The 72,089-nt window shown below is 40.2% G+C and overlaps 2 protein-coding genes across 6 annotated transcripts; one reads left to right on the forward strand and one right to left on the reverse strand.

Moving 5' to 3' along the window:
• Nucleotides 1–12,461: 12,461 nt before the first annotated feature.
• LOC137759008 (olfactory receptor 2V1-like) lies at nt 12,462–13,208 on the forward strand (the record flags this gene model as incomplete). Its single annotated transcript, XM_068534938.1, has 1 exon — nt 12,462–13,208. A coding segment is annotated over one exon (747 nt), but the record flags the coding sequence as incomplete, so codon positions are not given.
• Nucleotides 13,209–29,132: 15,924 nt separating this feature from the next.
• PGBD2 (piggyBac transposable element derived 2) lies at nt 29,133–58,748 on the reverse strand. Of its 5 annotated transcripts, none has more exons than XM_068534685.1 (4): nt 58,621–58,748; nt 47,746–47,913; nt 33,291–33,354; nt 29,133–31,030 (listed from the first exon to the last, which is right to left on the reverse strand). In XM_068534685.1, the coding sequence occupies exons 3-4, from the start codon at nt 33,305–33,307 to the stop codon at nt 29,269–29,271; spliced, it is 1,779 nt and encodes a 592-aa protein (XP_068390786.1). In that variant the 5' UTR covers nt 33,308–33,354; nt 47,746–47,913; nt 58,621–58,748; the 3' UTR covers nt 29,133–29,268. The 5 variants fall into 5 exon arrangements, with proteins under 5 accessions (XP_068390786.1, XP_068390788.1, XP_068390784.1 ...); XM_068534687.1 differs by having other exon boundaries at nt 29,133–31,027; nt 58,496–58,748; XM_068534683.1 differs by having other exon boundaries at nt 58,496–58,748.
• Nucleotides 58,749–72,089: the final 13,341 nt, after the last annotated feature.

The raw sequence follows: 72,089 nt of genomic DNA on the forward strand, positions 1-72,089 counted from the left end.
TTTAAAATAAAGACTATTACAAGAGACAAAGAAGGACACTATATAATGATCAAGGGATCGATCCAAGAAGAAGATATAACAATTGTAAATATTTATGCACCCAACATAGGAGCACCTCAATACATAAGGCAAATACTAACAGCCATAAAAGGGGAAATCGACAGTAACACAATCATAGTAGGGGACTTTAACACCCCACTTTCACCAATGGACAGATCATCCAAAATGAAAATAAATAAGGAAACACAAGCTTTAAATGATACATTAAACAAGATGGACTTAATTGATATTTATAGGACATTCCACCCAAAAACAACAGAATACACATTTTTCTCAAGTGCTCATGGAACATTCTCCAGGATAGATCATATCTTGGGTCACAAATCAAGCCTTGGTAAATTTAAGAAAATTGAAATTGTATCAAGTATCTTTTCCGACCACAACGCTATGAGACTAGATATCAATTACAGGAAAAGATCTGTAAAAAATAGAAACACATGGAGGTTACACAATACACTACTTAATAACGAAGTGATCACTGAAGAAATCAAAGGGGAAATCAAAAAATACCTAGAAACAAATGACAATGGAGATACGACGACCCAAAACCTATGGGATGCAGCAAAAGCAGTGCTAAGAGGGAAGTTTATAGCAATACAAGCCTACATCAAGAAACAGGAAACATCTCGAATAAACAACCTAACCTTGCACCTAAAGCAATTAGAGAAAGAAGAGCAAAAAAAAACCCAAAGCTAGCAGAAGGAAAGAAATCATAAAGATCAGATCAGAAATAAATGAAAAAGAAATGAAGGAAACAATAGCAAAAATCAATGAAACTAAAAGCTGGTTCTTCGAGAAGATAAACAAAATTGATAAACCATTAGCCAGACTCATCAAGAGAAAAAGGGAGAAGACTCAAATCAACAGAATTAGAAATGAAAAAGGAGAAGTAACCACTGACACTGCAGAAATACAAACGATCATGAGAGATTACTACAAGCAACTCTATGCCAATAAAATGGACAACCTGGAAGAAATGGACAGATTCTTAGAAATGCACAACCTACCGAGACTGAACCAGGAAGAAATAGAAAATATGAACAGACCAATCACAAGCACTGAAATTGAAACTGTGATTAAAAACCTTCCAACAAACAAAAGCCCAGGACCAGATGGCTTCACAGGCGAATTCTATCAAACATTTAGAGAAGAGCTAACACCTATCCTTCTCAAACTCTTCCAAAATATTGCAGAGGGAGGAACACTCCCAAACTCATTCTACGAGGCCACCATCACCCTGATACCAAAACCAGACAAAGATGTCACAAAGAAAGAAAACTACAGGCCAATATCACTGATGAACATAGACGCAAAAATCCTCAACAAAATACTAGCAAACAGAATCCAACAGCACATTAAAAGGATCATACACCATGATCAAGTGGGGTTTATCCCAGGAATGCAAGGATTCTTCAATATACGCAAATCAATCAACGTGATACACCATATTAACAAATTGAAGGAGAAAAACCATATGATCATCTCAATAGATGCAGAGAAAGCTTTCGACAAAATTCAACACCCATTTATGATAAAAGCCCTACAGAAAGTAGGCATAGAGGGAACTTTCCTCAACATAATAAAGGCCATATATGACAAACCCACAGCCAACATTGTCCTCAATGGTGAAAAACTGAAACCATTTCCACTAAGATCAGGAACAAGACAAGGCTGCCCACTCTCACCACTATTATTCAACGTAGTTTTGAAAGTGTTAGCCACAGCAATCAGAGAAGAAAAAGAGATAAAAGGAATCCAAATCGGAAAAGAAGAAGTAAAACTGTCACTGTTTGCAGATGACATGATACTATACATAGAGAATCCTAAAGATGCTACCAGAAAACTCCTAGAGCTAATCAATGAATTTGGTAAAGTAGCAGGATACAAAATTAATGCACAGAAATCTCTTGCATTCCTATACACTAATGATGAAAAATCTGAAAGTGAAATTAAGAGAACACTCCCGTTTACCATTGCAACAAAAAGAATAAAATATCTAGGAATAAACCTACCAAAGGAGACAAAAGACCTGTATGCAGAAAATTATAGGACACTGATGAAAGAAATTAAAGATGATACAAATAGATGGAGAGATATACCATGTTCTTGGATTGGAAGAATCAACATTGTGAAAATGACTCTACTACCCAAAGCAATCTACAGATTCAATGCAATCCCTATCAAACTACCACTGGCATTTTTCACAGAACTAGAACAAAAAATTTCACAATTTGTATGGAGACACAAAAGACCCCGAATAGCCAAAGCAATCTTGAGAACGAAAAATGGAGCTGGAGGAATCAGGCTCCCTGACTTCAGACTATATTACAAAGCTACAGTGATCAAGACAGTTTGGTACTGGCACAAAAACAGAAATATAGATCAATGGAACAGGATAGAAAGCCCAGAGATAAACCCACGCACATATGGTCACCTTATCTTTGATAAAGGAGGCAAGCATATACAGTGGAGAAAAGACAGCCTCTTCAATAAGTGGTGCTGGGAAAATTGGACAGGTACATGTAAAAGTATGAAATTAGAACACTCCCTGACACCATACACAAAAATAAACTCAAAATGGATTAAAGACCTAAGTGTAAGGCCAGACACTATAAAACTCTTAGAGGAAAACATAGGCAGAACACTCTATGACATAAATCACAGCAAAATCCTTTTTGACCCAGCTCCTAGAGAAATGGAAATAAGAACACAAATAAACAAATGGGACCTAATGAAACTTAAAAGCTTTTGCACAGCAAAGGAAACTATCAACAAGACCAAAAGACAACCCTCAGAATGGGAGAAAATATTTGCAAATGAAGCAACTGACAAAGGATTAATCTCCAAGATTTACAAGCAGCTCATGCAGCTCAATAACAAAAAAACAAACAACCCAGTCCAAAAATGGGCAGAAGACCTAAATAGACATTTCTCCAAAGAATATATACAGATGGCCAACAGACACATGAAAGAATGCTCAACATCATTAATCATTAGAGAAATACAAATCAAAACTACAATGAGGTATCATCTCACACCGGTCAGAATGGCCATCATCAAAAAATCTACAAACAATAAATGCTGGAGAGGGTGTGGAGAAAAGGGAACCCTCTTGCACTGTTGGTGGGAATGTAAATTGATACAGCCACTATGGAGAACAGTATGGAGGTTCCTTAAAAAACTAAAAATAGAACTACCATACGACCCAGCAATCCCACTACCGGGCATATACCCTGAGAAAACCATAATTCTAAAAGAGTCATGTACCGAAATGTTCATTGCAGCTCTATTTACAATAGCCAGGACATGGAAGCAACCTAAGTGTCCATCAACAGATGAATGGATAAAGAAGATGTGGCACATATATACAATGGAATATTACTCAGCCATAAAAAGAAATGAAATGGATGTATTTGTAGTGAGGTGGATGGAGTTAGAGTCTGTCATACAGAGTGAAGTAAGTCAGAAAGAGAAAAACAAATACAGTATGCTAACACATATATACGGAATCTAAGAAAAAAAAAAAAAAAAGGCCATGAAGAACCTATCGGCAAGATGGGAATAAAGACACAGACCTACTAAAGAATGGACTTGAGGATATGGGGAGGGGGAGGAGTGAGATGTGACACGGTGAGAGAGGGTCATGGACATATATACACTACCAAATGTAAAATAGATAGCTAGTGGGAAGCAGCCGCATAGCACAGGGAGATCAGCACGGTGCTTTGTGACCACCTGGGGGGGTGGGATGGGGAGGGTGGGAGGGAGGAAGATGCGGGAGGGAGGAGATATGGGAACGTGTGTATATCTGTAGCTGATTCACTTTGTTATAAAGCAGAAACTAACACACCATTGTGAAGCAATTATACTTCAATAAAGATGTTTAAAAAAAAAAAAAAAAGATTTTCTCCTATGAACACATCTAGAAGTTTTATAGGCTTAGGTTTTACATTTAGAGATAATTTTTGAATATGGTTAGTTTTGTATATGGATGTAAATTAATTTTTTTATATAAATATCCAACTGTTGCAGCACCTTATCCAGTGACTTCCCTTTGAACCTTTGTTAAATTCAGTTGTCCATATATCTAATCTGGATGCCTTTTATTTCCTTTTTTGCCTGATTGCACTGCCAGAACCTCCAGTACCATGTTGAATAGAAGTGCCAGGAGCAGACATCCTTATATTTCTTCTGATCTTAGTGAGAAAGCATTCAGTCTTTTATCATTATGTGTGATGTTAGTTGTAGGTTTTTCATAAATGTCCATTTTTAGTTTGAGGAAGTCCTCTTCTATTCCTAGTCTTGGGAGAGTTTTTTTTTTTTTTTTTAATTCAGGAATGGATGTTGGCTTTTGTCAAATGCTTTTTCTGTGTCTATTGATATAATCATGTTTGTCTTTCTTTTTTTGTTAATTAATATGGTGAAAATCATCACCTGATTTTTGATTGTTAACGCTGTTGTTCATGATATATTTTCCTTTTTATATACTATTGGATGTGATTTTGTAAAGTTTTAGAATTTCTGTATCTATGTTCATGAGGGATATTAGTCTACATATTTATTTTCTTATAACATCTTTGTCTGGAGTTGGTATCAGGATAATAGTAGCCTCATAGAATGATTTAGGAACCAGTCCATCTTTTAAAGTTTTCTGAAGCACTTTATCTAGAATTGATATAATTTCTTCCTTAGTTATTTATTAAAATTCAGGAGTGAAGTCCTCATGAATTGGACTTTTCTTAGTTGGAATATTTTTAACTAGAAATTTAATTTCTTCCCAATCAAAGGGCACAGAGAGGCTGGAAGGAAAAGACCCAACTTCATGCTGCCTAAAAAGGTCTCAATTCACTAAAGACACACATAGGCTTAAAGTGAAGGAATGAAAGAAGCTATTTTATGCAAGTGGCAAACGAAATAACGTGGGAGTAGCCATACTTATATCAGACAAAATAGACTTTAAGCCCAAAACAGTAACAAGAAAGCAAGAAGGTCATTGTATAATGATAAAGGGTCAATACATCAAGAAGATATAACAATCATAAATATATATGCACCCAACATCAGAGCACCTAAATATATTAAACACATACTAACAAATCTAAAGGCAGAAATAGACTACAACACAATAATAAGGGACTTCAATATCCACTTTCCACAATAGGTAGGTCATCCAGAGAGAAAATTAGTAAGAAAACATTGGAATTCAACCGCACTTTAGACTAAGTTGATTTAACAGACATATATAGGACGTTTCATCCAACAGCATCAGATTACACATTCTTCTTAAGTACATCAGGATAAATTATATGATAGGCCACAAAAAAAGCCTTAGCAAATTTAAGAAAATTGAAACCATATCAAGTATCTTTTCCAACAACAATGGTATGTAGGCAGTAATCAACAAGAAGAGAAAGGCTGGAAAATTTACAACATGTGGAAACTTAACAAATACTCCTGAACAACTAATGGATCAAAGAAATCAAAAGAGAAATTATGAAATATTATTAAACAAATGAAAATGGAAACACACACACCAAAACCTTTGAGATGCTGCAAAACTATTCTTAGAAGGACGTTATGGCTATAAATGCATATATTAAGAAAAAAAAAGTCAAATAAAAAACCAAATTTTAGGCCTCAAGGAACTAAAAAAACAAACTAAGCCCAAATTTAGCAGAAGGAAAAAATAAAGATCAGAGCAGGAATAAATAATATAAAGATCAGAAAACCAGTATAAAACATCAGTGAAACTAATAGCTGGCTTTTTTTTGGAAAAGATAAACAAAATTGACTAATCTTTAGCTAGACTAAGAAAAAAGAAGAATACCTAAAAAAATAAAATCAGAAATAACAAAGGGGGTGTTACCATCGATAACACAAAAATACAGATGATCCTGATAGGCTCCTATGAACAATCGTTTGTCAACAAATTAAATAACCTACAAGAAATGGATAAATTTCCAGAAATATACAACCTACCAAGACTGAATCAAGGAGAAATTCAAAATCAGAACAGACCAGTAATGTGTAAAGAGACTGAATCAGTAATCAAAAACCTCCCAACACAGATAAGCCCAGAACCAGACGCTTTCACTGGTTAATTCTACCAAATGCTTAAAGAAGAATTAATGCCAATTCTTTCCAAACTCTTCCAAAAAACTGAAGTGGAGGAAACACTCTCAAACTAATTTTATAATACCAGAGTTACCCTGAAACCAAAACCAGATAAGACACTACAAAAAAGAAAATTATAAACCAATATCCCTGATGAATATAGGTATAAAAAATCAACAAAATATTAGCGAAACAAATTAAACAACACATGAAAAGGATCATACTCTGTGATCAAATGTGATTGAATCCTGGGATACAAGGATGGTTCAACATAAACAAATCAATAAACGTGATACACCACGTTAATAGAATAAAAAAATAAAAATCATAGAATCATCTCAATAGGTGCAGAAAAATCATGAAAAAATGCAACATTTTTTTTCATGAAAAAATCTTCAACAATTTGGGTACAGAAAGGATATACTTCAATATAGTAAAGGCCATAAAAGACAAATCCACAGCTAACATCATACTCAATGGTGAAAGTTTGAAAACTTTTCCTCTAAGACCAGGAATAAGACAAGTATGCCTACTCTCGCCAATCTTATTCAACATAGTACTGGAAGTCCTACCTAGAGCAACCACAAAAGAGAAAGAAATAAAAGTCATCCAAATCAAAAAGACAGAAGTAAAATTTTATTTATTTGCAGGTGATATGATATACATTGAAAATCCTAAAGACTTAGCCAAAACACTCTTGGAATTAATCAACAAATTCAGTAAAGTTGCAAGATATAAGGTCAACATACAGAAATTGTTTTTTGTTGTTGTTGTTGTTGTTTCTAAAGACTAACGATAAAACACTGGATGAAGAAATAAAGAAAACCATCCCATTCACAATAGAACCCAAAAGAATAAACTACTTAGGAATAAATTTAATCAAAACGTCAAAGATCTATACAATCAAAATGACATGATTTTGATCAAAGAACTTGAAGAAGACACAAACAAATGGAAAGATATCCTGTATTCATGGATTATAGGAATTAATATTATTAAAATATTCAGAGTACCCAGAGCCATGCATACATTCAATGCAATCTGTACTATAATTTCAATGGCATTTTTTACAGAAATAGAAAAAACACTCTTGAAAAAGGCACTGAACACCCAAACATCTCTGAGAGAGAACAATTTCAGATGTATCACTCTCCCTGATTTAAAACTATGCTTCATAGCTATAGCTATAAAAATGGTGTGGTGCTAGCATTAAAATAGATATATACACCATAGAGCAGAATAAAGAGCCCAGAATTAAACCTCTGTTATATGGTCAACTAATACTTGACAAGGGAGCCAAGTTCCCTTGTTGTGATGATAACACGTATTGTCTCCACCTCACATTGTGCTCTTGAGGATTATGTGACATAATGTAAGTGAAATCATTTATGTCAAATCTAAATTCCAGAACAAGTAAAATTTGCTGTTTCAACTTCAAAGCAGAAACTTGTGGACCTCAGTAACAGACCCCTCCCACAACTCCCATGCACAACTCATTCTGAGCAGAGCCCAGAGCAGGCACCAGGGCAACAGAAGGGTCTACAGGGATCCAGGGAGTCTGATCTCACTGGGTCCTTTGGGAAAAGACAGCATACAAAGGGCAGTTGATGGTACTTGACATGGCAGAGAACTCCCGTTCTTAGCTCCCATTAGCTGGTTGAAGTCCAAAATCAGGGAGAACTTCCTGAGCATAAAAAACCTACCTGACTAACAATTTCTGGATTTTCCTGTATGGATGACAACAAAAAATAGTTCTGTCTGCCTGGCAGAAAATGGACAAAAGTGAAGAAATAAATAGGCTGTCAAACTGTGTATTCATGGATTCAACTAGGAAACTAAGGTAAGATGAAGGAAAAAAGGAAAGTAGTCTACTTTATGACATAACATTTACCTTGCTTGTATTTAACATGTCATAAGCAGTTTCATCTCGCTTCAGAAATCTATTCTTTTGACTAAGATAAAAAATGGTTCACAAACAAATCCAAAGTTTCAGATTAGAATCTACAAAATGTTTTTGTATCATTGTGAGTTGCCTGTTAAAAACACTGCCTTTAAACCAGAAAAAAGAAGAAAACTGTGTCTTCTTTTTCCGAGTGATTAATTGACTTGATAGTGATATCGAAGAAATTTCAGAGTGATAATATTTAGAATACTTACTTAAAAAAAACCTCTCAGAAATGACTGTGAATTATGGGTTCCTCTAACCATGTAATGTTCTGTAAAGGAAAGAATGTTCCATCCATCATGATTGTTTAGTCAATAACTAATAAGGAAATAACAAAGCCCATCTCTGTACACCACTGACATATTTTCTGTTAAAATATATTTTCCTCTCCTTTGGCAACCCTTAAAGGGAAGGTGAAAGGGAAGAAACAGTGTGTGGTCCTGGGGTAGTTCTGTAGAGAAGCATAGAAAAAAAGAATTAACAGGGTTGGCAGTTAACTGAGAAAAGGAAGTAGAGAGGAATAGTGTGTGGAAGAATAAAATTTTAAATGAGAGAAAGGAAGATTGAGATGCTCTTTGGAGACTAAACGTGTGACTTTAAGTGGCATGTGGACTTGAAGTCAATAGGTGTGTGGATAAAGGAGAATCAACAGATGAGAGAAGAGATGGTGATTTTGCTGCGTGCATGCATGAAAGTGTGCCAGGAATGTCCCCACTCTCTGCATCTCTGCCAGTTGGTTCCTGAGGCCAGAGTGACTCCTTCAAGGGTCCGTGTCTTTGACTCCTGAATGTATCTCCTGTGGAACTCAGTGCATCCTCACAGAGGACAGGCTGTTATATCATAGGGCATGCATTTACCAGATCTTTTGCTAGAGATATTTAATCAGAGAAAGGCTGTCAGAGTAAGGGGGCATAAGTCCTTCCAGGATAAAAAGAAAGTAATTCACAACAATGCAATGTTGAAAATGGGACAGTTCTCGGGATGAATGTCCCCTGTCATATCATCAACCAAAGAATTCACTGGCACGTGAACTCACCAGAGATGCTAAGGGTGAGCACATTCCACTCTGAGAAACTAACTTGTTTACTACTTTGTTCAGGGCTGCAAGCTGTGGGAAGCAAAGGTATGAGTCTACACATGTGACAATACAAGGGTTAAGACCCAGAAAAAGAAAAGCTGCAGAGCAGGCTATTATGCTTAATAACTTGGGTTTATATCAAGTAGTGGAATCTACCATAAAATGCAACCACCATGACTGATTCTTCTAATCTGGTTCTGCTGGTCACATCACTTTGCAGTCCAACTGAAATGATTCATTTACCTAACAATTATAAATAAGACAGTTATCAGAACACTCAATCTGTCAAGGTATGAAAATAACCCAGAATATATTGGCACATCTATTTACAGATCTTCATTCAAGACTTAAGGGCTGGGGCTTCCCTGATGGCACAGTGGTTACGAGTCCGCCTGCCAGTGCGGGGGACACGGGTTCAAGCCCTGGTCTGGGAAGATCCCACATGCCTCGGAGCAACTAAGCCCGCGCAGCAACGAAAACCCAACGCAGCCAAAAAAAAAAAAAAAAAGACTTAAGGGCTAAATATGAGTATCTTTTAAATGGGTAGGCATTTTAAAAGTTTTATGCATAAATGAAATTTATAAATATTGAAATTGAATATAAATAAATATAAATGAATATAAATATAAAAATTGAAATACACTGATATTTAGGGTGTGTACTAGATGATAAAAATCCACATATAAACTATAATGAACTAATAATTTGGAAGTTAAAATTTGTTTTTTTCACAGCTTTCTAAACACTTTTTCACCATTCTTACCCATGAGAGTGAATTTTACACTGATGTAGAGCATCTTTGGTTGTTCCTGCTAGTCAGGAAAGTCAAGATAACAGTAGACCTGGGTATAGTTCCTTCCTTGTTAACTAGCTGGGTGATATGGGACTAACCATTTAACTTTTCTGAACTGTAAATTCTTCATCACCAAAATAACGGGGAGATAAAAATGACTGGGCATAAGACTGAAGTAGATTTTGCTAAGGTACCTTCTAACTCTAAAATTCAAAGGTTCTACAAATATACAATAAACTTAAAGAATCTTTGCTATGGGCAACCACAACCCCAATGATCCTTGCCTACCAATATTCATACCGTATTCTGTATTCTGCCCTTGACAAAGGGCTGGACCTTATTACTTCTGATACTAGGTTACAAAAAGACTGTGAGTTCCACCTTGCTCTCACTCTCTATCTCCCTCTTCCCTCTCCCTCCCCTCTTTCTTAAAGGAAGCTACCATAGTGTGAGCTGCCCCACGGAAAGGCAAGGAACTGAGGGAGGCTCCCAGACAACAGCCAGCAAGGAATTGCGGCCCTCAGTCCAAAAGCCCAGGGAGGCTGAAATGAACCCTGACAACAACACCTGAGTGAGCTTGGAAGCAGATCTTCCCCGCAGTTGAGAATTCAGATGAAACTGTACCACCAGCCAGCACTTTGATTATAATCTTGTCAGAGATCTTGAGGCAGAGGCACCAGCCAAGCCTCACTCAGATTGCTATTGGAAGAGCTGTAAGGTAATAAATGTGTGTTGTTTTATCTTGGGATAATTATTATGCAGCAATAGATAACTAATACAGGCTCCAAAGAAAGATCACAACTATTTTGAAAGGGCCAAGCATTGGGACCATGGAAGGGGAATGAAGAACTTCTCTCCTGAGTGACTAGAAAGTTATGCTCCATTCAATTCAATGAGTACTGATAGCACCACCATTATGGTCAAGTAAAGTGGTAAAGGAATGCAAAACACTATTCCCACTATGAACCAGCTTATAGGCCTTGTGCAAACACAAAGTAATTTAGAAGTGACAGGGACCGGCAGCTGTTTACCAAACCTATTTCTGTTCTCTCTGTTAATCAAACTAGAAACACTTCCCAGCCTGTCCTAAAGTGAGGTATGGCTATGTGACTAGATCCAAATATTAGGAGAGGGCTCATGCAGCACTTTTAGCTCGGCCCATTAACACTTCCACATCTTGCACGCTGCCTGCTTGGTACAGAGGAACAGAATGACCTTAGAAGTCCGTGTTGAAGATGGTAAACAACAAAATGGCAGGAGTCTGGGTCCCAGAAATGTCACTCAGAGGAGAGCCATCTGCCTAACAATGATGCCTATTTTGGACTTCATCTTATGAGAAATACATGTCTATTACCTTAAGCCACAGAGATTTGGAAGATTATCTGTTCTGGGAGCTAGACGTATCCTATTAAATGTACCACAGAACAATACAGGGCTATATGTAATAAAAGTGCTACCATTAATATACTTTATGAGGATTTGAAAGCAGCCTGTGATTTAAAAAAAAAAAAAGCCAGGGCGTGAGTTTTAGTCATTTCTCTTCAACGTTAAGTAATGATGTGACCTTGGACAAGCCATTTTTCTGGGCTAGATAATCTCTGAAACACCCTTCCTTTCTAAATGCCTACAATTCCACGATGCTAAGTCTTCAATTTGATGGTTCAGGTTAAAGGTTGTGTGAGGTTAGACTTTGCCATCATGTAATTCCTCTAGCTTTTGAAAATGAAGAATAGTTTGCATCTCCATTGTACAATGTATCATGCATATTCTTCCATTATACTGATCATATCTTTCATATATTTTTCGTATGTACTTTTCACTGGTCACCTTCTTCAATAAGGCTAAAGGTCTTTGGCATCAGAAATTATACTTTATTCATCTTTGTCTCTCTGAGACTTAGCGTAGTGTCTGGCACAGAGTAGGATGGAAAAACGTGTGATTGAGTGAGCGTGGAACAAATGTCATAAACTTTTCAAAGGTTCAAGTAGGGGAGTGAGACTGCATAAAGAGGAGGGGGGAAAGGAGTCTCTGAGCAATGAGGTGGGAAGGAGGGGAGGTGGTAGTATTGGGTCTGAGCTACTACTATGTACTAGATGTAGGCTGAACGTTAACTGTTCCAGGTGGTGGCAATTTGCTCTGTGAGTAAAGGAGATAGGTGGGGACTTGAGAGAGCCTACTTAACCAAGAAATTGGCTAAAATGCTGTCATTTGCATAAGTATCATAGTCTGCTGACACTTTTAATAAGGATTAAAAAGGAAAGAGCTTAGGAACAGAAACCAATAAATCTTCATGAGTTCTACACCTCTGGCTTTTTCCCAGGGTTGATTAATTCTAACAAGGCAGAGACATGGATAAAAGGAATGAGTCTCCAAATACAGATCTCATCCTCTTGGGCCTCTTCCCTGGTATGAAACATGTCAACTTCCTTGTTTCTGCCATCCTCCTGATCTAAACTGTGGCTCTCACCACAAACTCCATCCTTATTCTCCTGATCTGGGTGGATTCTCACCTCCACACACCCATGTACTTCCTGCTCAGCCAACTGGCTCTCATGGACATGATGTTAATCTCTAGCACAGTACCCAAGATGGCAACTGACTTCTTCTCCGGGAGGAGAAACCTATCACGAGTGGCCTGTGGGACTCAGATCTTCTTCTTCCTGACTCTAGGAATTGCTGAGAGTATCCTCATCACCCTCATGTCCTATGACCGGTATGTGGCCATCTGTGACCCTCTGAGATACACCCTCATCATGAGCCAGAAGGTCTGTCTGCAGATGTCTGCCATCTCCTGGGTTGGGGGCACCCTTACATCACTTGCACACATGGCCTACACCATGCATTTCCCCATCAGTGGTTCCAAAGAGATTTCCCATTTCCTCTGTGAGGTCATGGCCATTCTAAAATTGGCCTGTGAAGACGTCTCTGCCTATGAGAAGGCTGTGGTGACGACAACCGTCATGGTGCTCTTCATCCCCTTGTCCTTCTTCCTGTCCTCTTATGCTCTCATCTTCCTTGCTGTCCTCCGCATGAACTCCCCTGAGGGTAGGAACAAAGCCCTGGCCACCTGTTCCTCCCACCTGACTGTGGTGATTCTCTACTTTGGTCCAGCCATGCTGGTCTACATGAGGCCTAGTTCCTACCACAGTCCCAAGCTGGACGAGGTTCTTTTTATGCTTGGTGCCATCCTCACTCCTGTGATGAACCCCCTCATATAGTCTGAGGAACAAGGAGGTGGTGTGTGCTTTGAAAAAGGTGTTGGGACGCTGCCTAACCTCAAATTAGATACAAATATATGTTGGACATTAATTGCTAGCTCTATTTCACTCTAAAACAGCATTGCTTAGATTCCATTTCAGCTCTAGTCTTTTCATACTTGAAATTGCAAAGGGACCACTGACTCCATGGATTCAGTTCATATATACATAAAATTGGTGAAATGTGTTTATCTTCTTCATGCTTCCTTGAGAATTTCAGGCGCACATTCTCAAATTGTGAACCTCCAGGAGTTAGGTACTCCAGGACTGATGATAATGATGGTGGTAGTGGTGGCAGTGATTGTGGTGGTGATAAGGGTGGTGTTGGTGTTGGTAGTGGTGACAGTGGTGATGATGGTGGTAGTAAATGGTGTAATTGGAGTGGTGGTAGCTGAAGTGGTAGAGGTAGTGATGGTAATAATGATGAAGTTTCACCAAGAGAACTGAATCAATGAAGCTTTATTCAACTACAAAGGAAATGTGAATCTATTTCAGTCTTTGAAAGAGGCCAACCATGACTGAAAGTCCAGAAATGCTCCAGCTTCCAAAAGAGCCTTAAGTGAACATAAAAACTGAGTTGAGTTCTTGGTGTCAAATCTTTAAAATGAAAGGACTAAATTATAGACCCAAACAAAAATCCAGTTAAATTACTCTATTTTAATCTTGTAATAAACCTATAATGGAAAAGAATCTGAAAAATATATATTTTTTGAAAAAAAAATATACAGTGAATCACTTTGCTATACACCTGAAACTAACACGATATTGTAAATCAACTATAGTTCAATAAAAATAAATAAAATAAAATAAAAAAATTTTAATTACTCTTTTGTTCTATATAACATTTTAATTATTTCATGAAGTTTTCCCCATTAGCAAAAAGAATCTATATTAAGACTCTTTATTTTTAAGAATACATAACGGGGGGAGGAGAGAAGATGGCGGAAGAGTAAGACGCGGAGATCACCTTCCTTCCCACAGATACAGTAGAAATACATCTACACGTGGAACTGCTCCTACAGAACACCCACTGAACGCTGGCAGAAAACGTCCGACCTCCAAAAAGGCAAGAAACTCCCCCCGTACTTGGGTAGGGCAAAAGAGAAAAAAGAAATAACAGAGACAAAAGAATAGGGACGGCACCTGCACCAGTGGGAGGGAGCTGTGAAGGAGGAAAGATTTCCACGCACTAGGAAGCCCCTTCGCGGGCAGAGACTGCGGGTGGCAGAGGGGGGAAGCTTCGGAGCCACGGAGGAGAGCGCAGCCACAGGGGTGCGGAGGGCAAAGCGGAGAGGCTCCCGCACAGAGGCTCGGCGCCGAGCAGCGCTCACCAGCCCGAGAGGCTTGTCTGCTCCCCCGCCGGGGCGGGCGGGGGCTGGGAGCTGAGGCTCGGGCTTCGGTCGGATCGCAGGGAGAGGACTGGGGCTGGCGGCGTGAACACAGCCTGAAGGGGTTAGCGCACCACAGCTGACTGGGAGGGAGACCGGGAAAAGGTCTGCAGCTGCCGAAGAGGCAAGAGGCTTTTTCTTGCCTTTGTTTCGCTGCACGCAAGGAGAGGGGATTCAGAGCGCCGCCTAAACGAACTCCAGAGAAAGGCGCGAGCCGCGGCGATCAGCGCGGACCCCAGAGACGGGCGTGAGACGCTGGGGCTGCTGCTGCCGCCTCCAAAAAGCCTGTGTGTGAGCACAGGTCACTCTCCACACCGCCCCTCCCGGGAGCCGGTGCAGCCCGCCACTGCCAGGGTCCCGTGATCCCCGGACAAATTCCCCGGGAGAACGCACTGCGCGCCTCAGGCTGGTGCAACGTCACGCCGGCCTCTGCTGCCGCAGGCTCGCCCCGCCTCCTCCGTACCCCTCCCTCCCCGCGGCCTGAGTGAGCCAGCGCCCCCGAAGCAGCTGCTCCTTTAACCCCGTTCTGTCTGGGCGGGGAATAGACGCCCTCAGGTGACCTACACGCAGAGGCGGGTCCAAATCCAAAGCTGAACCCCAGGAGCTGTGTGAACAGGGAAGAGAAGGGGAAATCTCTCCCAGCAGCCTCAGAAGTAGCGGATTAAAACTCCACAAACAACTTGATGTGCCTGCATCTGTTGAATACCTGAATAGACAACGAATCATCCCAAATTCAGGAGGTGGACTTTGGGAGCAGGATATATTAATTTTTCCCCTGTTCCTTTTTTTTTGTGAGTGTATATGTATATGCTTCTGGGTGAGATTTTGTCTGTATAGCTTTGCTTTACAATAGCTTTATTTTGCTTACTATATTATAGCCTCTTTCTTTCTTTCTTTCTTTCTTTCCCTTCCTTCCTTCCTTCCTTCCTTCCTTCCTTCCTTCCTTCCTTCCTTCCTTCCTTCCTTCCTTCCTTCCTTCCTTTCTTTCTTTCTTTCTTTCTTTCTTTTTTCTCCCTTTTACTCTGAGCCGTGTGGACGAAAGGCTCTTGGTGCTCCAGCCAGGCATCAGGGCCGTACCTCTGAGGTGGGAGAGCCAACTTCAGGACACTGGTCCACAAGAGACCTCCCAGCTCCACGTAATACCAAATGGTAAAAATCTCTCAGAGATCTCCATCTCAACATCAAGACCCAGCATCACTCAATGACCAGCAAGCTACAGTGCTGAACACCCTATGCCAAACAACTAGCAAGACAGGAACACAGCCCCATCCATTAGCAGAGAGGCTGCCTAAAATCATAATAAGGCCACAGACACCCCAAAATACACCACCAGACGTGGATGTGCCCACCAGAAAGACAAGATCCAGCCTCATCCACCAGAGCTCAGGCACTAGTTCCCTACACCAGGAAGCCTACACAACCCACTGAACCAACCTTAGCCACTGGGGACAGATACCAAAAACAACGGGAACTACAAACCTGCAGTCTGTGAAAAGGAGACCCCAAACACAGTAAGATAAGCAAAATGAGACGACAGAAAAACACACAGCAGATGAAGGAGCAGGGTCAAAGCACACTAGACTTAACAAATGAAGAGGAAATAGGTAGTCTACCTGAAAAAGAATTCAGAATAATGATAGTAAGGATGATCCAAAATCTTGGAAATAGAATAGACAAAATGCAAGAAACATTTAACAAGGACGTAGAAGAACTAAAGAGGAACCAAGCAATGATGAAAAACACAATAAATGAAATTAAAAATACTCTAGATGGGATCAATAGCAGAATAACTGAGGCAGAAGAAAGGATAAGTGACCTGGAAGATAAAATGGTGGAAATAACTACTACAGAGCAGGATAAAGAAAAAAGAATGAAAAGAACTGAGGACAGTCTCAGAGACCTCTGGGACAACATTAAACGCACCAACATTCGAATTATAGGGGTCCCAGAAGAAGAAGAGAAAAAGAAAGGGACTGAGAAAATATTTGAAGAGATTATAGTTGAAAACTTCCCTAATATGGGAAAGGAAATAGTTAATCAAGTCCTGGAAGCACAGAGAGTCCCATACAGGATAAACCCAAGGAGAAACACGCCAAGACACATATTAATCAAACTGTCAAAAATTAAATATAAGGAAAACATATTAAAGGCAGCAAGGGAAAAAAAACAAATAACACACAAGGGAATCCCCATAAGGTTAACATCTTATCTTTCAGCAGAAACTCTGCAAGCCAGAAGGGAGTGGCAGGATATACTTAAAGTGATGAAGGAGAAAAACCTACAACCAAGATTACTCTACCCAGCAAGGATCTCATTCAGATTCGACGGAGAAATTAAAACCTTTACAGACAAGCAAAAGCTGAGAGAGTTCAGCACCACCAAACCAGCTTTACAACAAATGCTAAAGGAACTTCTCTAGGCAAGAAACACAAGAGAAGGAAAACACCTACAATAACAAACCCAAAACATTTAAGAAAATGGGAATAGGAACATACATATCGATAATTACCTTGAATGTAAATGGATTAAATGCTCCCACCAAAAGACACAGGCTGGCTGAATGGATACAAAAACAAGACCCATATATATGCTGTCTACAAGAGACCCACTTCAGACCTAGAGACACATACAGACTGAAAGTGAGGGGATGGAAAAAGATATTCCATGCAAATGGAAATCAAAAGAAAGCTGGAGTAGCAATTCTCATATCAGACAAAATAGACTTTAAAATAAAGACTATTACAAGAGACAAAGAAGGACACTATATAATGATCAAGGGATCGATCCAAGAGGAAGCTATAACAATTGTAAATATTTATGCACCCAACATAGGAGCACCTCAATACATAAGGCAAATACTAACAGCCATAAAAGGGGAAATCGACAGTAACACAATCATAGTAGGGGACTTTAACACCCCACTTTCACCAATGGACAGATCATCCAAAATGAAAATAAATAAGGAAACACAAGCTTTAAATGATACATTAAACAAGATGGACTTAATTGATATTTATAGGACATTCTACCCAAAAACAACAGAATACACATTTTTCTCAAGTGCTCATGGAACATTCTCCAGGATAGATCATATCTTGGGTCATAAATCAAGCCTTGGTAAATTTAAGAAAATTGAAATCGTATCAAGTATCTTTTCCGACCACAACGCTATGAGATTGAAAATCAATTACAGGAAAAGATCTGTAAAAAATACAAACACATGGAGGCTACACAATACACTACTTAATAACGAAGTGATTACTGAAGAAATCAAAGGGGAAATCAAAAAATACCTAGAAACAAACGACAATGGAGATACGACGACCCAAAACCTATGGGACGCAGCAAAAGCAGTGCTAAGAGGGAAGTTTATAGCAATACAAGCCTACCTCAAGAAACAGGAAACATCTCGAATAAACAACCTAACCTTGCACCTGAAGCAATTAGAGAAAGAAGAACAAAAAAACCCCAAAGCCAACAGAAGGAAAGAAATTATAAAGATCAGGTCAGAAATAAATGAAAAAGAAATGAAGGAAACAATAGCAAAAATCAATGAAACTAAAAGCTGGTTCTTTGAGAAGCTAAACAAAATTGATAAACCATTAGCCAGACTCATCAAGAGAAAAAGGGAGAAGACTCAAATCAATAGAATTAGAAATGAAAAAGGAGAAGTAACCACTGACACTGCAGAAATACAAAAGATCATGAGAGATTACTACAAGCAACTCTATGCCAATAAAATGGACAACCTGGAAGAAATGGACAGATTCTTAGAAATGCACAAACTGCCGAGACTGAACCAGGAAGAAATAGAAAATATGAACAGACCAATCACAAGCACTGAAATTGAAACTGTGATTAAAAACCTTCCAACAAACAAAAGCCCAGGACCAGATGGTTTCACAGGTGAATTCTATCAAACATTTAGAGACGAGCTAACACCTATCCTTCTCAAACTCTTCCAAAATATTGCAGAGGGAGGAACACTCCCAAACTCATTCTACGAGGCCACCATCACCCTGATACCAAAACCAGACAAAGATGTCACAAAGAAAGAAAACTACAGGCCAATATCACTGATGAACATAGACGCAAAAATCCTCAACAAAATACTAGCAAACAGAATCCAACAGCACATTAAAAGGATCATACACCATGATCAAGTGGGGTTTATCCCAGGAATGCAAGGATTCTTCAATATACGCAAATCAATCAACGTGATACACCATATTAACAAATTGAAGGAGAAAAACCATATGATCATCTCAATAGATGCAGAGAAAGCTTTCGACAAAATTCAACACCCATTTATGATAAAAGCCCTGCAGAAAGTAGGCATAGAGGGAACTTTCCTCAACATAATAAAGGCCATATATGACAAACCCACAGCCAACATTGTCCTCAATGGTGAAAAACTGAAACCATTTCCACTAAGATCAGGAACAAGACATGGTTGCCCACTCTCATCACTATTATTCAACATAGTTTTGGAAGTGTTAGCCACAGCAATCAGAGAAGACAAAGAAATAAAAGGAATCCAAATCGGAAAAGAAGAAGTAATGCTGTCCCTGTTTGCAGATGACATGATACTATACATAGAGAATCCTAAAGATGCTACCAGAAAACTCCTAGAGCTAATCAATGAATTTGGTAAAGTAGCAGGATACAAAATTAATGCACAGAAATCTCTTGCATTTCTATACACTAATGATGAAAAATCTGAAAGTGAAATTAAGAAAACACTCCCATTTACCATTGCAACAAAAAGAATAAAATATCTAGGAATAAACCTACCTAAGGAGACAAAAGACCTGTATGCAGAAAATTATAAGACACTGATGAAAGAAATTAAAGATGATACAAATAGATGGAGAGATATACCATGTTCCTGGATTGGAAGAATCAACATTGTGAAAATGACTCTACTACCCAAAGCAATCTACAGATTCAGTGCAATCCCTATCAAACTACCACTGGCATTTTTCACAGAAGTAGAACAAAAAATTTCACAATTTGTATGGAAACACAAAAGACCCCGAATAGCCAAAGCAATCTTGAGAACGAAAAATGGAGCTGGGGGAATCAGGCTCCCTGACTTCAGACTATATTACAAAGCTTCAGTAATCAAGACAGTTTGGTACTGGCACAAAAACAGAAATATAGATCAATGGAACAGGATAGAAAGCCCGGAGATAAACCCACACACATATGGTCATCTTATCTTTGATAAAGGTGGCAAGAATATACAGTGGAGAAAAGACAGCCTCTTCAATAAGTGGTGCTGGGAAAATTGGACGGGTACATGTAAAAGTATGAAATTAGAACACTCCCTGACACCATGCACAAAAATAAACTCAAAATGGATTAAAGACCTAAGTGTAAGGGCACACACTATCAAACTCTTAGAGGAAAACATAGGCAGAACACTCTATGACATACATTACAGCAAGATTCTTTTTGACCCAGCTCCCAGAGAAATGGAAATAAGAACACAAATAAACAAATGGGACCTAATGAAACTTAAAAGCTTTTGCACAGCAAAGGAAACCATAAACAAGACCAAAAGACAACCATCAGAATGGGAGAAAATATTTGCAAATGAAGCAACTGACAAAGGATTAATCTCCAAGATTTACAAGCAGCTCATGCAGGTCAATAACAAAAAAACCAACAACCCAATCCAAAAATGGGCAGAAGACCTAAATAGACATTTCTCCAAAGAAGATATACAGATGGCCTACAGACACATGAATGAATGCTCAACATCATTAATCATTAGAGAAATGCAAATCAAAACTACAATGAGATATCATCTCACACCGGTCAGAATGGCCATCATCAAAAAATCTAGAAACAATAAATGCTGGAGAGGGTGTGGAGGAAAGGGAACACTCTTGCACTGCTGGTGGGAATGTAAATTGATACAGCCACTATGGAGAACAGTATGGAGGTTCCTGAAAAAACTACAAATAGAACTACCATACGACCCAGCAATCCCAATACTGGGCATATACCCTGAGAAAACCATAGGTCAAAAAGAGTCATGTACCAAAATGTTCATTGCAGCTCTATTTACAATAGCCAGGACATGGAAGCAACCTAAATGTCCATCGACAGATGAATGGATAAAGAAGATGTGGCACATATATACAATGGAATATTACTCAGCCATAAAAAGAAATGAAATGGAGGTATTTGTAATGAGGTGGATGGAGTTAGAGTCTGTCATACAGAGTGAAGTAAGTCAGAAAGAGAAAAACAAATACAGTATGCTAACACATATATACGGAATCTAAGGGAAAAAAAAAAAAAAAAAAGGCCATGAAGAACCTAGTGGCAAGACGGGAATAAAGACACAGACCTACTAGAGAATGGACTTGAGGATATGGGGAGGGGGTGGGGTGAGATGTGACAGGGTAAGAGAGTGTCATGGACATATATACACTACCAAATGTAAAATAGATAACTAGTGGGAAGCAGCCGCATAGCACAGGGAGATCAGCTCGGTGCTTTGTGACCACCTAGAGGGGTGGGATGGGGAGGGTGGGAGGGAGGGAGATGCAAGAGGGAAGAGAAATGGGAACATATTGTATAACTGATTCACTTTGTTATAAAGCAGAATTTAACACACCATTGTAAGGCAATTATACTTCAATAAAGATGTTTAAAAAAAAAAAGAAGAAGAATACATAACGGACAGTTATCTACAAATTTATATCATAAAATGATTTTGAATTTTTTACCTTTCTAGTGACTTTCTGCCATGTAATATAATAGGAATAAACATTCACATTTCAGCAGAGGGGAAAATAGAGCAAATGTAGCTGAATCTATAAATGTGGAAATATTACTGTCCTAACATCTGACAGTATGAATATAAATGGACTGCAGTTGAACCTAATGGATTTAGTAATTTACTAGTACATCCATCACATTTTAATTGACTTGGCTGGGTGACTGAATTAGCACAATGGAAAACTATTTATAGACACAAGTCATTTAAAATACAGAAAGAAAAGTGAGAAATAAGAAACCTACCTGGAGTACAAAAAAAACCAAGGTCTAGGAATTAGAAGGTGTATCCATAAATTATCCCTAAATCTCTGGGAAAAAAAGATGATTTATTTTTAAATACAAAATATGTTGAGGATTACATGGAAGAAATGTTTTGATCTACAAAATGGATAAGTAACAAAGTTTTAGGACATTCTTCATATAAGTGATTAAATTATCTGCACAAGAAGAAATGTATGTGCCAATCAAGATGTAGAGCAGGGAGGGTTAGGGGAAAGGTATAAACCAGAAATTCTTGACAGTGATTGAGCAAGGACACGTACTTCAGCCCATAAGCATTTATTCAGGTATCAGTTGTCATGTTTGAGCCTATCTACTTCTGACAATAAAGCTGCACTTTAGTTGTCTTTATGATATAACCATTATATTATTACACTAAGTGACACGAGAGGGAGTGGTTTATAAATGTCCACACAAAGTTCTATAAGTACCCTCTTCGTCCATGCAAGAACAAAATGAAGTTTTAGTATATTGACTTGTTTTTAAGATAATAAAAGAGGAAGACTGGGAAAAGAAAATCCCTAGGCAAATCTCTCATCTATTTGCTCACTAATGCCATTGTCACACCCCTTATCAGCAGGCTTCTGGTAAATGGGATGCATAACCAAAGCAGTTAGGAAAAAGACAAAGCAGCCCCAGTGCCCCTGAAAAGTCCATTGCCCTGTCAAAAACTCTCTCCATGGAGAACAAAGCCATGTGGCAGAAACCACTTCTTTTTTTTTTTTTAATTGGGGTATAGTTGTTTTACAATGTTGTGTTAGTTTCTACTATACAGAGAATTAGAGTTCCCTGTGCTATACAGCAGGTTCTCATTAGTTTATCTATTTTATACATATTAGGAATCACTTCTTTCTGATCTAATTGGAAACCTTTGTCTAGAAATGTCTGAAGAGCGAAGATGGTTATCTAGTGCAACCTCATTCCATAAAGTTCTGAAAAGAAATGAGATACCTCAAAAGATTAAAAAAAGACTCAGAAAAGACCTGTGGCAGAATAGGGGTAAGGCAGAATGGGACACCAACTTTTCTCTTTTCTTAGATTGAAATTTCTTTGGAGGGGAAAGTATTAACAGTTTCTAAAATAAACTTAATCCTCACTGAAACAAACATTACTCTTTGTAGATGACTGAAATTGCCACTGGTCCCTTATTGCCCTTTTCCTCTGAAATGAACAATTAGATGACCAGCATCCTCACTATCAAACCAAATTGAATCACTGAATATAGTAAAGTCATTCCTAAATTCTAAATAATTTATCTAGCACTACAATCTCAGTTCCCTTATCTGAATATTTTTTTCCTCTTCATGATTTAGATTCCACCTCATTAGCCATTTTTATTATGATTTAACTATTCTCCCTCCCCCTTTGTCCTCACTAAGCAATATAAACGCTAAGAGCTAACTTTGTAATGCTGCATATATATATATATGGTGCTCCAAGCCTGAATGACTCCAGCTACAGCTGCCCAGTGGTGAACCACATACAGAATCATCTCAGGGAAGGAGGATAAACAGCATCCTCCCCCCTTGTGGACAGGACCTTTCTGTGAGTGACCATTATGTTCTCCCCAATTTTTCTTGCAGCATCCTTTATTTTGCAGATTTCATACAATGCGATACAATGACACAAATTTTAGATGGGGAAACCAAACCCATCAATGTGAGAAAGAATTTGAACCAAAGAATTAATTTAAAACTAGAACGAATGCCAAAGATTCAGAATGAGGGAAACAGAGAGACACTGAAAGAAGGAAAGTAGGGAGGCTGCAGATATATTTCCACTAATTTAATGTCTAGATGACTTTAAAGATTTGACACTGTAATTTCTCAGATTTAATCCATATGACACCAGCAACAAGAGTGCAAACCAAAGCCACTTGAATTACAGTGACAGAGCCGCCAAGTTGCTGTCATAGCTGGTAATTCTGCACAGTCACCCACCAAGGATGAACGCAAATGTAGACTGTTTTCTGCACTGTCAACTCAGTTCATCCCTATGTTTGCTTATCAGAGCACCTGACACTCCTGGGTCATTTCTGGACCATTCTCACTAAGATCAAAGATGTTATTATGTTCTTGGGGGTGAACCAGGCATTGTGCAAGAATATTACATTCTTGGGGTAATCCAGGCAAGAATACAGTCTCTCAATCCTAGGTTGCTGTGCTCACCAAAGTAGCTATTTAGTACCAATAAATGAATTGGAATCTTCCACACATTCAAAATGTTGCCATGTCTGCACATACCTAGTAAGTAGAGTCAGAAGTAAAAAGTCTGTATTAACAAAATAGAAAAGTTTTGCAAAAATTTATAAAAACTCACACTCTGGTTTTCCTTCCCGTAATTTTTCAGGTGAAATCAATTGCGGCTAAAACATGAGGAAAGAGAATAAAAGTTAACACAGGACTTCCTTTTCCAGAACTGTTCTCTAAGGACTTCTTTGCTAACTCACTTCCACTTACCTTCTTTCCACGTTGCTTCTGTCACTGGAAACACAGTTCTGATTCTCCTTCATGCAATCTGCACCTTCCTCCCTGTCCTAGCGTCATCCACCGCCATCCTCCAAACTGCCCCCAGCTTCTAAAGAATATGAAGCACTCACAAAAGGGCTTTTGTTGTTCAATGACATCTTATTTGCTAAATGTTTCCTCTTGACTTCTGTGTCTTCTGACTGATCTATGGCTGTCACCCTTCCAAGGGTCTGGGTGAAATACCTGCTGAGTGCTATGTTAGAAGTGGCTTGTTTTTCCTAAAACTTATGGTTTGTGCCATATATTCCACTACCAGTGTTCTGGAGCTGGCTTATACTGACTCACAAGAGCTCTTAAATTTTAAATAATTTTGCAAGTTGGTTGTTAAACCATTGGTAACTTACAAATGGCCATGGTGGAAGTATTTAGACCACAGGAACTGATAAACACTACCAACCAAGGCTTTTTGTGTGTTTTGTCTTGGGATTTTTCTTTTTTTTTTTTTTGGAGAGCTAATTTACCAACACATCACTCTCTCTACCTATGCCTTGAAGGAGATTTCTTCATTTCTTCTGTGAAATCACTGCCCTCCTAAAATTCACTTCTGAAGATACCCTACTAGAAAGGTTTTGGATTTCAGGTTTTGTGTTTCTTTTATAACTTACCCTCCCCAGTCCTCACAAGTACTCCCCCCAAGTGCTGAGCCCCTACTCTTGTCCAGTCACTGTTAAGTCTCAGAGACCACCCATCTACAGAGAGAAAAACAACATCCTTTTCCCTTTGATGCTATATTCACCCCCACACCAACACCTCTCATCTATCATTCAAGAAACAAGGACAGTTCTGAAGAGTACCACGACGTTTAAACAAAACATTTGATGAAAACTATGAACCTACATAATCAAGAAGCTCAAATAACCCCAAGCAACAGGAAGAAATATGAAGAAAACTACAAGGTACAGCATAATAAAATTGCTGATAATCAGTGATAAAGAGACAGTCTTAAAGCACCTGGAGAGAAAAAGACACATTTTGTACAGAACCAAGAGAATAAGAATTACAAGGGACATCAAAAAACAATGCAAGCCAGGAGACAATAGACAGATATCTTTAGAGAATAGAAAGAAAAACTTGTCAACCTAGAGTTCTATATGCAGCAAAAACACCTTTTCAAAAATAATGTTAGCAAAAATGGCAGAGTAAGGACTTCTGAAAATAAATTTTATATCCATAAAAGCAATGAAAACACTGGACATTTTTCCAGAATCAACTTTTTCAGAATTCTGAAAATCAAACAAAGGCAATCTGGGGAGCATTTACTCAAGGAAAAAAAAATGAATCTTACTAAATCAGTGAGTTTTATGGCCTGTTAACTTGTCATTTCTTACTGTCCCTTCTCCTGTTTTGCTATAACCTTGAAAACCAACACCTGCAGTGGTGAAAAACAGGAGCAGGGCAGTAACTAGAGGGGTGGGACAGCACTGGATCGCCTTCAAAGACCAATCCCCAGGGAATTATCATGTAAGCTGTTTGTTGATTTCCTGGAAGACCCCACTAGCAAGACCATATATATTTGATCTGACTCAGCACTCATTCAGTACAAATAGGCCCCAGGGGCATTTGGTAAAAACAATCAAAGGCAATTGTTGGAACATCACGACTGCCAAAAGCAACACATAATAATTGGGTAAAAACTGGCTAACCAAAAAGCTTAAAAAGAAAACATGCGGAATGAGATGTCTATAGCAGACACTGAAAAGCTCTCACATACTTCTGGGATTCTTGAAGGCCATGTGCTTTCATAGGATTGTGCATACTCCCAGAGATGTGTGCTTGCTCAGGAACGACCTGAGAAGCCCTAAGCACTCACTTCTGGTTAACGTGGAGGCTCAACACAAGCTAGAAATGAAGGCTGAAATGAAACTGTACGCTGCCTGACTGAATGCTGAAGGCAAGTCCCAACACACAAACTGAGGCCCACCACAACGACTGGGAGACTTCTTGGTTCCACACGTCCTGAAGGAAGACGGAAAATGAGTTATTGTTCAATTGGTAGAGTTTCACTTTTGCAAGATGAGAAATTCTTTTGCACAACAATGTGAACATAATTAACACTACTGAACTATATACACTTAAAAATGGTGAAGATGATAAATTTTATGTTATGTGTTTTACCACTTTTTTCTTTAAAAAGACATAATAGCCTGGCAATCAATGAAGTCTTGTAGACAAAGTCATTTTCATGGTTCATCTGAAAAGTTTCAATGTTGTGCATGCTTCCACAGTTTGGTGTACTAAGTTTTGTTTTGTTTTGTTTTTAATTTTGTCTAGTTTCTCAACAACTAGAAGAATTTTGAAATGTCATCCAGAATAACCAGGACAACTTTCATATCCTTTCTAGTTAAAAGATTCATGAATGGTTCTGCAGTACTAGAATAGACAAGGCAGACAATCTGTTCAAGTGCTTCCCCAATTGTGGGATTGGTGACAGACCATAGTTTCATTTTGTACCTTAAAGTCTTCCTTTGGGATATGCCAACAAGGAATGTCATCTGGCCTTGACTGCCAGTTGTGATACTTGATATTGTCTACACAGTCTTCTACTGTGTTAGTTTTTGGCATCATTTAGTGGCCTGGGATAGACTGCACATGCTCCTACATCAATTACACATGCTCCTACATCAATCCTATGTCAATTACAACCTGCGACCAAACATCTAAGTGTAAATATTTCCTTTAGCTCTTAAGAGAGGAATCACAATTGGCCATTCTGTAGCTTCTGGAAGCTTCACAAACTGTTTTCAAAACCATTCAATTAATTGATTTGGACCATCAGTAAGGTAAAAAACACCTGGTTAATATTTCAGGATCATCATGATGCAAGAGATGAAAACTGAAAAGTAGAATTTGATGAACAAACTTCTCCTTAAGACAAATGTTTTGAAGTGTCCAGGCTAGATTTCTAAAGATGGAAATAATGCACCAAAGGTATAAACATTTTTAAACGTTCACTCTGAAAGTATTTCAAACCTACAAAACAGTTCCAGGGGTACAGATAGTTCCCTTTTATCGATCTTCCCCAGATGCTGACATCTTGCATAACCACAGTACAGTTGTCAAAGCCAGGAAATTAATATTTGTAAAACAGTATAACTACGGATCTTATTCAAGTTTCACCAATTGTCCCACTAATGTTCTTTTTGAAAGTTTTGCAGAACCTGGCCAGTATCACACATCACATTTGTTATACTTCTTTGGTCTCATCTAATCGTGGACAGATCCTCATTTTCTTTGTCTTTTACAGCCTCAACACTTTCAAAAGGTATTCACCAACTGTTCTGTGGAATGTCCCTCAGTTTGTGTTTGTCTCATGTTTTCTCATGATTTAGAATTCAGGCTGTACATTCTGGGCAGGAATATCACAGTGTACCTACCATACCTGGGGAGAGTGGGGTAGGACACATGATGTCTCTATCTCAATACTGGTGGTATTAACTTTGACTGCTTGGTTTGGTGGTGTGCCTGACTTCTCCACTAAGCAGTTTCTGTTTATTCCCCCTGGATATCTTGTGAGGAAATGCTTTGCCCTCCTAAGTTTAGTATCCACTGACAGTTCTTGCCTGCAAAATTACTGCTGTGGTGTTTGCCAAATAGCAGTAATTTATTTCCATCCTTCCTTCTACATTTATAATTGGGATGCCACTGAAGGGAGGATCTGCCCCTTTTATTTACGTATTCACATCACAATGGACCAAACATTTCCTTTTCTATGGGTATGAACAATTTTTAAGATTTTGGATGGACGTGATAAATTGCCTTCAGAAAGAGTGTACAGATTTACACTCCCTCAGGTACTACATGAGTCTGTCACCTTTCTATACCCCTACCAACAGTAATTATGTACAAATAAATTCATTTGTTTTAAAAAAGGATATCTAGTAATTACTTACCTTTGCAGTTTATTGCCTCTTATGTATCTTCACTGTTCATTTGTTTTTCATCTTCCATCATTTGTTATTTTATATAACATTGCACATTTTACCCTTGTCACCTATGTGTTTATGAGATCTTTTTGCACTGAGGATATTATTACAAATGGAATAATCTGTAACATATTTTCTCAATTTCTTTGCATTTTACCTTTACTAATGAATGTCAATTATACAGTTTTATACGGTCAAATATATTGATGTGTTTTGTGCTGTTGTACAAAGTTCTTTTACCAGATAAAGATACTCAACATGTTCTCTTAGATTTTTGATTAAGTCCAAATTTTTATATGTATTTCTTTCATTCTTCTGGATTATATTCCCCTAGGCTTTCCAACAAAAACTTTTTTCTTTGTTTCAGTATTTTCCCCCAAAGTTCAGGAATTTTTAAAGGTAGAATTTAAATCACTGCGGAAATATATATACATAAGTTTTAATATTAATATGATGCTATCCATCCATTTGGGGGAAAAAACTCCCTACTTCACACTATTTATAAAAATGGATTCCACATGGATATGTGTATTAGAAAAATATTTTTTATCAAGAAAATACAAACTCTACAAATCTAGTCAGCTGGATAAATACATGGCAGATTATCTATCCCTGGACAGTTTGCTAGCATTAGATTAAAGTGAAATAGATAGGATTAAGATATCCTTCATCATATTGATACAATATTGCCTATATCTTAGATTATAACTGAGAGCATACACGATAAAATCTTTTTACTGTTCATGAAAGTTTCTCTAAAGTTTTTGGTTACGTTCAAGTCTCCTTATCAGGACAGCTATACCCCAAAGCAAGATTTTTATTTGAATAAAAACGGGCCCATAAGTTGAAATAAATAACAGTATAAAATATATATTTACAAACATTTATGCTTACTAACATAAATATTAATTTATATTACATGTAGGCATAATAGAAGATGATAAAAAGATAACTGTAATGAAGACGAGGAAAAATACAAAACCAAATCAGGGATTCAGGTCTCTTTTTGTCAACACAACACACAAATGCCCCAAATGCTATATGTAATTAGCTGTAAACATCTCATAACAAACCAAACATCCAGGGGGCTCCCTCTGCCCAGGATGCATTACCGGATGTGGTACGCCCTGAAGCACTTGGCATGGACGCCCTTCTGGCACTTCTCGCAGCGGGTGTTGGTCTGTGAGTGGCACAGGGCACACCGGGTCCTCTTGTCCTGGTGGATGATCCAGTGCCCAATCATGTCAAAGCGGCTCTCGGTTTCCAGCCGCCTGCTTCGCCTCCCTTGGGATGATGTATCCGCGTTGCTCTCTAGGTACACGCAGGCCACATATCTCCGGAAGGCCAGAAGGTCCACCTGGGCATCATGGCAGCATATCCTGTGCAGCTGCCATGCATTGTTAAGAGCAGCGTCAATAACATAGCCAATGAAACTCGAGTACCACTTCATACCCCGGATTTTCACCTTGTACTTGGCGATGTTCTGGTCCATGCGGCCGACACCCCCGACCTTCTCCTGGTACAGCCTCAGCAGTGATGGCTGATGAACCTGGGCCTGTGTCTTGGCTGCTCCCGAGTGATGGTTGGTCAGCCCTGCTGGCTCTATGCCCACAGCGTTGGAGCAGATGTTGACCACACTGCTATCATGCCAGCGGCACACGATGATCTCCTCACTCTCATCAACTTTGTAATCAAACGAACCCCTCTTCATTCTCTTCAGTTCTTTGGGATCTTTAAGGGGACATCGTTCAGTTCTGTACTCACGAACAGTTCCTGTGGCCTTCACTCCTTTCTTCCTTAAAATGGACATCAATTTGACACTTGTAAAAACCTTGTCAAAAAATATGTGGTATGGCAGACACCCACGTGTCTGAAGTGCATCCACAAATTTCACCACCATACTGCCTCCTAGGTCCAGGCCCCTGTCTGGCTTAGTGAACAGTGTGCCCTGTGAGGGCTCGAACCACACCAAATAGCCCCTGCTGGTCGTCCCACACCAGATCTTGTAGCCCAGCCGCACAGGTTTCCCCGCAGGCAGATGCTTGGACCCCCGGTGTCCAAAGTACTCACACATAGACTCGCCAAAGCTGTAGAACTCTTCCAAGGGTGCATGCTTCTGGAAATTGTAGTTCATGCGGACAATGAGAGGCCTCACCTTGGCAAACCTATCACTTTCATCAAGCTCATTGTTATCTGCAAAATGCAGGTATGAGAAGATCAGTTCAAATCTGTCCCTTCTAATTGCATCAGCCACAAGATGATGATGTGAATCAGGGGATGTTTCCCAAAACATCCTTCTCCTTGGATAGGAGATATACCCACTTAAAATCAAAATGCCCAAAACACACTTCAATTCCTGGGCTGTGAGACCCAGGTTGACATTCTTCTGCCAAGCATAACGATTGGTTTCATTAACAATAAAATTAATTGTTCCTTCATCAAAAAACAATTCAAAGAGGCCTACAGGACTCAGTTCCTGGCTTTTGAGATCCTCCATATGAGGATCTGATGCTGTCCAACTGGTGAAGTCCGGGCGGATATCTCTTTTGGTCCAGACATGTGGAGGTTCCACTACTGCCTTTTGCTTCTTCATGGCTGGCTGCAGCTGCAGGTCATCCTCATCCTCCCCGGAGCCAGAGTCCTCAGGCACAACAAAGGCATGCAGCACATTGCCGGGCAGGTGGGTTCCTCGCCGGCCATCTTCATCACCCGAGTCCTCATCAGTGAAGTCCCCTGAAGCATTGTTGGGCGGTGCAATGAAGATCTCCTCCCTACTCTGGCCAGATTCCTCCTCCTCCAGAGCATTCAGAACCTCAAGCAACTTCATGGACTTCAGCTTTGAGCCGGTTCTTCTCCCGGTAGTGAGGCTGCTGCGATGACAGGAAACAGAATGAAGAGAGGCCATGCAGGAAAGCCAGTGCTTCAGCAGAAAACTCCACTAAAGCACTGCTCAAGAGGAGGGCACTCCCACTTCAACAGCATCCTGGACCTAACACCATAAGGCATAGTGCCAGATAAGTGAATTTTCCAGACAAACACAAATTACTCATCTAAGTGCAGAAGTATTTTAATGAAGGGAGGCATTCTAAAGAGGTATTCCATACTTCCTTTCCTTCCTAAATAAAGTGTCTGAATAGAGGATCCCCTCTAGTGATGAATCCAGGTGCCACTGTTATCACCTGGTTAACAGTAACCGTCAACGGGAAGGCTCGGCTGCTGAAGTGACATCCACCGATGTCTCCTGACTCAGTGGCCCTAGCAGCTCTGCTTTCATGCTTCCACCTTATCTGTCTCTTCCCTTTTTCTTATTCACTTGGCATATATAAGTTTCCTCACTTCCCAACTTCTCAAACTCTCCCTACTTGAACTCTCACTACCCAAATTCAGGACCTAAACAGATTCAGACAGATTTTCACAAAGCTCCCTCAACATCTGATATCCTACTGCATACTGACTGCTAAATAGATTTAGAAACATGGAAACCCCTGCTATTCTAACTCTCCCTGTGCATGTAGGAACCAAATACAAGAGATATTTGTATTTAGTGGGCACCAACCACGAGCAGGTGCTGCCCAGGGGCTGGCAGTGGGCACACTCCACTCCCTGACCTGCATAGCACTTGTTTCCAAATGGAGGAGACAGATGACACACCAACAAACACACAGCTATGCAGGACGGCATCAGTTAGCGATGAGGGCCATCCTGAATAAGGGACAGAGAGTGCAGCAAAGGAATAGGGCTGGGGGTGCTACTTTAGACATATGATGAGGGAAGGCTCACAGGGCAGATGGCCTGGAGAGGTGAAGGAGTGAGCCTTGCAGACAGCTGCAGACTGGGTGTCCCAGAGGGAGAGAAAGAACTGTAGGTACAGGTGCAAGGCCCTGTGGTTGAAGGGACTTGATATCTATGAACAGCAAGGAGGTTAGTGACACTGCAGATGTAGTGCGGGGAGGAAAGTAGAGTAGAGCAGAGGTGGCTGGGTCCAGGGCCAAGGTCCCACAGGGTTCCAGAGGTCCTGATCAGGACTTTCAGTTGTATTCAGTTATCACAGGAAGCCCCTGAGGGGATGGAGCAGGACAGTGAGGGGTCAAATACATTACTCTGGCTATGAGAATAGACTGGACTTGGGAAGGTGGGCACTGCTGCTGCCCTATGCCTTGGCCTCTGCATGAGAAAAGCCGTGCACCAGAGGGAGGATGCAGGCTTTACCACAAAGGCTATTTCTCTGCCTGCTCTTAGGCTTTGGAGTTTAAGCTGCATTAGAGATTCACTCCAACCTCACTTCCAGGACACTGACTCCACCAGCCACCCCTGCTGGAGGCTAGAGCACAAGAGGTCTGACCTCTGGGGAGATGAGGTATGCCTCAAGCTCTCCATGGCCAGCCAGAAAGGGAGAGGAAACCTGAAGCTCTTCCTTTCCATGGACCTCGAACTAAGACACGTTCTCAAAGGGTAACAGCCATCTTCATGCCTCCCCTGACCTCCCCTGGTCTACAGCAGCAGATCTAAGCCTGCCCAGCCACAATCTCTGCTAGTCTCACCACTCAAACTGCTGCTCACCCACAGGCCCTCAAACACCTCTGTGCATACCTGTTCAAACCCTTGGAGTGAGAAAGCCTGCAGGAACTGAGGCAGCCCCACAGACAACCATCTTGTGTCTTGAAAGATGAGGAAAGTAAACCACATTTTTAGATCAAGTGCAAAACTAGAGCTACACAGCTGCACCCATACTGTACCACACACACTCCTTTGTCTGCCTTGTCTTTCCTCCAATCTTCGTCTCTCCTCTCCCTCCTTGGTGCTTCATAGACACCAAGTGCTTAGGGTGGCCAGCAGGACTGAGAACTGAAAATGTTATAGACTTGGTCTTTCAAAAGCAGAGAAGTAAATACAGTTAGCCTTGAATAACATGGGTTTGAACTATGTGAGTCCACTTATACATAGATTTTTTTTGGTAAATACGTCCTGGAGTACTACATGATCCTCAGTTGGTTGGAACCGCCAGTGCAGAGGGCCTGATTATAAAGTTATACACAGATTTTCAAATGCGCAGAGTCAGCAACCCTAATCCCCATGTATTCAAGAGTCAACTGTACCTGCAAAAAGCCTTTCATCAAACATTACTCCTACCTTGATGATGAAGCCATGATATACTGTGAACATGAGGTTGTCTTTACTTGCAGAGTCTAAGAATCTGTAAGACAACAGAAGTCAGTTTTAAGAAATCATATCTTAATTAGCAAAGGAATAGGAACTTCTCTACCATTTAAGGGAAAAAAATCTCAAGATTCACTATCAACCAGAGGGAAACGGATCAAGTACACACAGGAAATGATGTGTAGTTGACTGGCTAGTCAGAGGGAAAAAGAACAAGCTCCCCCATCTCACACCTCACAACAAAATACATTCTAGAGCAGGGTTTCCCATAGTCAGAACTATTGGCATTTTGTTTCTTGTGGGGGGCTGTCCTATGTATTATGTGATGTTTAACCGCATCCCAGGCCTCCACCTACTAGATACCAATAGAACAACTACCCCACTAGTTGTGAAAAACAAAAAGGTTTCTAGACAAATGTCCTCTGGCGGGGAGAGTAGGAGGTAAAATCTCCCCTGGTTGAAGACTACTGTCCTACATCAGCACTGCCAATAGAACTTGCCACAACGATAGATGTGTTTTATATCAGTGTTGTCCAATATGGTAGCCATGAGCCACATATGGGTATTAAGCACTGGATATATGGCTAGTGTGACTGAGAAATTGAATTTGTAATTTTATGTAATTTTAAGTAATTCAAATTTAACTAGTCACACGTGGATAGTGGCTACTATATTAGATAGTGAAGTCCTAGATGCATTAAGTATTAATTGCAAAAAAGCAAAACTTTTAAAGTATATTAATGATCACAGAGGAAAACCTTTCTTATAGAAAACATAGAAACTTAAAGGAGGGTGGATAATTTTAACTACATCAAACTTCCAACAAATCTGTAGTAGGCAGAAAGCCCAAAGGACCCCAAATAGGTTGAACTCAAATAGGGCTATACCAAGACACATCATAATTAAATTGTCAAAAGTCTAAGACAAAGAAAGAATTTGGAAAGCAGCAAGAGAAAGAGAAATTACATACAGGGGGATCCCTATAAGACTAGTAGCAGATTTTTCAACAGAAACTTTTCAGACCAGGAGAGAATGGGATGATATATTGAAAATGTAGAAAGAAAAAACTATCAACTAAGAATGGTATTCCCAGAAAGCTGTCCTTCAAAACTGAAGAAGACATAAAGACTTTAACAAGCAAACAAAAGCTGAGGGTGTTCATACCACAAGACCTGCTTTAAAAAAAATGCTAGGGCTTCCCTGGTGGCGCAGTGGTTGAGAATCTGCCTGCTAATGCAGGGGACACGGGTTCGAGCCCTGGTCTGGGAAGATCCCACGTGCCGCGGAGCAAATGGTCCCGTGAGCCACAATTACTGAGCCTGCGTGTCTGGAGCCTGTGCTCCACAACAAGAGAGCCCGCGATAGGGAGAGGCCTGTGCACTGCGATGAAGAGTGGCCCCCATTGCCGCAACTAGAGAAAGCCCTTGCACAGAAACGAAGACCCAACACAGCCATAAATAAATAAATAAATAAATAAAATTTAAAAAAAAATGCTAAAAGGAATTCTTCAAGTAGAAGTAAAAGGGCACTAATTACATCATAAAATCATATGAAGATAGTGTAAAACTCATTGGTAATGGTAACTATAAAGTCAGTCAGGTAATAGGGGTGTATAATTCACTAACAACTCTAGATTTAAAGTTAAAAGTTAATGCATATATGTAGTATCTAGAAAAATGGTACCAATGAACCAGTTTGCAAGGCAGAAATAGAGACACAGATGTAGAGAACAAATGTATGGACACCAAGGGGGGAAAGTGGGGATAGGGGGCTGGGATGAACTGGGAGATTGGGATTGACATATATACACTAATATGTATAAAGTAGATAACTAATAAGAACCTGCTGTATAGCATAGGGAACTCTACTTCGTTTTACTGTACAGTAGAAACTAACACAACATTGTAAAACAACTATACCCCAATTTAATAAAAAGGAAAAAAAAATTTTAAAACAACTATAACTACAATAATCTGTTATTAGATACATACTATAAAAAGTATGTAAACTGTAGCATCAATAATCTAAAATGTGAAGGGGAGGAGAGTAAAAAAGTAAAGTTTAGAAATGTTACAGAAGTTAAGGTGTTACCAGTTTAAAATAGGGTGTTATCATTTCAAGATTATTTTATGTAAACCTCATGGCAAACACAAAAGAAAAACTTATTGTAGTTACACAAAAGAATATGATAAAGAAGTCAAGGCATAATGATATAATAATTCATCAAATCATAAAAAAACACAACAGAAATAGAAGAAACAAAGGATTTATAAAACAGAAAACGACGAACAAAATGAAAACAGTTAGTCCTTACCTATCAATAATTACTTTAAATGTAAATTCATTAAATTATCTAACCAAAAGCCACGGAATGGCTTAATGGATAAAAAAATAAGATCCAATGATATGCTACTGACAAGATACTCACTTGACCTTTAAATATACATATAGGCTGAGTGTAAAAGGATGGAAAAAGATATTTCAAGCAAATAGTAACCAAAAAAAAAAAAAACAAGGGTAGCTATACTTATGTCAGTCGAAATGAACTTTACTAAAATGGAAACAAGAAAATAAGATAATTAGATAATGAAAAACAACAATCCATCAAAAGATATAACAATTGTAAATATTTAAGCACTAAATATTTGAGCACCTAAATATATAAACCAAATATTAAGAGAACAAAAAGGAGAAATAAACAGAGATAAGATAATAGTGGGGGACTTTAATACCCTACTCTCAACAATGGTAGATCATTCAGACAAAGAATCAATAAGGAAACATCAGACTTGAACGCCACTATAGACCAAACGCACATAAAAGACATATACAGAACATTCTATTCAACCATAGAAAAATATACATTCTTCTTAAGCACACATAGAACATTTACTGGGATGTTACATGGCCACGAAAGAAGTCTTAGCAAATTCAACAAGACCAAAATCATACTAAGTATCTTTCCTGAACACAGTGGTATAAAGCTAGAAATCAGTAACAGGAGGACAACTGAAAAACTCAGGAATGCATAAAAATAATTCTCCTGAACAGCCAATGTAGCAAAGAATTAAAAGGAAAATAAAAAAGTATCTTGAAACAAACCAAAATGGAAACACAATATACGAAAACAGGGGATGTTAGCAAAAGCCGTTCTAAGAGGGAAATTTATAGCCATAAACACATACAGAAAGAAAAGAGAACTATCTCTAATAAACAACCCAATTTTACACTTCAAGGAACTAGAAGAAAGAACAAACTAAGCTTAAAGTTAGCAGAAGGAAGGAAACAATAAAGATTAGAGCAGAAATAACTAAAGGAGAGAAGAAAAAAATGAGAAAAGATTAACAAAACTAAGAGTTCATTCTTTGAAAAGATAAACAAAATTGACAAAACTTTAGCTAAACTATCCTAGAAAAAAAAACCCAACAAAATTATATATCAAAGAGGAGACATTACAACTGATACCACAGAAATACAAAGGATCTGTGCACCTGAAACTATCACATTGTTAATCAGCTATACTCCAGTATAAAATAAAAAGTTAAAAAAAATACAAAGGATCATAGAGGGTAGTAGGAACATTTATCTGCCAACACACTGGACAATGTAGAAGAAATGGATAATTCTTAGAAACAAAAAATATACCAAGACTGAATCAAGAAAAAAGAGAAAAAGTGAACAAACCAGTTACTAGTAAGGAGAATGAATCAGTACCCAAAACCTCCCAACAAAGAAAAGCCCAGGACAAGATGGATTCAAGGTGAATTTTACCAAACATTTAAAGAATTAATGCCAATCCTTCCCAAACATTTCCAAAACATCAAAGAGAAGGGAATACCCCTAAACTCATTTACAAGGTCAGTATTACCATGATACCACAGCCAGAATAAGGACATAACAAGGAAGGAAAACTACAGACAAATATCCTTGATGAATACAGATGCAAAAATTCTAAATAATATACTATCACACCAAATTCAACAGTACATTAAATGATCAAATGGGGTTTATCACAGGAATGCAAGGATTCTTCAACATACATAAATCAATCAATGTGATATGCCATACTAACAAACTGAAGTATAAAAACCATATGATGATCTCAATAGATGCAGAAAAAGCTTTTGACAAAATTCAACAGTGATTTATGATTAAAAACTTTCCAGAAAGTAGACTAGAGGGAACCTACCTCAACATAATACAGGCCATATATGAAAACTCACAGCCAACATCATTCTCAATGGTGAAAAACAGAAACCATTTCCTCTAAGATCAGAAACAACACAAGATTGTCCACTCTCACCATTATTATTCAACACAGTTTTGGAAGTTTTAGCCATAGCAATCAGAGAAGAAAAAGAAATAAAAGGAATCCAAATCAGAAAAGAAGAAGCAAAACTGTCACTGTTTGCAGATGACATGATACTATACATAGAGAGTCCTAAAAATGCTACCAGAAAACTACTAGAGCTAATCAATGAATTTGGTAAAGTAGCAGGATACAAAATTAAGGCACAGAAATCTTTTGCATTCCTATACACTAATGATGAAAAATCTGAAAGAGAAATTAAGGAAACACTCCTATTTACCACTGCAACAAAAAGAATAAAATACCTAGGAATAAACCTACCTACGGAGACAAAAGACCTGTATGCAGAAAACTATAAGACACTGATGAAAGAAATTAGAGACGATACAAACAGATATAGAGATATACCATGTTCTTGGATTGAAAGAATCAACACTGTGAAAATGACTATACTACCCAAAGCAATCTACAGATTCAATGCAATCCCATCAAACTACCAATGGCATTTTTCGCAGAACTAGAACAAAAAATTTCACAATTTGTATGGAAACACAAAAGACCCCGAATAGCCAAAGCAATCTTGAGAAAGTAAAACGGAGCTGGAGGAATCAGGCTCCTGGACTTCAGACTATACTACAAAGCTACAGTAATCAAGACAGTATGGTACTGGCACAAAAACAGAAATATAGATCAATGGAACAGGATAGAAAGCCCAGAGATAAACCCACACACATATGGTCACCTTATCTTTGATAAAGGAGGCAAGAATATACAATGGAGAAAAGACAGCCTCTTCAATAAGTGGTGCTGGGAAAACTGGACAGCTACATGCAAAAGAATGAAATTAGAACATTCCCTAACACCATATACAAAAATAAATTGCAAATGGATAAAAGACCTAAATGGAAGGCCAGACAGTATAAAACTCTTAAAGGAAAACAGGCAGAACACTCTATGACAGAAATCACAGCAAGATCCTTTTTGACCCACCTCCTAGAGAAATGAAAATAAAAACAAAAATAAACAAATGGGACTTAATGAAACTTAAAAGCTTTTGCACAGCAAAGGAAACCATAAACAAGATAAAAAGACAACCCTCAGAATGGGAGAAAATATTTGTAAATGAAGCAACTGACAAAGGATTAATCACCAAAATATACAAGCAGCTCAATATCAAAAAACAAACAACCCAATCCAAAAATGGGCAGAAGACCTAAATAGACATTTCTCCAAAGAAGATATACAGATTGCCAACAAACACATGAAAGGGTGCTCAACATCACTAATCATTAGAGAAATGCAAATCAAAACTACAATGAGGTATCATCTCACACCGGTCAGAAAGGCCATCATCAAAAAATCTACAAACAATAATTGCTGGAGAGGGTGCGGAGAAAAGGGAACTCTCTTGCACTGTTGGTGAGAATGTGAATTGATACAGCCACTATGGAGAACAGTATGGAGGTTCCTTAAAAAACTAAAAACAGAACTACCATATGACCCAGCAATCCAACTACTGGGCATATACCCTGAGAAAACCATAATTCAAAAAGAGACATGTACCACAATGTTCAGTGCAGCACTACTTACAATAGGCAGGACATGGAAGCAACCTAAGTGTCCACCTACAGATGAATTGATAAAGAAGATGTGGTACATATATACAATGCAATATTACTCAGCCATAAAAAGAAACAAAATTGAATTATTTGTAGTGAGGTGGATGGACCTAGAGTCTCTCATAGAGAGTGAAATAAGTCAGAAAGAGAAAAACAAATACCGTATGCTAACACATATATATGGAATCTAAAAAAAAAAAAAAAATGGTTCTCATGAACCTAGGGGCAGGACAGGAATAAAGATGCAGACATAGAGAATGGACTTGAGGACACAGGGAGGAGAAAGGGTAAGCTGGGACAAAGTGAGAGAGTATCATTGACATATATACACTACCAAATGTAAAATAGCTAGCTAGTGGGAAGCAGTTGCATAGCAAAGGGAGATCAGCTCGGTGCTTTGTGACCACCTAGCGGGATGGGATAGGGAGGGTGGGAGGGAGATGCAAGAGGGAGGGGATACAGGGATAAATGTATACATATAGCTGATTCACTTTGTTATACAGCAGATACTAACACACCAGTGTAAAGCAATTATACTCCAATAAAGATGTTCAAAAAAAAAGAAATCATACACCGTGATTAAGTGGGAGTCATCCCTGGGATGCACGGGTGGTATTGATGAAACATATGCAAATCAATGTGATACACAACATCATTAATAGAATGAAAGATAAAAATCATAGGAACATCTCAATAGATACAGTAAAGCACTTGACAAAACACCATATCCTTTCAAGATAAAACTCTCAACAACTTAGGTATAGAAGGAACATACCTCAACATAACAGAGGTCACAGATGACAAGCACACAGCTAACATCATATTCAGTGGTGAAAGACTGAAAGCTTGTCCTCTAAGATCAGGAACAAGACAAGGATACCTACTCTTACCACTCCTATTCAACACAGTACTAGAAGTCCTACCAGATCAATAAATTAAGAAAATGAAATAAAAGGCATCAGAATTGGAAAGGAAGAAGAAAAACTGTCTCTATTTACAGATGACACGATTTTACATACAGAAAACCCTAAAAACTTCACAAAAAAACCTGTTAGATCTAATTAATGAATTCAGTAAAGTTGTAGGATATAAAATCAACATTAAAAAATCAGTAGCATTACTATACTTTAAAACTGAATTCTCTTAAGAATTGGAGAATGGGACTTCCCTGGTGGTCCAGTGGCTAACACTCCATACTCCCAATGCAGGAGGCCCAGGTTTGATCCCTAGTCAGGGAACTAGATTCCATATGCTGCAACTAAGAGTTCTCATGCCGCAACTAAGGATCCTGTATGCCGAAACTAAAGATTCCAAGTGCCGCAACTAAAGATTCCGCATGCTGCAACTAAAGACCCCGCATGCCGCAACTAAGACCTAGTGTAGCCAAAAAATAAATAAATATTTTTAAAAAAGGGAATTGGAGAATATTACCCCACTACAATAGCATTAAACAATAAAATATATAGGAATAAATTTAACCAAAGAAGTAAAAAAAAAAAATCCCTATACTGGAAACTACAAATCATTGATGAAAGAAACTGAAGACAAAAATATCCCACGATTATGGATTGGAAGAATTAATATTACAATGTCTATACTACCCAAAGCCACCTACAGATCCAATGCAATCCCTATCAAGATGTAATGGCATTTTTTATAGAAGTAGAAAAAACAATCCATAAGATTTGAAAGCTTGTTCCATAAACAAGCTTTATAAAAGCGTGTTCCATAAAATTTGTATGGAACCACAAAAGACCTCAAATAGTCAAAGCAATCCTAAAAAGAAGAACAAACCAGGAGGCATTACACTTCCTCATTTCAAACAATATTATAAGGTTATAGTAATCAAAGGGATCAAGATAGCAACGTGAGAGGACATGGAGCTCACTGCCCACCACAAACAAATCAAAAATATATCTACACGTAAACAATTTTCACTGAAAACTGAGTGGAAACTGGCAGAAGGACTGCTGTACAAACAAGGAGGTAGGAAAGATATATACATGATCAGGTATGAAGGGAAGAAAAGATGGGGTCAGGACCTGGTGCTCCTGGAAGGGGACTCAGAGGAAATGGAAGATTATAAGGGCAGACACCTGCCCTGGGAAGTGAGCAATTCAAGCCACAGATTAGGTGCCCCAGTCCTGGAGTGCTACATGGAGGAGATTAGATATTTTTCCAAAGAAAATATTGAATGGCCAACAGGTACATGAAAAGGTGCTCAACATCACTAATCGTCGGACTTCCCTGGTGGCGCAGTGGTTAAGAATCCGGCTGCCAATGCAGGGGACACAGGTTCGAGCCCTGGTCCAGGAAGATCCCACATGCCGTGGAGCAACTAAGCCCTGTACGCCACAACTACTGAGCCTGCACTCTAGAGCCCGCAAGCCACAACTACTGAGCTTGCATGCCACAACTACTGAAGCCTGTGTGCCTAGAGCCCATGCTCCGCAACAAGAGAAGCCACCGCAATGAGAAGCCCATGCACTGCAATGAAGATCCAACGCAGCCAAAAATAAATAAATAAATAAATAAATTTATCTTTAAAAAATCACTAATCGTCAAGAAAATGCAAATCAAACCCACAATGAGATATCACCTCACTCCTGTTAGAATGGCTGTCATCAAAAAGATACATCAAGCATATGGAAAAAAGGGAACCCTTGTGCACTATTGGTGGGAATGCAAACTAGAGCAGCCACTACGGAAAACAGTATGGAGGTTCCTCAAAAAAGTAAAAATAAAGCTACCATACAGTCCAGCAATTCCACTTCTGGGTATACATCCAAAGGAAATGAAGTCACTATTTGAAGAAATATCTGCATCCCCACGTTCACTGAAACATTATTTACAATAGCCAAGACGTGTCCACTGAAGAAAATGTGGTACACATATATAATGGAATGTTATTCAGCCATAAAAAAGAAGGAAATCCTATCATTTGTGACAGCATGGATGCACTTGAGGGCATTATGCTAAGTGAAATAGGTTAGACAGAAAAAGACAAATATCGTATGATCCCACTTATATGTAGAATCTAAAAAAACAAACAAATGAACTCACATAAAAAGAATCAGATTTGTGGTCACCAGAGGTGGTGGGTTTAAGAAGAGGGAATTGGTTGACGGTGGTGAAAAGGTCAAGTGTCCAGGTATAAAATAAACGAGGAAGTCTCAGTTTATAACTGGGGAAATATGTACATGATGACCATAGTTAACACTGCTGTATAGTACCTTTGGAAGTTGCTAAGAGATTAAATCCTACAAGTTGTCATCACAAGGAAAAAAAATTTCTTCTTCATAACTATATGAGATGGATGTTAACTTACTATAGTAATTTACAATATAAGTATGACAAGTCATTATGTGGTACAGTTTAAACTTATACAGTGTTGTATGTCAATTATTATCTCAATAAAACTGAAAAAAAAAATTAAAAAGCCAACTTCAAAACAATAGGAACGTTTCGTGGAGTTCTTACTCACCCTTGACCTACCCCCTTTCCAGTGCTGCAGCAATCTTAGTCTTGAGTAGCCAGAAGCCCAATTCCCAGTTTTGCCCTCAAACTAAAGGGAGAAAGAGCAAACCTGATTGCAAATTATTGTGTATTTCTGCTCTAACGTGTCTTAAGGATACCTAAAACACTGGTGTGGCAGAAAAAGCTGTGAGGCAGAATACAAATCCACAGACGTCTGGAGCAACAGACTGTGGGTAAAGATACATAACAGACCATTTAAGGCTATTTGGAAATACAGGACATTCAAAAGCTTCCACATATATGGAGGAATTTAAGAAAGCCACATGCAAGCCCAAGACACACGCTCAGAAAACTCCTGAGAAGACCTTAAACTTTTACCTCAGGCTAATCCCAAGATTAAGAGTATCCTAACTAAGTGATGAAGGAGTGTCCCAGCAAAGAGCAAATATGTAAAGACGGGGAGAGGTAGATGGTCTTTTTTGGGGTTTTTTCAGTGTTTTTTTGTTTGTTTCAGCTCCTGAGATTCATGGAATTCTCTGTCAAAAGATTAGCTGAACAAAAGCTATAGGAACAGAGTCTTCAGTGATCACACATGACAGTATACAGTCTTTGCAGAAATAGTTTGGAAAAGTCCCAAAACAAATGAACTACAATGGCCTTCAAAAAATTTTAAAAAGCAAACCCTGGAGAAGGCAAGGAGTCTAATTTCCAGAGTTACCACATCATAATAGAAAAACATTCAACTTTTAGCAAAAAAATCACAAGGCACAAAAAGAAACAAGAAAATGTGGCTCATTTAAAGTTGATAGAACCAACTCTGAGGAAACCTAGACATCAGACTTACTAGACAAAGACTTTAAAATAATCATCTTAAATATGCTGCAAGTAAATGGAAAACATGGACAAAGAACTAAAGGAAATCAGGCAAACAATATATAAACAAAGCTGAAATGAAAAATTCACTAGAGGGGTTCAACACCAGAGTTGTGAAGGGAGAAAAAAAGGACTGAACGCAGGACTATTAAAAATATCAACTCTTACAAACAGAAAAATATATATATATGAAGAAAAGTGAACAGAGCCTAAGAGACTTGTGGGTCACCATCAAGTCAGTCAACACACACATTTTTAGAATCTCAAAAGGAAAAGAGAAAGAAAAGGGCACAGACATTACTTGAAAAAACAATAGCCATAAGTTTCCCAAATTTGAGGGAAGACACAGATCTACAAATCTTGAAGTAGAATAAACTAAAGAGACCCACACCAACACACACCATAATCAAATTGGCCAAAGCCAAAGCAAGAATCTTGAAATCAGGAAAAGAGAAGCAATTCATAGTATAAAGGATCTGCAATAAGATCATCAGTCATTTTCTCATCAGAAACCTCAGAGGCCAAAAGGTAGTAAGATGATATATTTAAAGTGCTAAAAGAAAAAAAATTGCGAACCACGATTTCTATATTCAGCAATACTGTACTTCAAAAATGAGGGAGAAATTAAGATATTCCCAGACAAACAAAAGTTGAAGGAATTCATTACCACTAGACCCACAATACCAGAAATGCTAAGGAGAGTCCTTAATGTTGAAAGGACAGGATGCTGGACAGTAACTCAGTCATACTTGAGAAAAGATAAAGTTACCAGTAAGGGTAAATATATAAACCAATATTTAAAAAAAAAAACATTGTTGTCATTTTAGTTTGTAACTCCACTTCTTATTTTCTACAGAATTTAAAAGATGAACGCATAAAAAACAATTATAAATTAAAGATGTAATTTTTGACATCAGTAATATAAGGGGGGAAGAACTTTGTTAAGGGAGAAGTTTATGTATGCAACTGAAGCAAAGTTGCTATCAACTGAAATTAGTTACATTAGGATATTCTATATAATCCCATGGTAACTGCAAAAAAAAAAATCTAAAGAATATGCATGAAAGGAGGTTAAAAGGAAATCAAAACATGTCACTGCAAAAAATCAACTAAACACAAAAAAGGTAGGCAGTAATGGAGGAAAATGAGAGACAAAAGAGCTATAAAATAGATAGACACAAAACAAATAGCAATGTGACAAAATAAGTCTCCCCTTTTCAGTAATTATTTTTAAAGTAAATAGATTAAACTATCTAATCAAAAGGCAGATATGGGGGAGGTGATATCAACAGATGATGGACTAGGAAGCTCTAGGTCCTCATTCCCCAAAGAAATGCAAGTTAACATCAATATATGGGCCAGAATACCTTTATGAGAACACTACTAAATTGGAAAAACCCAGTTTTCCTCCTCCTGGGTAGGAAAAAACCCAGTCTTTCCCTCCTTTGTTTCTCTCTTGTGTGTCTTCTTTACCACTCGCACAGAACATTTCACTTCTGACACTTCTAGTGACCAAATTCGGGGTAGGGGGGTCCGCACAAGTAACGCTCTGCAACATCAGCTGGGTGTCCAACAATTCTGACACTAACTACCTGGAGACAGTGTCAGATCCCACAGGTTAAGGGCTCAGTACCACAAAACTGCTCCCCACATCAGATGCCAATTACAAGTAGTAGGTCCCCAGGTTACCCACAACTTCTGTCTGACTTGGCTACAAATCAGGGGTTCCCATGATCCCTTCCTTGGGTTCAATGAGTTTGCTAGAGCGGCTCACAGAACTCAGGGAAATGCTTTATGTTTACCAGTTTATTAAAGGATATGATAAAGGATATAGATGAACAGCCAGATGAAGAGATGCACAGGCAAAGGTATGGGGAAAGGGTGCAGAGCTTCCATGCCCTCTTCAGGCATGCCACTCTCGCAGCACCTCCATGTGTTCACCAATCTGGAAGCTCTCTGAATCTCGTACTTTTGGGATTTTTATGGAGGCTTCATCATGTAGGCATGATTTATCATTAATCCCGTTTTCAGCTCTCTCCTTTCTCAAGAGAACGGGAAGTGGGTGGGGCTGAAAATTCCAAGCTTCCAATCATGGCTTGGTCTTTCTGGTAACCAGCCCTCATCCAGGAGCCATCCAGGCACCCAACCAGAGTCACCTCATTAGAACAAAGGACACTCCTATCACGCAGGAAATTACAAGGGTTTCAGGAGCCCTGTGCCAGGAACCCAGGTCAACAACCAAATATTAGGACAAAAGATGCTCCTAGTGCTCTTATCAAATAGGAAATTACAAGGATTTCAGGAGCTCTGTTCCAGGAACTGGGGCAGAGATCAATATATATTTTCTATTATCTCATAGCCCACCCCCTGGGCTCTGGCCACAGACCCCTTACAGCAAAATGATACCCAAGTCAAAAGATACTGGCACATTACTAGAACCCCATGCAATCATTAATAATCATTCCAGTTCATCATTTTGTTGTATGAGGATGTCTCCCAGGGTTAGGCCACTCCTGTTTGAAGTCTTTCATTCGATCATATCAGGTTCCAAAAGGAGTGGTTTCAGCAAACAGATGGCTTCACTCTTTCAGACATCTGACATAATTGAGCTAAGAAACAATGTCATCTCTTGCTCTGAGCTCTTTTGAGGCACTAATGTAATACTGAATTTACCTTTTTACATAACACATTTATTCACTACTTACCCTTAGCTACTATTCCTCCTTCTCTTCACTTATACCCAAACTCTTCCATTTTTGGAAGGTTCATTAGATTCAACCATTGTGCTGGTCTAGGTTGCAGAAAGCAGTATTAGCCTAGCAAGTGCCTTCCCTCAGTCCACTCCCATTTAGAGAGGGTGAGGTTATGCAGGTACAGAACTAGTGGGCTATCTTTACCACCAAGCAATATAGCTACATTCAGTCTTGTCAGATGGGATGAAGGCACATTCTGCCCCATCAGGCCCTTAGGAATTAAAAATATAGTTATAGTTTCTTGCCTAGGAATCATTCTTGTTTTGGGGCACTTGTATTTGCAGCCCTGGTCACATGACCACTGCCATCAGGTAGGAAAAACAAAAAGTTGAGGTGATGTGAGGAAGAAAAAGAAAAAAAAAGAGAGAGAAAAAAAAACTATAGTTATTATACCAACATCCTTCTCCTTTGGCAAGAAGGTAAGTCATATCAGCATCCTTTGTCACCCCTACTTCCCTAGATCCACCAGAAAAATAGAGGAATCTATCCAGTGGGGACACTCTTCTAGTCCCACTCACGTTTTTTATGAGTAGACACTCATGAAGGTGTGTAAAGCCAGCCCTTCATGCCTTTATTTTCCTCCATTTTAGACAACCAATGCTTCAAATGACCATTCCAATTCTCTATCAAACTAGTAGTCAGAGGAGAATATTTCTGTGCCCATTGTTGGACACTACCGATTGTAAAATGTGCTCCTTGGTGTAAAGAAATGACAGTCAGCAACCCAAATTGGTGCAGTATCTTCTGTTCCAGTTCTTTCACAGTATTCTGAGCATTTTCATCTACCATTGGGCAGGCATAGCCCTGTCCAGAGTCAGTGTCTATTCCCAGTGTCAGGACCCATTTGTAGCCCCCCATGGCTACCAGCATTGTCTCACATGCCAGCCATGATCAGAGCCTTCCCACCAGGGAATCTACCATATAGCCATGTGCAATCTCTGTCTCTCTCGTTGACAGAGAGAACTTCTCTTACTGGCATTTTGTGCATGAGAGTACAAGAAGACTACGAGGAAATTCAACCCATCTTTACTTTACTGCAGTGACCCCTATGTCCATACATTTCATGGACCCAGGTGGCCATCTCAAGGGAGCACACAGGAGTATCTGCTTGCTAATTCCAATCACTTACTAAACCTGGAAAAGAGTTCTTCTGATGGGCACTGACATGTCCTACTTTAATGCACCCCTCAAATTTCCACAAGCCTGTGCCCCACAAGGGCATCCCTTTAATGGGCCAGGTTTCCATTGCCCTCCTGCCTGACCATATGGCCAGTCTATTGGCCAGCATCCATGAATCAATAAAAACCCAAACATAGGGGCTTACACCATTGTTCAATTCTTCCATCACTGTTAGGAAAACAGCATGCACGTCAGCCCACCAAGCTGATTTGTTTTACCTTCTTCAATCAGAGTGGTGGCCTTCCAAATAGGATGTTGTCCATTCACCTTCTAAATGCCATCCACAAACCAAGCAACTCTTTGTTGGTCAGTTGAGAGTTCTTTATAGGGCACTGTCCAAGTGACAAAAGAATCCAGCAACTCCTCACACAGTTATAGAGTCAGTCCTAGAGAAAAAGAAGCCCCCTACTCGTGAGTATCTCCTTGCACTCCCCAGGCAGCATCATCCTGTATAAACCATTTCTATTTTATTATGAAATCCTTCCAGGCACTGCCATCCCCATTAGAGTGATTCTCTGACATCATCCTACACATTGAGTATTTCAGGTTTTAAGATAATTTTATGTCCTTCAGTCATAGGGGTAGCTTCAATTAATAACGTCAAATGGCAAGATAGTAAATGCCCCTCAAATGGAAATTGTCTAGTATAAATTCCCAGTAGTGATAGCTGGGAGGCACTCACAGGCTTTTGTCATAAACCGCAGTCTAGGCTCCACACGGGCTATCACACAGAGAATTTGTCCCTACCAGCAATCCAACTTCTATTCCATGCTCCTTACTGGTTCCAATTTATCATGTCCGATTAATATTGCTCAAAGGGTAGAGTTACATGCCTTCTGTTTACAATATTAGGTAGGGGAAACATCCCCCAGATACAACGTCCATCCCCATAATACAATCAGAAAAAAGAGACGCAACCACTTCACATAAAGCCTGTTCAAACAACAATTCTACAAACTTCAATCTTAATTCTATCAACCCTAACTGTGGCCTCCATTAGGATCACATCAACAGGTTTTGTCTTACAATATTAAGTAGGGGAAGTGTTCCCCAGCCAAACACAATATTGATTCCCATAAAACATTCAGGTAAAGAAGACACAACTTCTTTACATAAAACTTGTTTAAACATTTCAACTTTCACAATCTTATTAACTCTTACACTTTTTTTTTTGGCTGTGCCACGCGGCTTGTGGGGATCGTAGTTCCCTGACCAGGGACTGAACCCAGGCCCTTGGCAGTGAAAGCACAAAGTCCTAACCACTTGACCGCCAGGGAATTCCCAACTCACACTTTTATACTCTCTAAATCTAACTGTAGCCTGTGTCAGGGCTTCACCAATAGGTCTTGGTACCACAGTTCGTAGGACTCCTGTATCAACCCCCTGACCATTTTACCCACTCACGTGCAAAAGGCTTTGGGTCCCTAGTAAGGGTTGAGCCAAGGTACCCTGGCCCTTTTGTCAACTGTCAACTTGATTAATCTGCCTGACCATTGCCCCAAGTGACTGCTGGCGAGGTTTCTCATTGTAGTCTCTGCCTTCTGGCTTTTTACTTCTCCAAACTGGGATAAATAGAGCAGACTTGTCTGGGACCCCTACATGCTGGGGGACCAGCAGGAGATCCCTTTGGCTAACACCCAGTCTTTGGTATTGCTGTATTAAAACCTTTGTTTTAACCCCATCAATGTCCATTTTATTCATCCCACTTGTTTTTGTTTTTTTTTTTAATTAACATATTTATTGGAGTATAATTGCTTTACAACGGTGTGTTAGTTTCTGCTTTATAACAAAGTGAATCAGCTATACATATACACATATCCCCGTATCTCTTCCCTCTTGCGCCTCCCTCCCTCCCACCCTCCCTATCCCACTCCTCTAGGTGGTCTTCATCCCACTTCTTAACAACCATCTAAAGATTTCCACCCTGCTGAGACAAGTCCTGTGACTCTCCCCTTTCTGTTTCACCTTTCTTTCACCCCATCAATATTTGCTTAATTCACCTTATTCCTTAATAACCATATAAAAATTTCCACCCTGCTAAGACCAGTCTCTTGATTCTTTCCCCTGATTTTTCTTGTTCTCTTGTCCCAGGAACGGGGGTCAGAGACCAATGGAAAACCAAAGCCAATAGAAAACCAAGAAGGGATTCCACTGAAAAGGGTAGGAAAAGTTCATGGCATTTTGCACACACATGCTTCTCCCCCACCTCAGTGTAGTTAGGTGCAACCAGGAGAAAACCTAGTTCTGGTTTGCCTGGGGTCTGCCTGAGGGACAAATTTCTGTCTCACCAGACTTGGAGCACTGACAGGTATGTTGGCATAGTTTGGAAGACACTGAAAATGTAGGCAGGTGCCACAGCACAGTAGCTGCAGAGATTCTGCAGTTCAGCAGGCAGATGTCTGGGAGAGCAAGAAATTACAAGCTCCGAGAAGAAATAAGGACAAGCAGTGTAGAGAAATTGAGACAGTTAAAAAGTACATACACAAGTCCAGAGAAGATACATCACTAGAAAAGGATGGGGAGGTCCCAAACTTCCAGGTGGGCTGATTGGTGAAGGTATTCTGCTAAACGAAGCCAGTCCATTAAGACCGGGACAGGAAATTGTTTTGTCAAATGGCCAAATCTCAGCAACAGATTACAAAGTATACAAAGAAACAAGGAAACATGGCCCAATCAAAGGAACAAAATAAAACTCCAGACTGGACCCTAAAGAAAAACAGATTGCTGAATTTCTTAATGAAAAATTCAAAACTACTTCTTAAAGATATTCAATTAGCTATAAGAAAACACAGATATACAACTAAACAAAATCAGGAAATGCATGAACAAAATGAGAATATCAACAAAGAGATAGAAACTATAAAAAAGAACCAAACAGAATTCTAGAACTGAAAAATATAATAACTGAGCCAACCTTACCCTGATACTAGAGCCAGACAAAAACACTAGAAGAAAATTAAAGACCAATAGCCTTGATAAATATGAACACAAAAATCCTCAATAAAATACTAGCAAACTGAATTCAAAAGCACATTGAAAGGATTATACACAACAAAGTAGGATTTCTGGAATGCAAGAATAGTTCAACATGTAAAAATCATGTAAAATAAAACATGTTCATATTAATTGATGCAGAAAATGCATTTAACAAGATTCAACACTGTTTCATGATAAACACACTTAATAAACTAGGAATAGAAGGAAACCATCTCAACATAACAAAGGCTATATATGAAAAAATATCACAACTAACATCATATGAAATAGTGAAATACTGAAAACGTTTCCTCTACCAACAGGATCGAGATAAGGATGCCCACTCTGGCCATTCTACTCAACATAATACCAGAAGTCCTAGCCAGAACCTTTGGGTAAGAAAAATAAATAAATAAATAAAAGGCATCCAAATTGGAAATGAAGAAATAGCATTACCTGTTTGCAGATGACATGATCTTATATGTAGAAATCCCTAAAGATTTTTTAAAAACCTGTTAGAACTAATAAACAAGTTCAGCAAAGTTGTAGGAATCAAAATCAACACACTAAAATCTATTCATTTTAGTTGCATTTCTATACACTAACAATGAACAATATGAAGTGGAAATTAAGTAAACAATTGCATTTACCACAGCATTGAAAAGAATAAAATATTTAGGAACAATCCTAACCAAAAAGGTGAAAGAGTTGTAAACTGACAAAAAAAATTAATGAAAGCACTTTAAAAAAACACCAAGGGCTTCCCTGGTGGCGCAGTGGTTGAGAATCTGCCTGCTAATGCAGGGGACACGGGTTCGAGCCCTGGTCTGGGAAGATCCCACATGCCGCGGAGCAGCTGGGCCCGTGAGCCACAACTACTGAGCCTGCGCGTCTGGAGCCTGTGCTCCGCAACAAGAGAGGCCACGATAGTGAGAGGCCCGCGCACCGCGATGAGGAGTGGCCCCCGCTTGCCGCAACTGGAGAAAGCCCTAGCACAGAAACGAAGACCCAACATAGCAATCAATCAGTCAATCAATAAATCTTTAAAAAAAAAAAAAAAAAAACACCAAAAAATGTAAAGACATCTCAGGTTCATAGACTGGAAGACTTAATGTTGACAGTATGTCAATACTACCCAAAGTAATATACAGATTCAGTGCAATCTCTATCAAAATCCCAATGGCATTTTTGGCACAAATAGAAAGAGCCACCTAAAAATTCACATGTTATATCAAGGAACTCCAATGGCCAAAACAATTTTGAAAAAGAACAAAGTTGGAAGACTTACACGTCCTCATTTCAATACATATTACAAAGCTACAGAAATCAAAACAGTATGGTACTGGCATTAAAGACAGACATATAGATCAATGAATCAGAATAGAGAGCCAGAAATAAACCATCATGTATACAGCCAGGTAATTTTCAAAAAGGGTGCTAAGACCACTCAGTAGGGAAAGGACAGTCCCTAACAAATGGTGTTGGAAAAACTGGATATCGTGCACAAGGATAAAGTTGAACACTTACCTTGCATCATATACAAAAATTAACTCAAAACATACCAAAGACCTAAATGTAAGAGGTAAAATAATAAAACGCTTAGAAAAAAACATAGGGGAAAAGATTCATGACATTGGATTTGGCAATGATTTCTTGAATATGACACCAAAAGCAGAGGCAACAAAAGCTAACACAGACAAATGGGACTACATCAAACTTAAAACTTCATCAAAGGATATAATCAACAAAGTAGAGAGGCAATACATGGAATGGGAGAAAATATTTGCAAATTATATCTTACAAGGAGTTAATATCTAGAATATATAAAGAACTCCTAGATCTTAATAACAACAAAAAAAGTAACCCAACTAAAAAGTGGACAAAAAACATGAACAGTCATTTCTCTAAAGATATACAAATGGCCAATAAGCATATAAAAAGATGCTCAACATCACTAATCACTAGGGAAATGCAAACCAATACCATAATGATTTATCACCTCATACCCATTAGGATGACCACTATCAAAAAAAAAAAAAACAGAAAATAACCAATGTTGGTAAGGATGTGGAGAAATTGGAACCCTTGTGCACTGCTAATGGGAACATAAAATGGTGCAGCCACTATGTAAAACAGTATGATGGTACCTCAAAAAATTAAAAACAGAACTACCATATGATCCAGCAATACCACTTCTGAGCATTTAACCAAAAGAATTGAAAGCAGGGTCTCAAAGAGACACCCAGGTTCATAGCAGCACTATTCACAATAGCCAAGAGGTGAAAGCAACTCACATGTCCACCTACAGATGAATGGATAAAGAAGATGTGGTATGTATCTACAATAGAACATTATTCAGCCTTAAAAGGAAGGAAATCTTGTCACATGTTACAACATGGATGTAACGAGAACATTATGCTAAGTGAAATAATCCACTCACAAAAAGACAAATACTGTATGATTCCACTTACATGAGGTATCTAAAGTATTTAAATTCATAGAAACAGAAAGTAGGATGGTGGTTACCAGGAGTGGGTGGAGGGGAAAATGGGAAGTTGATGTTTAATGGGTATAGTCTCAGTTTTGTTAGATAAAAATGTCCTGGAGATTAGCTGCACAACAATGTGAATATACTTAACACTACTGAAATGTACACTTAAAAGTGGTTAAGATGGTAAATTTTATTTCATGTGTTTTTTACAATTAAAAATAACAAATAAAATTTAAAGCAAGCATTATCAGAGAAAATGAGGGTAACTTTACAGGGAAAAAAGGTGGGACTCATCAGAAAGATATAATAATTTTAAACTTTATGCATCTAACAATATAACTTCAAAATACAGTAAAAATTAATAGAATTATAGAAATTGACAAATATATCGTAACAGTAAGAGATTTCAACACACCTCTTTCAGTAACTGATGGTCAAACAGACAAAATTACTGAGACTTGAACAACAGAACTGACATGTTTGACCTATCCTACGTAAACGGAGACAGGGAATGACATTAGCAAGGTGGTGGAATAGGAATGCATCTCCCTAAACAAACAATGATTTGGCAGGCAACCACAGACAAAAGTGCCTTTGTGAAAGCCTTGGGATCCAGATAGGAGGTTGCAAAACCCCAGTGAACCCCAAGACCAAGGAGAGCTGCTCTAAAAAGGCAGGCCCACACCCTGGTGGCAAGCTCACATGGTTCTGCCAGCAAACTGAAAGCAGCCCCAACTCCCTACAGACTCAGCTCCAGGCCTGCCTGGTCACGGTCCTGTAACCAACTGACAAGGGACCCAGGAGGAATCATGCATCCATATACCCCTGGTAACAGGCCTACCATCCTTGGACCAGACTACAGATCCTGAAGCAGCCCTGTGACCTGGCTCTAGCCCTGCTCTCAGTCCTGCTCACCCAGGGATCCAGCAACACCCATCTGTGCCCCTGGCAGCAGGCCTGCCAACCTTAGTGCCAGCTGTGGGTCCTGCAGTGGCACTGAGACTTGGCTTCAGCACTGCTCCAGTGTGGTCCTAGAGGCAGTCCTGCCCACCTGGGGATCTGGCAGGAACCAACAAACCAGCAAAAAGCATTTAACCATAAAGAAAATGATTGATAAATTCTACTACATTTAAATTAAGAACTTTTCAGTCCATCAGAACAAACTCAAAAATGGGAGAAGTTATCTGCAACAAATATAAGGGATTAGCATCTAGGAGGTAAGAATAATCTAGGATATATAAAGAAATCCCAGACACAATTAAGAAAAACACAAATAACACAACAGGAAAATGGGTAAAATGATATCAGGAGGCACTTCTCAAAGGAAATACAAAAAGAAGACAGACATGAAAAGATGCTCAGTCTCATTACTGTTCAGGAAATGAAATTAAAACCACAATCAGATATCATTTCACAGACACCAAGTTGGCAAAAATTTTAAAGGCAGAGATTATCAAGTGTTGAAAAGGACAATGAATAATGCAAGAGGCCACATACTGCTGAAAGGAGTGTAAACAGTATGCTAGTATCTACTAAAGTTGAACATGCACAAACCCACCCACCCAGCAGTCCACCCCAGGTATTTACCCTAGAGCAGGGGTTCTCAGCCTCAACACTCACATTAGGGGTCGGACAATTCTTTGATGTGTGGGAGAGCAGGAGGAGATGGGAAGGCTGTCCTGTGCATTGTAGTATGTTTAGCAGTGTGCCTGGCCTCTACCCACTAGAGACAGGATCACACCACCTCCCAGTTATAACAACCAAAAGTGTCTCCCTTTCTTCCCTTACCCCTATCTCACCTCGCCTCCCTCACCCCTGTTTGAGAACTACTTCATCTGTGCGCCAGGAGACCAGGACAAGAATGTCCACTGCAGCATTGTTTATTTAGAGTAGCAAAAACTAGAGACAGCCCAAACGGCCATCAACAGAATGGATGCAGTGCAATACCACAGGAAAAGTGAGTGAAGAACTTTAGCCACACACACGACTGAATGGATCTCAAATAAAAGACAATAAGCAAAAAAAAAAAAGAAAAAGAAAACTTGCTACATGATTTCATTTTATAAGGATCAAAAAGTTAAACAAAACTAAAATATTATCTGGAGACACATACACATTGTAAAACTATAAAGAAAAGCAAGGAAATGATTAAGAGGAACTTCAGAATAGTAGTTACCTCTGAAGAGAAAAGATGCAATTGGGGCAGACATACAGGGGGTTTCTAAGGTTTTGACAAGGTTCTATTTCTTAAACTGAGTGGAGTGTTCAAAGTTCTTTCATGACTCTTTAAACTGTTGCTATGCATCTTATATGTTTTTGAATGCATATTTTGCACACTTATACATGCACTCACAAAGGCACAGGGACACTCCCACACACCTGAGCAAATATGATCAAGCTGACCCACTCAATGTCCTTTGAGAAGACCACTGTCTGCAGTGACACGGAAGTGGCAGGCAGAAGGCATTCATTTGTGGTGTTCCAGAGCACATATATCTTTTGGAGTTAGAGGAAGAAAATTAGAATACAGTCATCTCCGCACTCAACAGTCTGTGTCTCTCATGAAGAATCTCCTTATAGAATCCTCATAAAATCATTTACCTAAATTTTCTCAAAGCCCAGCTAGTCTGCATCCCAGCTTGCCAACCCAGTGCCTCTGATCACCCATGTCCTCCTCTGGTCCACCTGACAGTGCACTTAACTTCCTCTACAGCTTGTGAGAAGAGCTCACTGCCCAACCAGACCACAAGCTCCAGGCATCAAGGAAGTGAGTCCCCACAGGCATTCAATGAATCTGTGTATGTAACCACAACCTCTACAGGGCTCCTGCCTCCCTTCTCTTCTGACCTTCCTTGGCACTCACACAGGCTGGCTGCAGATGCCAGGTGTCTGAGGTATGGGAGAAAGACTTTGGTCCTGCAACTCCCCAACCTCCAATTCACACGTATGCAGTCTGGTAAGAATATGGACTATGGAGCCAACAGGGGCGAGCTGTGTGACCGTGGGCAAATCACTTACCTTCTCTATGCCCTCATCTCCTCACCCACAAAACGGGATCTGCACGGTACCAACCCCTGTAGGGTGTTATGAGGACGAGAGTTAATGCCTGTGAAGCACACACAACAGGCCTGGCTCTACAAGTGGTAGCTATTTTTTCAGATCCACAACACTTCACCTGCAATTCTCAAAAGTCAAAAATGTTGTGAAAACTGAACATTATTTCAAAATTTGGGCAACAAACTGCCTGGCAGCAAAACCTGAAAATATCTGAGGCTCTTTATAATACCTATTTCTACTACTTACTATAGATATTGATAGATATTGCTACAGAAATCCTATGTTTGATTAAGGAGTGCTTCAGTGTGACTTTGATAAAATTCAAACATTCTGACTTTTCCCCATGTCTGGTTGGGTTTGGGTCAGAGAGTATGACCTGTGTTATCATTTCAGTCACACCACTCCCAGCAGCTCATCTCATCACCTTTTCCTCTGCTGTACCCTAGGCTGACCCTTATCCACTCACCAACATTCAGTGACAGCCCCCAACCAGTCATTCCCACACCAGCCCATCTTCATAGCCTAGGGAGAACTTCCCGAGGTCACAATCCCACGAGCCCTGGAAATAGGTCAAGGCCCCTAACAGCTGGATCCCCAGCCTTCTCCCACCTAGGCTCAGGCCAACTCATGTCCTGCAACCTCCTTCTTCCAAGGTGAGGCTTCCTCTATCACAGATTTCACCTCAATTACAACACATGACCCCACCACATGCCCTCTGATGGCAGGGCAGGTGCAGAATTTATTCACCTCTCTATCCCCAGAAGCCAACACAGCTCCTGGCATGCAACAGGCACCCAATAAATACTTGCTGAACTGAACAACTTGTGCTGCTGAGAAAATGGCCATACTGCAGGGCATCCTCCTCACCCTGTAGCAGGGCTTCATCTTCATCTTCACTTTCTGGCTTTAAGACAGCTATTTAAAAAAGTACTAGGAACTCTTAATATTTGATTGACCCTAACCAAAATGCATTCCCAAAGATTCTCTGAAACTCTGCATAGGAAATGTCTATCAGTGGAGACCCAATTGATACGGTGGACTAGATGTGGGTGACTTGGAGCTGTGTTTTGTGCATATTGGGATGGAAATGCTTTTGAGATAACCCAGCAAAGTAGCGATAGGCCACAGTCCCTGTGGGTCTGAGACAGAGAAATGGCCTGGGCTGAAGTGATAATCAAGTGAGTTTTCCGAGGATTTATGGAATGCTCAAAGCCACAAGAATCCTTGAAGCCACAAGAATCCTTGAAGCCACAAGAGATCATGCAAGGGAGGAAGCCCACACTGAAAGAGAAGCTGGCCAAGGAGGGCATCTGCAGAGATCTGAGGGAGGAGGTTGACTTGAGAGGTAGGAGGAGAACTAGGAGAGGCTGAGCAGCCAAGGGCCGGATGGGTCAAGGCACAGAGGGGGACCACCTATGCCAAAGCTGCCCGAAGGCTCAGCTGTACGTTCTCAACTGGCCCTGGCATCCAAGAAGAAAAGCCTCTTTGATTTGAGATCTGGTGGTCCCAAGGGCCACTCTGAAGGATCTTGGAGGTAAGGGGGCTTCTACTGTTTAAAATACAAATTTTTCCAATGAGACACGACAACTAAATGCATCTAAATCCTGACTTGGATCCTATACCACAAAAAGGAAATGGACAAGAAGAGCAAAAATAATCTGAATAAGGCCTGTAGATGTTAGGTGTCCTGGTTTTGCTAACTCTTCTGTTAAATAAGATGTTAACATTTGGGGAACCTAGGTGACTAGAATGTGGGAATTCTTTGTACTAGTTTTAAAACGTTTTTCAAATTCTTAAGTTACTTCAAAAAAATTTTTTTTAATAAGACATTTTATAAACGTAAATGCCTCAAAGCTAAGCCAGGTGTACCACAGCTCAGGAATGGCCTTTGTGAAACGGGGCCCTCCTCCTTCTTCTCCTACCCATCTCAATACCAAACAAAAAGGGGGGAAAAGGGGAAAACAAAGACCCTATGCAACGTCGGCGACCCCAGAAGCAGGCAGAAACTATAAATGCCAGAAAGACCCTGCACCCAGCGCGTCCCCGCGCGGAGCCGCCCCTCCCCCTAAGGGGCGTGGCGTGGGAGCCGCACCCCACCCACCCCGCCCACAGATGTCCACCCACGCCGCCCCCAATCTGCCCCGCGTCAGCCTGACCCAGCCCCAGCTCCGCCCACAGTCCGTCCGGCCTCCAGCCCGGACCCGCCCCCGATTCCGCCCAAGGGTCCTAGCCACTCTTCCCTTAGTACATCCTGTGTTTAGCAGGCCCCGGTCCCGCCCATAGCCCGGCCTCGCCCAAAGTCTCCCGCCCCCAAGCCCGCTCCGCCCCAGCTGAGTCCGCCCCGGTCCCAGCCCAGCCTCCCCGTCCCGCAGCGAGAGCGCCCCCGTGCGGCCCTTTGAGCTGCGCGCCCGGAGGTCCATTGTCCCTGTCCCGGTCCCACCTACCCGTCGTCCGCCCGCGGCAGCGAGGGCCAACGCCTCGGGCACCGTTGAGAAAACGCAACGCCAGGGCGCGCCGCTCCCACATCCAAGAGGGGCCCAGTCGGCGGTGCAAGCGGGGCGACGCCTACCTGCGCCGAACGGACCGGAGCCTCGTGGGTTCCCGCCAGATACCACGGGCAACGCGGAGCCCAGAGCGCCGCTGCCCCGCCGGCGTCGGGCGTCGCGGCCGCGCAACGTCCGGCACGAGAGCGCTCGGTTCGCCTCGGCCCGCCTTCTGCTCTCCGCCCAGGACACGCCCCCGCCCAGGACACGCCCCCGATTCGAGCGACCATCGAGACATTGGGGCCTCCGCGGCGCCTAGAGGGGACGCAGAAGTGCCTCTGAGGCAGGGCCCAGGACGGCAGAAATGTCTTCCGCCCCTTTTGCAGCCCCTTCTTGTCCTGTCCACTTGCATGCTAGCCTAGGCACTTTCCTCGCTATTACTCACGAGGGCACGAAGTCTTTTTTCTTTCTAGGTCGGTGGTTCTCCAATGTAGTTCCAGACCAATGGCAGCTTCACTTGGGAACTTGATAGAAATGCAAGTCCTGGGGCTCCACCCCAGACCTACCGAATCAGAAACTCCGAGGCCAGGCCCAACAATCTGCGTTACCGGACCAACCTCACACCCTGGACTTTTGGTCTGGATAATTCCTTGTTGTGGGGCCCTGTCCCATGTATTGCAGGTAGGATCACCTGATAAAATATAGGGCGCCAAGTTAAATTTGAATTTCAGATAAAAATATACCCTAAAATTAATCTTGGAGTTATGTATTTCATCTGGCGACCCTACCCACAGGTACTTTTATTTGCTAAAGCTGGCAGCCGTGATTTTAGGATTTTGAGCATCCCTCGCCTCTACCCACTAGGTGCCAGTAGCACACCACACCCCTGCTCCACCAGTTACAACAACTAAAATTGTCTGCAGACAAGGTATCTTGCGCGCGGCCGGGGTGGGGGGGGGGCGAAATTGGGGCGGGGGAATACCCCTTCCAGCCTGGGCCACTCCCATCGCCTCCCCATACACACACTTTGACACTCTGCTGCATAAAGTATATAGGAAGTGACTTTACAGAAAAGGGTGCCTTGGCCTCCAAGGGTTTTTCTAAACACAAAAATCCTTGGGACCAAACTGTGCTAAACATTCAAGAAGAGGGCCACGTAGCGAAGGTTTTGTGTTTGCTTCTCCACCCTGGCACTTCTCATAAGGGTTTTGGTCACTGTAAAGTGTAAACCACCTGGGTCAGAAAAATAAGTTATCATGCCCATTTGTGAGAGTCTGGAGCCAAGGGCACACTCAAGTTTGTCATTCCTTTTTCCACAAATACGTATTGATGCCATGCAGACCAGATACAGCAGAGAACAAAAAGTTCTTGTTCTCATGGGACTCACTTTTTAATAGAGGAGGCACTCAAGAAACAAATAGTATCAAAAGGTGATAGGTGCTGTGAAGAAAAATGAAGCAAGCTAAGGGGGTAGAAGATGAGCTCTGGGAGGGTGGGGTGCTATTTTAGGTAACATAAATGCAGTGTTTCCTACCTTCCTTTGTTCCCCAGAACCTATATCCCATTCATTCATTCATTCAACAAGCATCTACTGGATGCCCACTCTGTGACAGTCACTGCTTACATTCCAGTGAGAGAAACAGACAATAAACAAACAAGTGAAATATATGGTATGCCCAGTGGAAAGTTCTATGGAGAAAAAAAAAAAAAAATCAGGGAAGGGGAATGTTTAAATAGTGTGGTCATGGAAGGTCTCCCTGAAAAAATTATATTTGAGGGAAAAGCCAAAAGATATGAAGAATAAGCCATGCAGAATTCAAGGAGGAAAATACTTGAAACAGGGAGAAAGGCATGTTCAAAGGCCCTGAGGTGGGAGCAAGCCCAGCACTTTGGAGGAACAGCATGGCTGGTGCTGAGTGAACAAGGAGAGTCAAAACAGTGAAGTTGGAGAGGTGATAAATCATGTGCCAGGTATGTGGCCAGCCTCTGTGTGTGCTTGGGGCTCTAGCAGAGGAGGAATGCAGTCTGATGAAGCCTTTGTAAGTGCCCTTTGAGGTGAAGCAAAGAGCCAGACAGGAGGCTATTATAGTGGTTCAGACCAGATATGATGGTGACTTGGACCAAGGTGCAAATAATGGAGGCAGAGAGAAGTAGTAGGATCCTGGATATATTTTGAAGGTAGAGACACAATAGGGCTTGCTCATAGATTGGATGTAGAACATGAGAGAAAGGAGGCAGGGAAGACTCAAGGGTTTTGGCCTTCAGAAGTAGAAGAATAGCGTTGCCATTGACTGACAAGTGAAAGATGGCAGAAGGAGCAGGTTTGGTGGGAGGTAAGGAGTTTGGTGTTACATGCATATGGAATCCTCACTCTTTTGGGACCTTGTTTAGCAAATTAGTGGAGGTTACTGACTGGCTTGTCTTTTCTAGATGAAGAAATACCTATCCAGCTCATACCCACCTTTGTCTTAATTAATGGTTAGGATCCTGACCTAAGCCATTTTCTCCTTGGTGACTTGGACCAAGGAGAAAATGCGCAGTAAAAATCTGAGATTTTGCTTGGATGACTGGATTGTTCCACTCAGAATTTAGGTTCCTCACTCCCATATGAATACTGGGAATATTCACAACCCCTAGCTGATTCATAGAGTTTAACCTGGGGAGGGATTACACTGAGCCTTCCCCCTCCATTCTAGCTCCCCAATTCCTTCCTCCTCAGATAATAGAAAGGGTGTATGAAAGGACTTCACTATTCATACAGCAATACGTGTGCTGAAGACTGTGGCGCTTCATTCATGAATGACCTCAAATAGAGGATGGAGGAATCTGAGAATAAGAAGCAAACACTCTTCCAGAATAAACAGCATACAAACCACCAGAAATATCAGGTCCCTATTTTGGGCTATTAGGATCATAGAGATTTGGGGAAGGGGGAATCTAAGATATGGGGAGAAATAAGTATAGAACAAAAACAGTGAAAAAGATAGTCATGAAAAGATGGACTGAAGGTGGAGAAAAGAGGGAAGAGGAGAGTGATGGAGTAGTGGGTGACAGTGTCCTCCAGGCGAGCCCATCTAGTGGCTCAGGTGCTGTCTCCTTGACTGGTGTTACCTTAAAACAATAAAACAGCCAAATATTTTACCTGCAAAATGGGTTTATTTGGGAGCAGCAAAGAACTGCAATTTGGGACATGCAATCATGGCGAACCACCTGCAAGTCCTGTAAAGCAAAGGAGAAGAAACTGTTTTATAGAGGAGAAGGGAAAGTTGGGAGGGGCTGTTACAAACAAAATGTCCACTGAAGTATGGTGGTTTTTCATTGTCTGAGTTGTGACAACTTCACATTGGCTGTGCTGTTGCCAAGCAAGGAGAAAAATCTTTCTTTCTCATGCTGGCAGTGGTAAAGTAGGGTCATTTCCAGCCAGAGATGCAAAGTATGTGTCTCTTCCTACTAAGATTCGTATTGACTCAGTGGTACATGTGTGGAGCTCCCCCTTGTGGCCTCTCAACTCTAATACAGTAAAGTTCCCTTTCATTAATTTTCACACTGGACTGCCTTCTTGGAGTATATTGAAGGAGTTTTTTTTTGTTTTAATAAAGAAACCGTTTCTTTACTTGTGGTATTGGAGGTTTTAATCAACCTTGTAGTGAGTTGAATGGTGCCCCCTCAAAAGATATGTCCACCCAGAACCTCAGAATATGACCTTATTTGGAATAAGAGTCTTTGCAGATGTAGTAAAGGTAAAGTGAAATCATCATGGATTAAGGTGGACCTTAAATCCAATGATGAATGTCTTTGGTGTTTTTTGGCTTGTGGCTGCATCTGTCCAATCTCTGTCTCTTCTTCACATGTGTCTTTTTTTTTTTTTTTTTTTTTGCCACACACACAGCATGCAAGATGTTAGTTCCCCAACCAGGGATTGAACCTGCGTGCCCCCTGCAGTGCAAGCACGGAGTCTTAATCACTGGACCCCCCAGGGAAGTCCCTTCACATGTGTCTTTGTGTGTCTTCTGCTTTTCTGTCTCCTATAAGGACATCCATCATCCCACCTCTGTGTTTTAAGCTGTTGCTCATAGTATTATGGCAAAAAGAAAAAAAAAAAATGTGTTCTATGAGTCGTTTAGGTTTAGGGCTCAGCATAATGGGGTCTTAGTTTTCATGTATTTAAAAATGTTAAAGTCAGTTTTGTAGCTTATTTTTATTTCAGCTGGAGCTTTTTTATGGCTTTGGGTAAAATTTAACTCTATTTCTTGTTTCTCTTAAACACACTTTATGCCAAATTTTGTTGAGTTCATCATATGCCCACAGTGACTAGCATGAAATTTACCAACTCTTATATATGCTGCTGAGTATAACTCAAACTTTCATTTATTGCTTAATTCTTATTATGGCTGAGACCCATGAAGGTGAATTGAGCAAGGAATAATGAGATACATAAACAGTGTGCCCCATGCCTGCTCCTTTCAGCTCTTTATAATCTAGAGAGCATTCTCCCTGCAATGTGGATGCTAGCACGTGTAATTTTACCAAAAATTAATTAAAAAATCAAGGCCAAGTCTACATGTTTACAGAGGTTTGCAGACCCCATTTAGACATTTTCAGTGCCTTGCTTGAAAATAAGCTACATTAATAATTTTTTAAAGTTGAAATTTTTTTTAATTCAAATTTGGAGTGAGAAAGAGGAAAAAAAACCCTACATAATAGGAATTGGAAAATATCAGCCCATTAAAGCAGAATTCTTCTAAAAATGCAAATTTTGAAATTGTCTTTAATTGAGAAGTAGGCTAAGTTTTAAAGAAAAATTTTTGGAAAAAAGTATTAAAGTTAACTTCAGATTTTTGGCTCTGAAGAAAGAACCAGATGCCAAATATTGTGTCAAGCTACAATCTCCTGCTATTAACAGGCCCAGGGCAATAAAAGTGGCATTAACCGCGAGGTTGTTGGTTTCTTAGAACTTGCTTGTTAAGAGATGATACTGAACATGATATACATGCTGACGACTATTGAATTGATTGGGTGTACTCTGTACAATTAAGGATTTAATGTCCTATGTAAAGTTAAGAATTACTTTTGGTAAAGAATATCCACAGGGATGATAAATATATGCACAATTAAACATAACATGTATTATACAATATCAGGAATGCAATGCACATGCTTATATTAATGCTACATTAATATTATATTGTGTTAATTCCATGATACTTATGTATGACAATATATAGTATATACTATGCAAAATTAAATGTATATAGTATTAATAGAAATATAAGTGAGGAAAGACACTGAAACATGGCATACAGAGGAGTATATTATTCTTTTTCATGTCTTCTATAAGCACATGAAAAGAGTTGCAATGAATATAAATAACTCATTTCTTGGATTTTTAAATATATATCTTTTTATTTTAAAAGTATTTTTTATCCAAAATTCTAATTTAATTTGGTGTCCTACAACCCATAGTGTGTGATGCCCTTATCTTCAGGTAAAGACTTGAGAGAGGAGGTCTCTAGCTTCCATGTTGACAATAGATAAAAGGGGGCCCAGCAAATGCAAGGAGAGAAGCTGGGAGGCTACAGAGATATCCAGACCGGGAATGGTGGTTGGAACCAGGATGGGAGCAGTGGAGGTGCTGTGAAGTTGAAAGTAGAGCTGATGGAATTTACTGATGTGAGTGTGAGAGGAGTCCAGAATGACGCCCTGGAGAAGTGTGGGGTTACTGCTGGTTAAGACTGGGAAGATAGGCAGGTCAGGGCCAAGATGGAGAGAGATCAGGAGATCGGTTTGACCTATTCTGTGTGAGGCGCCTATTAGACACCCCAACAGACCCATGTGGTGTTCCCAGCTAGAGAGATACACTGGGGTAATCAGAATATAAATGGTACTGAAAGCTGCAAGCCTGAATGAGAGCACCAGCCATGAGGGTAAGTGGATTGGATTGCAGGGTGGGAGTGGAGCCCCTTCCAGGCCACCTGTCCTCCCCACCAGGGAGGCTGAGCTGAGTCAACTTCAATCCCTTAGCTGGCCACGATGCCTACCAGGGCATGCAGGCCAGATCTCAGCTGCCAAGCTGGAGAGGACAGGGCACTGGCCTCCCTGACGTGACCTGGGAGCCCAGGCAATTCAGACAGATCTCAAGGAAGGCGCTTAGGGTTCTGTATTCTACTCAAGTTTCTGTTATGTGGAGATAAAGCAGAAACTTCGGGTTGAATTCTTCCTGAAACACATTGATCTCCTCACAGTATGACAACCATCACTGAGTCACTCTCCAATCATTCATTTTTAATAGAACAGGGCCCCTGAACTTGGACCTCCCCACTAGCAGCCAGGCGGCTCAGGCTGCAGTTCCCTAATCTCGGAGTTTGCTTGTTTCCCTATAATTTAACTCCTTCTCCCCCAGAGGGATATGAGAAAAGCACTTTTCCAATTAAATTAGGGAACTGATTAACAGGGTTCTGAAAAAAGCAAGTCTTGACTTTGTTTTTCCTGATCCGCCAAAGACAGGAGCCTTTCCCCGTCCTCAGCCCTATGCTCCTGCCTCTCCCTCAGCTGCTTTCTCGGGGCCAGAGTCCTTCAGTCACAACATCCTCAAAGGCAGTCTTGCCACAGCTTCGCTCCCTTGAGCAGCAGACCCCTCGCTGCCCACACTCACCCCCTTGTCACCCCAGTGTGTGTTCAGCTGGGCTGGCAGTATGGCCTCCACATGTATGGGGGCCACTCACCACCAGAAAGAACTAACACTGCAGGAGAGGCACTGGTCTCCATGAAGTCAGAGCAAAACTAGATACCAGCCACAGTCACACCCCTCTGGCTTCTTTCTGTTAAGTTCCCAAACAATAGCCTGTTGCTGGGGGTCCCCAAGACCACTCTCAGCTTCGATAGAAGGACTCACAGAACTGAGAAAAGCTGTTACATTCATGGTTATGGTTTATTCCAGTGAAAGGATACAGATTAAAATCAGCAAGGGTAAAACATACAGGGTCCAGAAAAGGCCAGGAGCATGCTTCCAGTTGTTTTCTCCTGGTGGAGTCATATAGACAGTGCTTAGTTCTCCAGTGAGGACGACACAGAGTATTATCAACCAGGGAAGCTTTCCCGAGCCTTGGTGTTCAGGGTTGTTACTGAACAGGGAGTTCAGGGAGTCAGTTTTGCTGGCTGACCTTAGTCTCCAGCCCTTTCAGAGGTCAAGCTGATACTGCATGGCCCAAGGCCCCCAACATAAGTCAGGTTGTTGGTATAGACTATCTGAGGTGGCCCAAGCTCCAGGTAAACAAAGACACTCTTATCAGACAAAGTTATTCCAAGGCCTTATAAGTTACCTCCCACGAGCCAGGCAAAGCCTTCTTTGGAATGTGCAGGGTTTGGCAGCTCCAGACCTGCTGAGTCAACTCTTTACTGCATAGACCTCACAAAGGGCTTAGAAGTTTTCATTTTGTTGGTCATTGCCTAGAAAAGTAGAAATTGGCTATAAAGACTTTGGCTACAAGGGGTTGGACTTTTCTTCAAAACGTTTTTTAAAAGTATCTTTGACCATCCTCTGTACTTTCCATCAAAGCACATAATTCTTATTAAGCAAAAGGGATGATAGGTTACTGAACCAAACATCTTTGAAATTTACATGAGGAAACTCAAAAAGTTTAACCCATATTCCACACTCATAATTACAGATTTTCCCAGAAATATCTGTGTCACAGCCAGTCCACACTGTCTTCACCCTCTGGGTCCCTCTGCTATCTGGCCCCGGGGTTGACAGATAGAGGACAGGATAGTGTGAGCATCTCTCAGGCTAGTGGGATGCAGGCAGGGTTTCCCCATCCTTCAGAGAACCATTAATGTCATCAGCAAAGTCCAGCATTTTTAAAAATAAAATGGAAGACAAGACAAAAATTCAGGCATCAAGCCTGGTAGAGATAGATTCGGCACAACCTCTATTTTGTTTATGTAACTGTGTGAGTATGAGTAACTGTGTGAGTATGAGTAACTGTGTGTGTAACTGTGTAAGTGTGTGTGAGAATGTGTGTGTGGTGTGGGGAGGGTGTGTGTACATGAGTGGGCTGGGTCCTTTCACGACATGTATTACTCCTACCGCCCTTTTGCTGGTTGAAGGCAGCATGGTATGTGGTGAAGGGTCAGACTCAAGGGCCTGGAGGCCTGGACTTGTGTTCCTGGCCCTGCATCTTAGGAGCTTTGTGACCTTGGACAAATTTCTTGATCTCATTGGGTCTCAATTTCTTTAAGAATAAATAATAGTAACTACCTCAAGGTTATCATAAGAAATGAATTTTAAAAATTAAATGTAAAGCATTTAGTACCATGTCTGACTCAGTAAGTATCCTTTATTTTGTTATTTTCATCATTCTTATTACTACTGCTATTATTATAGGTCATGGTCAAACGTGTTTGAGAAACACTAACTTAGAGGGTAGGATTGACAAAGCCAAAGCCAGTGCCTTCCATCAAGCCAGCCACATTTTTTAAACCCCTGAAGAAGGGATAGTGATTTTGCACAGCCCAGACCTGAGGGATAGAAGTCCTCTTCAGGTTTAAGTTCCCCTGAGGGCAGTGAGTGGACATGCTTACTTTCCAAAGCAATGGCTGGCCACTTGCACAGGCTGGAATATTCTGCTTGTTGTGGTGTGTGTTCCCCCACCATCTCTTAACTCAAAACTTGTGTTTGCTAATCAAGGTTAACATCATCACTAACCAGATGCTGACATCAGGTATCCCCTGATACAATGCTCTGAGAAGGACACAACATCCCTTCTGTGGCATTCTTGACCAAAATGCATGACCTCATCTAATAATGAGAAAAGAGCCAACAAACCCAAACTGAGAGCCATTCAACAAGATAACCTAGTGGTACTCTTAACAGGTGTCAAACTTAGAGAAGACTGAGGAGCCAACAGAGATGGAAAGAGACTAATAAGAGGACAAAGGCAATCAAATGCAATACGAAATCTGCTTGGACATTAGTGAAGAAGCTCGTGAAATGTGAGTAAAGCCTATAGTTTAGTTAACTTCTTGGTTTTGATAACTGTACTACGGTTAGCATTGGAGAGTCTGGGTGAAAGGGATACTCTTTTTACTAGTTTTGTAACTTTTCTGTAAGTCTCAAAAATTTTCTAAATAAATAGTAAACGTGTCTATGTGTGGATACACACATACACATATATATATGTATGCATATAAACATATAAATATGACCCATGTTGAGTAATTGGCTGCCAGCAAGCCACAGGGTTTTATCCTCTTGAGATTTTCTAATTAGCCTGCTCTTTGAGAAAGTATGATTCTTCCACTGTAAGTTCCCTGCTGACTGCTTTCATTAGCACAGAAAAGTAAGCATCCATTTTTTTTATAGTTTCCTATTAAACACTCCAGGGAGGACCCACATGGCACTGGTTAAGGAGGACTTATTATGGTAATCCCTAGACCCCCGCCAGCATTCCCTGTCCCCAGAAGGCCAGGCTCAGGCCACACGTGCTGTGCGACCCAAGCCACACATGGAAACCAGATCCTCCAACCCCCATTTCCCGTCCCAACACCTGGGAAGACATTTTTCAGTTGTACTATTTGTTCAAAACCTGAGTCTGTGTAATTTTAATTCAAAGAGATCAGACTTTCAGATGGAGCAGAAACAATCCCTGGAGGAGCCTTGAAAATAATGAATCCCTTGGTACCAAATCAACAATCACCCTCATTTCTCAGCACAAGAGAGTAATTAGTCCCAGAGGTTAGAGCTCATTTAGGTGATCACATTAGGATTGATATAGACAACACTATTTCTATTAATGGAAATACACTCAAGTATCAGGCTGATGATATTGATAATAATAATATCATTGATAATAAGAATTCATACATGCATGTATTGACAACTCTAATTTCTATCTTTATGCCAATAAACTGTAAGCATTCCTGTAGAAACCTGGCATATGACAGGAGCTGAGAGCTCTGTCTTCATCACTTTGCCAGTTTGGACGTGGGGCAAGTTGATGCAAACCAGAGATAATCTCAGCAAAGCCTTTGACAACCACTGTTTGCACAAAATACCTTAAAACAGATTATTAAAGGGGACACATTGTACTTTGATATACCCATGCCAGGATAGGAAAGCTTGCTGGGAAGAGATCAATTTCCAAGGTAGCTAAGAACAGAAGCTTGATGGGGACTTGACAAGAAGAACTTGTGAAAAACGCTCACCCAGCAAGGACTTTGTACAAGAAATTTTGTTCTAACATCAAATTTAATATATAGGCCAGTCTCGAGGGCTGCATGTGTTTATTGAGCAACTGCTATATATTTGATTGTGTAGCAGGATATTAAAATGGGACTCTTGGGTTTCCCTGGTGACACAGTGGTTAAGAATCCGCCTGCCAATGTAGGGGACACGGGTTCGAGCCCTGGTCTAGGAAGATCCCACATGCTGCAGAGCAATTAAGCCCGTGCGCCACAACTACTGAGCCTGCGCTCTAGAGCCTGCAAGCCACAACTACTGAAGCCCACGTGCCTAGAGCCCATGCTCCACAACAAGAGAAGCCGCCTCAATGACAAGCCCGTGCACCACAGTGAAGAGTAGCCCCTGCTCCCCGCAACTAGAGAAAAGCCCAGGCGCAGCAATGAAGACCCAACACAGCCAAAAATAAAATAAATAATAACATAATTTTTTTTTAAATGGGACTCTTTCTGCTTCGGTTTAAACTGAGTCACCAGGAGTTCCCTGGTGGTCCAGTGGTTAGGACTCAGTGATTTCACTGTCGTGGGCCCAGGTCCAGGTTCAATCCCTGGTAGGGGAACTAAGATCCCGCAAGCCACGCCACATGGCCAAAATAAATAAATACATAAACTGAGTCACCAATCTGAGAGATATCGGTTACCACACTGAGTGTAAGAGAGATCTCTGGACGCAGAATTTAGGAAAGGAGCAGTTGGGGAACCAGTCCCTGACTCTTCTCTCTTTTTATCAGCTTCCAATGTAGAAAGATGGGGGTGAAGGTGAGGATCAGCAGGACTCGTGAGATTATCTTTGTCAAGCACTGTCGTTCTCTGGGAGTCCCACACACATACCCCCAAATGGGGGAATGGGGTGGGATCCCTTTATTAGTCTCGAGTCTAATAATGTGAAGGGGGTTTGTTTCTGAACTAAGACTAGGTTTGAGAATTCAAATGATGGTAAATCTGTCGGGTGCTGTATTCATTTTCTATTGCTGCTGTAGCAAATTAACACAAATCTAGCGGCTTAGAACAATACAATTTTTTGGTCTTACTGTTCTGAAAATCAGAAGTCTGACATAGGTCTTGCTAGGCTAAAGTCAAGGTGTTGGCAGGACTGTGTTCCTTTGGAGACTCGGGGGGGCAACACGTTTCCCTGCTTTTCCAGCTTCTAGAAGCTGTCTGCATTCCTTGGCTCATGGCCCCTTCCTCTGTCTTCAAAGGATCAATGTTGAGCTGAGTCCTTTTCATGTCACTTCACTCTGAGCTGCTCTTCTGCTTCTGTCTTCACATTTAAGGACCCCTGTGATTACACTGGGCCCACCCAGATAATCTAGGATAATCTCTCTATTGTAAAGTGAGTTGATTAGCAACCCTGTTCGATGTACTCCATGTGCAACCTTAATTCTCCTTTACTATGTTACATAACATTCACAGGTTCTGGGAATTAGAATATGGACTTTTGGGGGGACCATTGTTATGCCCATCACAGGTACCTAAGAGTGAGCATAAGTGGCCTGGACCTCTCCAAATTTTCACCTGTAAATAGGAGCTGACTATCCCTCGGACCACATTTTTAAGGGACTGTAGTAGACATGTAAAGTTGTGTTTAACCTTTCCAGAAACGGTGTTTGATTATGATGGAAGAAATTTTCACATATTGAGGCTTGAGGAAGTCATTCTGGCTTATACATGATTTAACTTTAACTTTATGCTAATTAAAACAGCCTGTCTTATGGCCTGTCAAACATGTATTGTACATCTGCTTTAACCATTAAAGAAAATAACGTATTTAAAAATCAAAATGGTGTAACTGTGGTTCAGGCATCCAAAATGGAACAGGGCAGCCATTGTGGATATGGTTTCAGATATGTTCCTGCATCACTGAGAACTTGAATTTTCTGAACTGTATCAGACCCAAAGGTACCATCAGCCATTCTCAAAATAATATCCTCTAGCCACTGCCAGCTGCAAACTCTTGGTATCAAGGTCTCCCCTTGCAACCCTTTTGGACCCCAACCAATCCTTGCTTAACAAGTACCCTTACTTCTTGCCAGCTCCAATCCTAACTCTTGACAAACAGCTTATGAAATTTTGTGGATTTTACCTTCCTAAAGCCTCCCCTATTTTGTAGTCAGGTGGAACACAATTCAAATGCTTCTTGAGTGTGTGTCTCCCAGGCTATTGTCCTCAGCTTGACTCAAATAAAACTCTTTTCTAGTCCTTTAATGGACTATTTATTTCCATCAACAGTTATTATACTGCCTCCAAAGCAAAAAAAGCAGAAGAATAATCTTCAGTCTTGAGGAGCTTGCACTGAAGGTAGGCAAGGCTTGAGAAACATTCATGAAGTCATTAGTGAATAACACATGACTAAGGCATATAATTAAGTCTTAAATTGTGTGGTAGAGACTGTAGGCTACAAATATGAGTTTAGGAAGGGGGTGGATAAATCGGGCCCCATAATTAGAGAAGGTGGCCTTGTAAATTTTCAATGGAATATTTTTTCAGATAGTAAGTACAATACACATTCATTCAGGCAAGGCACCCCTCCAGTAGGCAGCCCACCTTGCCCCAGGAAACCAGTGGACATTTCTGATAGTAACCGACCAGAATTTTCCTACACATTAACACATGCTTATATTTTAAACAAATAATGTCTTTGTATTACCACATTATGATGACTGTTTTAAATTTTTTGGCTTTTCACTCAGTATATCATTGATTCCTCTCAAGGTCAATAAATCTACCCCTACATCATCTTTGGAATGACTGAGAAGTATCATGTTATTTCAATTAACAATGATTTGTTTAACAAATCCCTCAATGAATGAACCACATTTAGATTTTTTCAACATTTCTTATATAAATACAATGCTTCCATTAACCTCCTTTACACATCTTTGCAACACTTGAGTGATTATTTCCCCAGGATAAATTCTTAAAAGTATTATTGCTGGGTAGGAGGGAATGCATGTGTGTGTGTGTGTGTGTGTGTGTTTTTAAGGGTTTTACATATACATTACCAAATTGCCCTCCAGGAAGGTTATGCCAATTCTTTTTTTAAAAACTTTGCAAATCCCATACTCTTAAAATGATTGTCACCTTAATTTATGTTTTTTGTAATTTCTTGTTCATCTTCTTTCTTATGAATTGGGAGTTAAATTTAAAAATTAATTTGTAAGTGCACACATGTTAAGAATAGTATTCTTTTGTCATGAACTGCACATTTGCTCCTGTTTTTGCCCCCAAAATTTGTCTTTTGTTTATGCTGGATTCTGTACACAGATACCTAATTTTTATGTAGTCAAATACATATTTTTTCTTTTGGGTTTCTTTAATG

The sequence above is a fragment of the Eschrichtius robustus genome, chromosome 2, assembly GCF_028021215.1.
Source record: "Eschrichtius robustus isolate mEscRob2 chromosome 2, mEscRob2.pri, whole genome shotgun sequence".
In the NCBI taxonomy this organism is placed as follows: domain Eukaryota; kingdom Metazoa; phylum Chordata; class Mammalia; order Artiodactyla; family Eschrichtiidae; genus Eschrichtius; species Eschrichtius robustus.